We start from the raw sequence: 70433 nt of genomic DNA, 5'->3' as shown, positions 1-70433 counted from the left end.
CCTGGTCCGGGAACTAAGATCCCACAAGCCACATGGCCCCGAAAAAAAAAAAAATGAAAAATGTTTGCTGAGCCCTGCTCCACACCCTCACCTTGGACCTTCTTTTTATCATCCATGTAACAGATAAGGAAGATGAGATCCAGAGAGGTTAAGAAACCTGCTGGGGGCTCAGCTGGGAGTGGGAGGTCTGGGCTAAGTGCAGATGGGCTGGCCCCAGTCAACCCACCCCAGGGATCTGCCCACCATATGAGGTCCTCTCAGGCAGTGGGCATGATGGTGTCACTTGGCAAACAGCAGAGACGGATAGAAACATGAGACAGGTGCCTCCCTGAGCCCCTGGCAGGCGTCGGTGACTGATTCTACACTCACCCCTCAGATCAAAATGCCCCGACACCCCACACATCCCACATCCAGCCCAAAGACCTCCTGATTAATTAACTAGTGATTTTCTACAAACTTCTACCTCAGAGGCAGAGGGTTAAGTTAACCATACTCTCCATTCATGACCTATTTTCGTAATTGGTCTTTTCAGGACCCTATTCTTGGTTTCATTCATTCATTCATTCATTCTCTTTTATCCCCATTGCCTATGTCCAAATGATAGTGGCTATCTTTCTGTTTGCTGAGTTCTTGCAGGATGGGCAGTGTTGTTTCACGTGCATGCAGGGTTTTATTTACATAAATGGTATTGTGTCCTATCTCCATGTTTCCTACTTTTTTCCCTGGGCAACATTTTTTGCTCTGTACTCCCTGTTGAGGGATAACATGTATACAGCAAAGCATGTGTGCTTAAGTCTAAAACTCAGTTTTTTATCTATGAATACAACCTGTGTAATCACCACCTAGATCAAAAGATAACACATTTCCAGTACCCTAGAAAGCTTCCCCTGTGCCTCTTCCCCGTTAATAAACTCTTCCCTTCCCCCTTCTGCTGCCAGGGGTAACCACTACTCCAGCTTCTGTCACCACCCAGTTAGTTAGCTTGTTAGTTAGTTCTTTTTTTTTTTTTGCAGTACGCGGGCCTCTCACTGTTGTGGCCTCTCCCGTTGCGGAGCACAGGCTCCGGACGCGCAGGCTCAGCGGCCATGGCTCACGGGCCCAGCCGCTCCGCGGCATGTGGGATCTTCCCGGACCGGAGCACGAACCCGTGTCCCCTGCATCGGCAGGCGGACTCTCAACCACTGCGCCACCAGGGAAGCCCCATAGTTAGCTTGTTCTTGAACTTCATCTAAATTGAATCATACAGCGGGGCCTCTTTCACGTCTTTCATGTCTTGCTTCTTTTGTTCAACTTGTCTGGGAGCTCCCTCCACGTGATGCGGGTAGCAGTCATGTGTTCTTTTTTACTCCTAAGTTTTCAAGATCTAGCCACGTGGTTCTGGGTGCATGCGGTCTGTTACTTGCTGCTGCTCCGTGGCACATCCAGCCCTTTTTACCTTTCCACTGTTCCAACAAAGGGCACACAGGGTGCCTCAGGGATCATCCTCACGGATGTCCCCTTATGGAGCTGTGTGAACATTTCGCTGGGATGAATACCTAGGAGCAAAATTGCTGGCACAGGGTCTGGGCAGGCTGAATGTGGCAAGTTCTACCAAAGCAGAAGGAGCCGGGAGAAGCAAGAGCTGCTCTGGTGATCCTCCCCTGACCCCATTCTCCCCTCCCCCATTCCTCTCCAGGAAAAGCTTTCAGCCCCTCCTCTGTGTCTTCTTGCAGGACCCAGCTAAGCATCTCGCTTCCTGAGTATTGCTGCCTCCGTAGCAGCCTGCACCATCCTGCTACATTATAACAAGACGCTAATCAATGAACTGCTAACTCTATTGCAATAAAGGAGGGAGCCTAACCTTATATAATTCTTTTTAATTGTTTTCTCACATTACAAGGGTTTTTTTTTTTTTTTTTTTTGCTAAACTTATTCTGCCATAAGTTATGTCGTTTAATTTCTCAAAGTGCTAATAATTTAATTGCTTCCTTCCTGCACACAAAGTGCCTATACTGTTCTCCCTCCCCGGCACGGAGATTATAAAACGGAGTTAGTTGGCAAGAATACCTAAGAGGGGAGTCTTTTTGGTGGTAGGATTTGATGAGAAGCAGCTTTCTCAGAAGTTAGTGTGTGGGGCTGGGAACCTGGCTGGAGACGGGGCCCAGCCAAGCCTGCTGGCTAGCTAGCTCTGGGGAGTTTATGATAATCCTAAGGGAGGGGAGAAAGGGAAGGAGCTGAGATTAGAGGGGCAGCGTGAGGTGAGGGAGCACTGAGCACAGAGTGCGTCCCTGTCCCGGAAGGCTGTCAAGGAAGCTGTCCATCTACAGCAGGAGGGATTTAGATCAGACTCAGGGACAGTCCTGACAATCAGGACCCTTGAGATACTGGCTGGACCAGGGCAGGGTGCCGAGGTGACATCTGGTAGCAAGAACGAGCATTTATTGAATCCTTAAGGACAGTTTGACACTGTGCTCCCCTATATTGACGCATTCTATCATCACACCAGCTCCCTGGAGTAGGTACTCTTATTGCCTCTGATTTACTGATGAGGAAACCAAGGGAAAGAGAGATTCACTTGCTCAAGTCCTATAACTTATTGGTAGCAGAGAAAATGAGTAAGGCTCCCTGGCCTGTGCTTTCATCTGCCCTGCAGTAATGCCTCTGCCATCTGTCTGGGTTGGATGGCATTGCATCTTATGTGGCAAGAAGTGGGGGGTATAGGCCTTGGGACAGGATCACAGATGAGCTACTCCTGAGGGTGCCTCCCTCCTTCTGTCCAAGGTCTGATCGGTCAGAACTGCTTTAACGCCCCTCCCCCTCCACAAGCCCCTTCTAAGAAACTCTAAGGTTGTGCCCAAGTCAGCTGGCACATTCCTTGGGAAATGTCTTTCTGGGGTCTGGGGAGCTGGATAAAATAGAGAAAACAATCCAATTTATTGGGTCCAATTTCCATCAGAAATCTTTTTCATCCTCTCCCCTAACCCCAACTTCAGTTCAATCTTAGCAAGCATTTACCAAAATAAACTTTGTGCCAAAAAAAAAACATGTTCTTGGGGTTCCAGAGGCTCAGAAATGAGTCAGGCCCCTGCCCCTGCCCTGAGGAGCCCACCGTCTAGTAATGGCATTACGGGGCGGGGCATGGAGAGCACCTATGTGTCCTCAGTGTTTTCATGCAGAAGTCAGAAGGCTCCCTTTCACCAGAGGGAGCCTAGGGGTGAAGGTCAGTCCTGGAGTTCTGATTTCTTCAAGTCTGTCCCTAATGCCATTTCCTCCATGAAATCTTTCCTGCCACATTTGTTCTCCCAGGGAGCCCATTACTCTCCTTCAACTTTCTCAACTCAAGTTGCAGAGAACTCTTTTTTTTATTACTGGAGTAGAGTTGACTTACAATGTTGTGTTAGTTTCAGGTGTACAGCAAAGTGATTCAGTTATACATATACGTATATCTGTTCTTTTTCAGATTCTTTTCACATATACAGACTATTGAGTAGAGTTCCCTGTGCTATACAATAGGTCCTTATTGATCATTTTATATAAAATAGTGTGTACAATGTTCATTGCAGCACTATTTACAATAGCCAGGACATGGAAGCAACCTAAATGTCCATCAACAGATGAATGGATAAAGAAGATGTGGCACATATACACAATGGAATATTACTCAGCCATAAAAAGGAACGAAATTGAGTTATTTGTACTAAGGTGGATGGACCTAGAGTCTGTCATGCAGAGTGAAGTAAGTCAAAAAAAGAAAAACAAATACCATATGCTAACGCATATATATGGAATCTAAAAAAAATGGTACTGATGAACCTAGTGACAGGGCAGGGATAAAGACTCAGACGTAGAGAACAGACTTGAGGACCCGGTGGGGAAGGGGAAGCTGGGACGAAGTGAAAGAGTAGTATTGACATATATACACTACCAAATGTAAAATAGATAGCTAGTGGGAAGCAGCTTCATAGCACAGGGAGATCAGCTCGGTGCTTTGTGACCCCCTAGAAGAGTGGGATAGGGAGGGTGGGAGGGAGATGCAAGAGGGAGGGGATTTGGGGATATATGCATATGTATAGCAGATTCACTTTGTTATAAAGCAGAAACTAACACAACATTGTAAAGCAATTATACTCCAATAAAGATGTAAAAAAAATTTTAAATAAAATAAAACTGTGTATATGTTAATCCCAACCTCCCAATTTATCCCTCCCCCCCACCTTTCCCCTTTGGTAATCATAAATTTGTTTTCTAAGTCTGTGAGCCTGTTTCTGTTTTGTAAATAAGTTCATTTGTATAATTTTTTTAGATTCCACATATAAATGATATATAATATGTCTTTGTCTGACTTACTTCACTTAGTATGATAATCTCTAGGTCCATCCATGTTGCTGCAAATGGCATTATTTCATTCTTTTTTATGGCTGAGTAATATTCCTCCTCAGTGAGGAGGGGGAACTTGCCTGAGGTCACCCAGCTGGGAAGGGGCAGAGCCAGCAGCCTATGGATCCAGTCTTGTCTGATTTCAGAAGCCAAAGTCCTAACCACAGCTTGAACTTGGGTGTTCCAAGGACAGAGAGACACATGCTCACTGGGAGGATCAGGAGAGACTTCTCGGAGGAGGTGGCATTGGAGCCGGCATTGAAGGGGGTAGGATTCAGGCATGGGGCCGGGGAGAGGGTATTCCAGGCTTCGGGGATATCAGGACCAGCAGCAGGAGGCTGGTAAGCATGAGGCTAAATTAGAAGATTCTAGGGGTGGTGGTGAAAGGGATTGTGGAAAGTGGGAAAACTAAAAACTCCTGAGATATTTGCCTTGGAATTTTCTCTTTGGAATCTTGGCTCTGCGGTCCCAGGCCTGATGTCCACAGCCGGCCCTCCACAGAGCTGAGTGAGAAATTCTAAGCCAGTGTGAGAGAAAGAGAGGCTCCACTTGGCCCTGACCTTGCCCAGGCCTGCACACACCAGTGGCCTTGAACTTGTTTCCCAGGGCTCAGGCTTGGTCTGGCCAGCAGGGATTCCCCTGAAGGGAGCCTGGGCTTGCTCCCCCGCTGAGATTCCAGATCCTGCCTGTGAATTTTCCGTGGGACCATCACCCCGGTACTGTGGGGAGGAAGAAAGAGGGAATTGGCTTCCTGTGCAAGCATGCAGTTTCTGGCTTCTCCTTACCAGGCTGGACCCACTGTCCCCTTCTGGGATAGAGGAGGGGAAATTTTACCTTGGAGAGCCTGGGAGACCCAACTGGGAGATTTAGTGGCTGACATCCCAAAAGAATGAGCCTCAGGCATCCAGGCTGTGTCCCTGGCACCTACATCAGTGCTCAATAAATATCTGTGAAGGAAGGAAGAAGGTAAGTGGGTAATGATGGAAGGGGTTTGTCCAGGGAGGTGTAGAACAGGCCTCCACCTTCCAGAAGCTTCCCATCTAGTCAGGGAGGTGGGTGGGAGCGGCAGTGAAATGTTATACATGTTTCATAACTCAAGTTTGAGGCACCAAAGGCAATATGGGGGAGGTATATGTCAACACGAGGGTGGGGAAGCCTTTCCCAGAGGGGTGCTTCCCCAACCCCAGTTATAGTCTGAAGAGGCTCTGAGCTCCCGCTCAGCTCAGCAGTGGTTTTTCCTTGAGGTCCTTCTGAGCCGGACCCCTCTCACCCAGTTTGGCATGTCAGGCCCTCATGTGGTCTCTGCTGCTCTCTGCTGAGGATGGAGATTCCAGAACCACACTGATATGAGTGTGTCTTCCCTGGGGCAGAAGGAGGGGGCCTGGGTGACTTGGCACCCCGCCCCCCAGGAGCTGTGAAGCTTACTTTCTCTGCTCAAACAGTGGGGGAGGCGGTGTGCTTTTTGCCCAAACCCAACTGCAGCAACTGCATGTGAAGGGAGAAACATGGCAGTCCCAAGCCACAGTCGTGGTGCCTTGTCCCATGGGGCCCCCTGGTAGGAGGGTATCTGCCCATGCCCTCCAAGTCACCCACTTTTCCGTGGCAAGGGTAATGGTGGTGGCTCTGGTCCACCCCTCTTCCCTGGTCCCCTCAGGGTCTCAAACTCTAGAGACCCTAGGCTCTGACCCTGCCTTGTCAGTCTCCGAGGGCAGGCAGCCGTGGCAGGGAAGGGGAACCACCAGAATAATCTCCGTGCAGCTTTACATGACTGAGTCTCACCCATCTCTACATTTTCATACCACAACCCGGGGATTCAGAGAGGTTAAGTGACTTGCCCAAGGTCACACAGCCAGGAATGGCAGTTGAAACCCTCTGATTCTCTGTCTAGTGCTACTTCATTGTGTCAGTGACTTCAAGAGACTGAGGAAAGGAGATACGAGGCTTAGTCCAGACACCCCCATTCTGAGGAGCAGGGCAAGGAGGCAGAGAGTCCCAATTGAGGATTCCTGGTTCCAGAGAGATTGTAGCTAGAGCCAAAGAAGGGAAAGTGAAAAGGTGAGGAATGCTGGTGGCGAAGCTCCGATTTCTCCACATCTGGAGGCAGGACATCCTGGACAAGTGTTCACACTTTCGTTTGGTGACTGCTGCTTCAGGATGCCTCTGCTGCCCGCTCTCTGGGGTGGAGTGGGGGTGGGGACAGGTGTCAGTTTATGTGGAATGCTGGGAGCCCTGCCTTCCAGAGGAAGCACCAGACTAATGCTACATCTGGGGTCCCAAACTTGGAGAAACAGCAGCATCTCTGGAGCTGAGGTGGGGGGAGGTAGGAGAACGTAACTGATTAATTAACGAATCCATTTTATTCATTTATTGAGCAACTGCTACATGCCAGGCACTGTGCTGGGAGATGGGAATACATAGTAAGTGACAGCCAAAAAACAACAGCAAATCTTTCTTTTAGCCCTCACCATGTGCCAAGCCAACAGTTTTACATGTGTTACTCACTTATTCCGTATCACACACATGTGGGGCTCAGAGAAGCTAAGTAACTTTTCCAAAGTCACAGAGCTAGAAAGTAGCAAGGGCGGGGGGAGCGGGCGCGTGGGGGCAGAATTCCCTGGTGGTCCAGTGGTTAGGACTCCACGCTTCTACCACAAGGGGAGAGAGCTGAGTATGCTCATGCCAACAACGCAGGAGACCAGGTCTCCCTCCAAGAGAGGTGTGCTCTGAGTGTCCTGCAGGATTTGACGGAGGGCCCTCTGCCTAGGAAAGTGCAGAGGAAGCATTTCATCTGGGCCTTGTGAGGTTTCATCCGTAGGGGAGGAAAAAAAGGGTTTCAGGTTGAAGAAGTAGCATTTGCAAAGGCACAGAAGCCCAAAAGAAAATATGTGTCGCAATTCGCAGAGACGAGGATGGATCTAGAGACTGTCATACAGAGTGAAGTAAGTCAGAAAGGGAAAAACAAATATCCTATGTTAACGCATATATGTGGAACCTAGAAAATGGTACAGATGAACCGGTTTGCAGGGCAGAAATAGAGACACAGATGTAGAGCACAAAGGTATGGACACCAAGGGGGGAAAGCGGGGGTGGTGGTGGGATGAACTGGGAGATTGGGATTGACATATATATACTAATATGTATAAAATGGATAACTAATAAGAACCTGCTGTGTACAAAAATAAATAAAATAAAATTCCAGAAAAAAAAAGAGGGGCTTCCCTGGTGGCGCAGTGGTTGAGAGTCCGCCTGCCGATGCAGGGGACGCGGGTTCGTGCCCCGGTCCGGGAAGATCCCACATGCCGCGGAGTGGCTGGGCCCGTGAGCCATGGCCGCTGAGCCTGCGCGTCCGGAGCCTGTGCTCCGCAACGGGAGAGGCCACGACAGTGAGAGGCCCGCGTACCACAAAAAAAAAAAAGACAATATGTGTCCCCGGGTTGATGAACTTGGGTATTAAGCGTGGGACTGGGGAGTGTGAACATTGTGGAGACCAGGTTTAGGAGCTGGGATTGCATCCTACAGACAATTGGGAGTCACAGGGCGGGGTGGAGTTGGGAGGACTCATTCTGGAGAAATTACTGCAGCCTTCTGACTTCTTGGAAATAAGAAGTGAAGCAGTGACTATTATAACTTGTGTATGTACACACACACACACACACAAACACCCACAATCCCCCTTCCTCTGATCTCCTGCCTCTTAACTGGATCCCCATTTCTCTGCCAAAGGAGGCGGAACCCCCTGTCCCTGGAAGCATAGCATCCCAACAGCCACTGCAGACTAGACCCTGGGGACCTCAAAGCCTCTTCCCCTAGAATCCAAATGAAACTGGTCACCAATAACCAGTAGATGAGAAAGGTCACTGCCTGTAAACTGGCACACCCAGATCCCGGCCAAGCAGCTGTGGAGGCTTCCCAGGACAGCAGCATGGAGGAGATGGAGGGGAAATAGGGGAACATCAGCCCATGCACTGGGAGCTAGAGAGGCCTAAATGGAGCAGGCCATGAAGTGAGGGTGCACCTGGGGAAGGGGGCAGCCAGAGAGACCTTGCACAAACATTTACAGAGAGAGATTGAAAAGGGGCTTGTTCTTGTTAACTCGGCATTTTCTACCCATTATCCCTAGACCTGAGCCAAGGTAGATCTTATTGTCCCCATTGTACATATAAGGAAACTGAGGCTCCGAGAGATTAATTGACTCACCCAGATCACAGAGCCAGTCAGAGGCACAACCAGGATATTTGTCTCAAAACCCTTGCCAAGTAATCAGACACAGATTGTGCTTAGGGCAAAACAGAGGCACCGATTTTTTCTTTTTTCCTTTGCAGTACTTTGGTATTGGTAATCATGATGAAAATCCAATCTTGTCTGGATTTCCTCTAATTTATTCTATGGTTTATGTTGTTTTTAATTGTATGGGAGGTGGCGGAGATGGGCAAAACCATCTTAACAGTACATATAACAACCTCTAGAAGTTCTAGTTCAGTTTATTGAACTCTTTGTTCTCTGGTGGGGCCAGGCTGTATCAGGATGAAGTTTCTTTGACTCTTGGTACTTTCATGCCCCCATGTTCACAAGTCTACGCCATTTGTATAAACAAAGGAGAGGAGATTCAGGTATGTGTGTGAGGTCTGCCATTGTTGTGTATATGTGTATTGTTTGTCTCACCAAGAAGGCACAAGAAATTGAACATGTCATCTCGGCTGCCTCTAGTAAGGTAAAATGGGTTGCCAGGGGAAAGGCTGTAAAATTTCACCAGAGAGCATTATACGACTTTTGAATTTTGTACCAAATGCATGTCTTACCTATTCAAATAAATGATGGTCTGCAACATTTACAACCTTGTTTTAAACAAAAACAACAGAAAATGTGAATTCAACAGCTTCTGTTTTCAGCTCTGCAGACACAACCCTGGGGGTTGTGACACAACCGGGACAAGAAAAACAAAGGTCTGGTTACTACCTTGAGGAGGCAGAGAGAATATTACAGAGAACCAAACACAATTTAAAATCACACCAAACGATCCTGAGAATAAGAATCCAGCCTGGGAAGCCAGGAAAGCCAGAGGGACAGAACTGGGTAGAGAAGTGGTCGGTACCAACTGGCGAGGTGGGGGCAGGGGCTCCAGAGGCCAAGCCCCTCCCAGCAGGAGTTTGCACAGTGGATGCGGGGAGACATTTAAAGAGAGAGGAGCACAGCCAGAAGATTCCTGCCCTTGAGAAACACCAGTAGATTAAGAAAGAAGGTGGGGCCATGAAGAACCAACCCCTCACACATCACTGGAACTTCAGGGATCCCTTCCCCAATCAAGATTCAGTCTCTTTGTCTATAAAATGAAAGGTTTGGCCCAGAAAGATCTCCAGGTGCCTCGCAGCTCTAATATTCTCTGATTTGATGGCCTGCAGCCTCCTGCAAACATTCATAAAGTAGATTAGTTTTAGCGGTAGTAAAAACAAAACTGAAAATCAGATTTATCATTTTAATTAAATATACTTTACATTCTCAATTTCTAGGGAGCAAAATGCTTCCCCCTGCATTAGTTTTCCCTTTGTGGGAGACTTTCGTGTCTGATATGCAATTTAAGAAAATGCCGAACTACCCGCTAAGAAGATACACAATTAACAAGACCCTAACAGGTATTAACAGGAAAGTGGGTCTTGTAGGGGGAAAAAAAGAGCATGAAAAGGAAATGTCAGGGAGGGAAGGGTCAGGTGGGTCAGGATATCAGAGGACTGGGGATCAGGCTGGTAAGAACAATATGTTTTTGTCTCTACGGGTCTCTCAGAAGCGGCTGCCCCTGGAGCTGGGTGGAGCTTGAAGAGGGCATCAGGAGGTGGGAGTTTGGTCCACTCTCCCATCCCCCCCCACTCCCCACCCTTCGGTGACAGAAGGCCAGTTGCTCTCTGAACTTTAGAGTACTCAACTACAAAATGGAGCTAAAAATACCTGCTTTGAAGAATGCTGGGAAAAGGTAATTAGATAACATATCTGAAAAGGCTTAGGAATACAATAAAATGTAAAGCACGTAAGCACACGTGAAAATACCATATTTTGGAAACTCAGATTGGGATCCAGAGTGCCTGGGCCCCATCTGGTGAGGTTCTGTGTCCTCTCCACATGCCTCCCCCTAACATCCTTCCTTTCTGCCATTCTCTCTCCACCCAGGTGCTTGGTCCCCACGGAGCGAAAAGAAAGCAACGCCTTCACCCAGGGCGAGCATCGTTTCCTGGGCTCTGGGTTCCATGGCCCCAGATCGTAAATTAACAACTGTGGCTGTAAATTACCAGATAAATCTGGACTGGGGTCGCCAGCAGGAATAGCTGAGAATCAACAGGAGAAGGAAATCTACAACAGCGCTTCCCCAGTTGCAGGGAAGCCCTTAAGATGCCTCAGGGGGAGTCAGAAGAGTTTCTGATTTGAAAAAAAAACCACTCAGAAATAAAACCAGGAATCCCCACCACCACCACTATTTCCTCCAAAAAGAGTCCAGGAGAAGTCAAGCTCCCGGGCTTCTGCCAGCTCTGGGTTCCCTGCCTCTGCCTTAGCCAGCTGGGGCGTTCCTCGTGATGACAAGAGCAAATATAGACGCTCTCAGAGAACTGGGGAGAGACTAAGTGGAATGAACGGCATTTAATCTTTAAGGAGAGAAATTGCCTCCCCTTGGCAGTGCCCTGCCCATCAGGAGCTACGGCCCCTCATAATTCAAATCCGCACTTAATTAAAAAGGGGATCATCCTGGATTCTGCCCAACTGGCACCGATTCCACTCTCGTCCTTCAGGCTGCTGACGTTTGTCCATTTGTCTCTCTTTGACAGAAAGGGAAAAAATTCGAAAGGGAAAAAAAGGTCCTGTTCCATCCTACAGCTTTCAGGGAGGGCCTGTTCTTGAGCTGGGCTGCTTCGTCTAAAGGCCGAGGGTTGAAATCTAAACTAATAGGGGAAGAGACAGAGCAAGACAAGGAAGACTTGGCATTTGGGAGAGTCCTGAGCGGCTGCCAGCAGCAAAGAGGAAAAGCTGAAGTCACCAGCACCTTCTAAAAATAAAAGTGACTTTCCTCAGGGGCACGCTTTGACCTCCCAGACTCTTCCCAGCGTTAGGCGCAAACTTTCCTCCCATGACAATATCCCAGATGAAAGGAAGAAACATTTATTTAGCCCGTTTAAAAATATTGAAATGTTCCTCAGTGGGTGTCTGACCAGTTCTTATACGGTTCCCCAAAAGGTGATTCCCAAAGGAGGAGTCCTAAAATCAGCCCCTCCCAGGGATTGGCCTGGCCCAAGGAGGTCACTGTGTCTGTCCCTCTACTCCTGAGAATCTCACACCCAGATGAGGGTCTCTCGGGGAAAGCAGAACCTCCCGTCTCAGATGCCTGACTGTGGCCTCTCTCTGCTGTACGAGATCCCACAAGAGTCAGGCTGTGGTGATCACCTCCTCTTGTTTCTCCCAGGTTTCCTGAGTACATCCCACCCCTACAACACCCAAGGGAAAGAGAGGCCCGGTTTCCACCCATGGCCTCATTTTTAGGCCTTTTCTCCTGAGACAGCTCTCCTCTACCAGGGTGCCCTCCGGAGCTGCGCAAGACATCTGCTTTACCCCTACATTTCCTCCAGCCAGACGACGCGCTCCCAGCCAAATGGCTGGAGGGAGGGGAGGGCCCGCCCCCTTTTCTGTGGGGCTCTCGAGAGGTCTCCCACTAAGTAGAAGGTGGAGAGAACAAGGGGAGCAATTACTCCACCCCCTCCCAAGCAGAGTCTCCAAAAGTGCTCTTTCCAACCACTTTTAAGATCATATATATTGACAAGATGTTTGTAAAGACATCTAGGATAAAAGACATTAGGGTGGTGGTTCTTAACCTGGGGAGATGGGGGATCATAGACCCATCTGTGATGGTTCCGATAAAAGCTCTGGACTCAGCTAAATGCATACACGTCTGCACACACCGACGCAGACAGTTGGTTTCAAGATATAGCCTTATCTGGGCTTCCCTGGTGGCGCAGTGGTTGAGAGTCCGCCTGCCGATGCAGGGGACATGGGTTCGTGCCCCAGTCCGGGAAGATCCCACATGCCGTGGAGCGGCTGGGCCCGTGAGCCATGGCTGCTGAGCCTGCGCGTCCGGAGCCTGTGCTCCGCAACGGGAGAGGCCACAGCAGTGAGAGGCAGCGTTACCCATGGACCCTGGGCTGAGAAGCCCTGCCGTTTAGAGGAAGCAGTGTGAAAGAGTGGGACTGTGAGACAAGGACAAAACGCAATCCAAGAGTGGCACTCTTTTCTTGGTGACCCACCGGCCCATGGCGAAGACCCCATGTTCTCCCACCCCCACCAGAAAATAGGCCCTGACCCTATATTCTCTGGTTCATTCCCCCCTGGTGACAGCTCCAGTTTGGGAGACACTAAAGCGTCACAGGTTACCTCCTGACCCTGTTTATCCATCCATCTGGCCTTACTATTAAGCTGGGTTACCTTCTAAATACTGCCCTTTAAGCCTGTGAGACTCAGCTCTTCCAGACACTGAGGAAGCCAAGCGTCTGAAGGCATTTCTGTCTTCCCCGCATAGTCGCGCTGGGCAGGTCACCCAGCATCCACCACTACATTCTGAAAGGCCGCCTAGGAGAGCCTGCTTCTCTGATGGCTCCTGGGCCCTTCAGGTCTAATCCAGGCATCTCCCTCCTCATCCCAGTGCTTGGAACTTCCAGCTCTCAGACAAGTCCCAAGCTGCCTTTGTTGGACATTTGCATATCTAAAATCCACATTTTCATTTTATAACTTAGACTCCTAGGAAACAAAGTCAGAGTCCAGCCCCAATATTCCAGAGAGAAGGAAGCATTAACCTGCACAGCCCCCAACCAGAGGTGTGTTGGAGGGTGTCAGGGAGTATGTTGTATGTGTCCTCCGTGAAGCTGTGTGTCCAGGAGGGGACTGTGAGCTTCCTTAATCTGGATGTGTCCATGTATACTCTCTGACTCAAGCGTGTTCTCCATCCCTCCTGCTGTGTATTCACTCAAATGTAGTCTTTGGGCCCATGAGTAGGTCTGGGGAGTCCTCAGTCTGTGGAGCAGATCCTTGGGGTAGATGTGTGTTTCCAAGGCCTCAGTTTCCTCGTCTGTAAAATGAAGATGACTCCCCACAGGACTGCTGTGAAGGCTGCGTGAGTAAATACAGGCCAAGTCTTTGCAGCAGGGCATGTCACATGGAAGTTCTCAGTAAATATTGGTTATTGTGATGTGATTGCCAACAGAAAAAAGCTCTGGACCCTCTCCTCAGTAAAACATGATTTCCAGCCCCTCTATTCCTTCCTCTCCCCAACTACCTCAAGACCTCGAAGAAGCTCAAATGTTCCCCCTGGAGATGTCACTGCTCTTAAAACCGTGAAACCCAGATTGGGACTTGAACCCATGATCTTTTTTTTTTCTTTTAATAAATTTATTTCTTCATTCATTCTTTCATTCATTCATTTATTTATGGCTGCATTGGGTCTTCACTGCTGCACTGGCTTTCTCTAGTTGCGGCGAGCGGGGGCTTCTCTTGTTGCAGGAGGCTCTAGGCGCGCGGGCTTCAGTAGTTGTGGCACACAGGCTCAGTATTTGTGGCTCATGGGCTCTAGAGCGCAGGCTCAGTAGTTGTGGCGCATGGGTTTCATTGCTCCACGGCATGTGGGATCTTCCCGGACCAGGGCTCGAACCCGTGTCCCCTATATTAGCAGGCGGATTCTTAACCACTGCGCCACCAGCGAAGTCCCGAACCCACGGTCTTTTTTTTTTTTTTTAACATCTTTATTGGTGTCTAATTGCTTTACAATGGTGTGTTAGTTTCTGCTGTATAACCAAGTGAATCAACTATATGTATACCTATATCCCCATATCCCCTCCCTCTCACATCTCCCTCCCACCCTCCCTGTCCCACCCCTCTAGGTGGTCACAAAGCACCCAGCTGATTTCCCTGTGTGATGCAGCTGCTTCCCACTAGCTATGTATTTTATATCTGGTAGTGTATATATGTCAGTGCTACTCTCTCACTTCGCCCCAGCTTACCCTTACCCCCTCTGTGTCCTCAAGTCTATTCTCTGCCTCTGCGTCCCTGCCCCTAGGTTCATCAGAACCTTTTTTTTTTTTTTTAGATTCCATATATATGTGTTAGCATATGGTATTTGTTTTTCTCTTTCTGACTTACTTCACTCTGTATGACAGACTCTAGGTCCATCCACCTCACTACAAATAACTCAATTTTGTTTCTTTTTATGGCTGAGTAATATTCCATTGTATATATGTGCCACATCTTCTTTATCCATTCATCTGTCGATGGACACTTAGGTTGCTTCCATGTCCTGGCTATTGTAAGTAGTGCTGCAATGAACATTGTGGTACATGACTCTTTTTGAATTATGAACCCACAGTATTTTCACTGAGATCACACACCTGGTCTCAGGACTTAATGAAGCTCACGTTCTTGATGTCTCATCACAGAAAGAATTCAGTGAGAGACAAAGTGATAGGTAAGAAGTGGATTTATTTAGAGAGAAATGCACTCCACAGACAGAAGGCGAGAGCGGCCTTGGGAGAAACACACTCCACAGACAGAGTTGTGGGCCATCTCAGAAGGCAAGAGTGGCCTCAAAATATGGCGTGGTTAGTTTTCATGGGCTGAGTAATTTCATAGGCTAATGAGTGGGAGGATTATTCCAACTATTTTGGGGAAGGGGTGGAGATTTCCAGGAATTGGGCCACCACCCACTTTTTGGTCTTTATGGTCAGCCTTGGAACTGTCATGGCGCCTGTGGGTGTGTCATTTAGCTCGCTGATGTGTTACAATGAGCGTATACTGAGGTTCAAGGTCCACTGGAAGTCAAATATTCTGCCATCTTGGACCTAGTTGGTTCTAACCAGCTTTCATCATAGCCTATGGCTATGTTGTTTTTTTAAAGGCTGTGCCCTGCCCCCTCCCCTCCTGTTTCACTCTGAGCCTGGATGTTGAATCAGAGGCCAGGTGACAGCAGTGGCGACTCAGCCAGCCTGCTGAGCCACAGCCGGAGGAGGAGGGCCCCTCAGCCACGACCCTGGATGAGGAATGAAAAGGAAGCACTTACTCTCCGGGGAGCCAGGGGGCCTCCAGAAAAATGGAAGAACTCAGAACCAGAGGGGCACCCCAAAGAGAGCCCCAGACTGGAGTGCCCTCTCCAGGACCCACCAGAATCTTCTTCATTGTCATGGAAACTACATCAGAGCTGCCTTCCTGGAATCTGCCTTTCCTCCTCCCCCACTTCTCTTGGCTCAGAGACACAAGCTCCTCCCTAAACTGGTCCCATCCAGCTTAAAGCTGAGATTTGCTTGGGCTTGTCTCTCCTTGCTTGGGGAGGGTTCCTCGCTAAGCTCGATTAGTTTGGTCTTTATTGTACCTACTCACTAAACAACTATTTCCTGGGACCCTCATAAGCTTGAAGTAAGCTGGGGAAGACTTAAAGAGGCAAATGAGATCTTTTCCAGGCCCTGGAAAGCTCTCCATACAATCGGATGACCACGAGGCAGAAAAAGACTTGACAACAGAGATATAGGCAAGAATGTTGTAGGGTCTTTATGGAACTGATTCAGGATCTCTGGAAGGCTTCCTGGAGAAGAGAGGCAATAAGCATGAGTCTTAAATATTTCGGCAGAGAAGAGAGGGAAGTTTATTTTCATTGGCCCAGGATGATCTCCTGAAAGGAGCCCTAAACAGGTGCTAGAGGTTTGGTGTTCTAGCTCTGATCGTGACAACTGAAAGAGCTTGCATGTATCATTTCCTTCTCTGAAGCTCGACAGCCTCATCTGTAAAGTGGGGGTGTTAGATTAGATGAATTTTGAAAACAGGCCTGAGGTTTGGTCACTCTCTTGTGTTTATCACAAACAGGCAGGAAACAAAATCAGGCTCTCCTCAAAGGAGGGCATAGACTGTAGACCCAGATTATCTCAGGAAAAAAAAAAAACAAAGACCTGGGGGATGTCATGTCCCGTGCGCCTCCATGGCTGCAGCCTAAGCAGCACAGCACACCAAGTGTCTGTCTTGGTCACAGCTGCCTACCTGGCACCCAGCACTGTGTCTGGCACAATAAATATTTATTGAATGAATTGGTAAATGAATGAGGTGACAGACTATGAGTAGCTTTTGGCTAGAACTGACAGCAGTCCTGCCCCCAGATCATCAGATCCCTTGGGGCTTTTGCTCCCTCACACCTTGTGTTTGCTCTCAGGATAAGAAGAAAGATGGCGGAGAGAGAACTGCATTTTCAGAGGTCCATGCCGGGCCTCTAGTTTCTGCTGCAATCAATAGAAAGTGGGTCACAGAACAGCTCTGTAGAGAACAGACTCTTGAGAAAAAGTCTGGATTCCGTGCCAGCTTACATTTATTGAGGGCCTACTGTGTATCAGTTGTTGTCACATAACTTTAATTCATTTAATTGTGGCCTCAAAGGGCTGTACAGGAGAACATAGGGGATTGCGGGCTGCAAACCCCAGCGGCGCTGACGGAGTGACCTCCGCAAAGCCACTGCCCCTCTCTGAGTTTTCATTTTCAGTCTCTGTAAAATGGAAAAAATAGAACCCCTTCGCCAGCTTATGGGAGTGAAATGAGCACGTGGAAGCAGAGCGCTTCATAAATGCTCTTTATTATTGTTCCTCTGGGCATGGAAGTCCGCTCGCGTCCCCCCAGGGCGCACACATAGATATATTCACACTCCCACGTACACGCAGATGCACAGAGATGTGTGCAGACGCCAGCCGTAGGTGCTAGCCGAGCCTCAGGGCCACAGACGAGTCCCGCAGAGGAGACGTAGGGCCCTCGACTGCCCCCGTTTTCTCTCAGCTATTTATGAATGAACTCCGGCCGCGAGGAGTTTATTTTTTTATGAATGAGAGCCCAAGCGGTGAATGAAGCCGGGAGCCAGCCCCTGCGTTCTGATTGGCCCCCGCGGCTGGGAAACTCCGCCCCTCCGGCTCGGCCGGGCGAGTCTCGGGATTGGCGGGCGAGCCGGGCCCTGGGGTTTCATTCACAAAAGTCAATGAAACAAAGGGAACGGGGTGGGGGGAGAGAGAGCCGAGGCCGAGGCGAAGGAAATGCACCAATCAGCGGCTCCCCCGGGCTCACAACTGTCGGCGGCGCCCGGAAAACAAGCCGGTGCGCGGGGGACCCGGGGCCGGGGCCGCCTCGCTCCGGCCTAGCCCCACGGCCCTCAGTGGGGTCCCGGGGTATGCTCGGGACCCCCCGCTGCTCCAGCACAGACGCCCGGGCCTCAGGTGAGGCTGCGGGAGGGAGAGGGAGGGAGAATGTCTGCGATTCCCAGCCTCGCCTCCAACACGCACCACACTCTCACAGCCGCCTCCGCAGATTCCAGGGCAAGGGGTGGGAGACGCTGGGATTCAGGGTTGGAGGGGGCGCCAGAGTTGTGGGTGTGCGAATGGTGCGCTCCTCGCCCGCTCCTCCGCGCGCCAGCGCACACGCGCGAGAGAGCGAACACACACACACACACACACACACACACACACAGACACACACACACACACACACACACACACACACACACACGTCTTATGTAACTGAGCCTGGGCAAAGCAGGGCTGCAGAAAGCAGCCGAAACGGCGAGCCCGGCTCCCAGGAGCAGGTGGGACCTCCTTTGGCGGGAGGGGAGTGGTGGCGACGCTAGGCTCGGCAGGCGGAAACCTCCCCATCGCCTAAGTGAGTCGGAGAAGTTTTGCCGTCGGACCCAGAGCCTCGCGACTGCCCCTCCCGGGCGCCCTTCCCCACCCCCACCTCGCTGCCTTCCCCCAGACGGTGTGCAAACGCAGCTCCCCCGCCCCCAGGTCTCTGCCCCCGCGCGGGGCCCGGGCCGTGTGGCCGGAGGGAGCGGCCGGATGGAGCGGAGGATGAAAGGCGAATACTTGGACCAGCAAGTGCCCTACACCTTCTGCAGCGTGAGCGCCGCGCCGGCCTCCACGCCCGCCCCCTCCCTGCACCCCGCCCCTACCCACCCAGCGGCCCCAACGGGGTCCAGGGCTGCCCGCCCCGGAGTCACCCCGGGACCCCAGCCCCGCCCCCCAGACCAGGCGGCCTCAGGATGACTCGGGGGCATTCTTCCCCTTCTCCGCAGAAATCTCCCGGAAATGGGAGCTTGCGCGAAGCGCTGATGGTCCCGCAGGGGAAGCTCATGGACCCGGGCTCCCTGCCGCCCCCCGACTCCGAAGGTAAAGAGACAGAGCGACAAACCGCTACCCTCCCCACCTCACACACCCCGAGGGCTGACCCTGGAGCCCCCGCCCTTTTCCCAAAAGGACTCGCCCTCCAAGGGACTCTGGTCATTATCCGCCAGTACCCCCAAGGGGGAGGTCATCCGGCTCGCTAGGGCTCCCGCTCTCTCACGAGCACCTCCAGCTCACCTTCTCCAATTCCATTATTCACCCCTCAGATCTATTCCAGGATCTAAGTCACTTCCAGGAGACGTGGCTTGCTGAAGGTGAGTGGTTTTGTGACCTTTACTATTATTGGGGTGGGGGATGCTCTCTACCCCTACTATTCCAGCCTAGCCCGCTTCCTCTCTCCTCACCCTCAAGGGCCTCTGCAAGGCCCCTTCCCCACGTCCCCTGCCTCTCCACTCTTTCCAGCTCCCAGCGTGGTTACTTATATTGATATTTATTTTCTCTGCCCTGAGCCAGGCTTGTGTAACTAGGCCTGCGGATGAATCAGACCATTGTGTGGGGTATTTGCCTATTTGAATGGAACTTGGCCCCAGGCCCGTTTTCCTGGTTGAAATTTTCATTTGCAAAGTTTGTTTGGCACCAGCCGCCAGGCCGAGGTGTAGGTTGGGGTGTTGCGGGAGTCGGGAGTTTAAGAAACTGGAGGAGGAGAAGTAGAGATTCATTTGTTACTTCCTTTCTGGAATTGCCAAAACATTCATTGTTACACCCTTGGTTTCTCTTCTTCCCAGCCCGCAGCGCCAAACAATTTACTGTTTGAGCCAAAAGAACTGCAAAAGTTTAAATAATTCTTTTTTGCCTCACTTTGGCAAAGCAGCCCAGGGCTTCTTCCTCAAACAGCCTTGATTGTAATTCTAATGGCAACTGATCCTCCCGCCTCCTTCCCTCTTGACTACCTCCCTCCCCAGGCAAATTGCCCCTCCAGTTTGCTGGGGGCGGGGGTGGGGTGCGCTCTGAGCTGGAGGGGTGGGGTCAATAGCGAGGCCTCCTCTGGGTAGCGAGGTGTGTTGTGGGGGGGGGTCTCCTGGTTGGATTCCTTGGTGTGTTTGGGTGGGGCCTGAGGGTGTCGCCGGTGGGGCTGCAGGTAGGAGGCTTATGGTGTTTAGACAGTCTCTGAGAGGGAAGGGTTAACACCCCCATCTGAGGGTCCCTTCAGTGTAACACTGAAAACCAAGAAACTACAGCACTAGGAACCCCTTCTTGAGGGCTTTTCTCTTCTTTGGGATCTCGCCTTCCCTCCACCTGGGTATCTTTGACGATTTTTTTAAACTCAAACCCAGCTCCTCTAGAGCCATCTTTAAAACCTTGGGGTAGAAGAGAAAGACCCCTGACTAGGTGAGACTAGATCTGTCTTGACGACTGTGGTGTCCCCAAAATATGTACGCTAACAGACTGACTGTTTAGCATAGAGCAAGCGCTCAAGACATTTTGTGGAATTCGAGGCTGAATGGCCTCGTGGGTGCTGGAGGGATCTGGGGGTTCTGGGGGAGATTGTGCACGTCTTGTCTTCCCCGATTCTGCAAGCCCTGTGTGCCCAGCTGTGAGTTACATGCAGAGCTATGCCCAGTCCTCCCATCTTCCGCTCGAGGTTTCGGAGCTGGGCTGGAGCTGAAGGACACAGAGGTGTCGGTTTCCACCGTCTCTCAAAGACTTCCTTTCCCAAAGCCTGATTTCTATCTGGCTTGCCAGGCTCCTCGTCTGTCAGCTGAGGGTCCCCAGGCTCCCCAGGTGGGCAGCTCCCGGGGCTGTGATCTAGGGGTAGGCTCAGAGGGTGGCATTTTGGAAGCAGCTGGGTTTGGAATGGGAAGGGGAGGAAAACGTTCTCATCTGCTATCAACCTTGGAAGCCCCACCCCTTGGCGGTGGGGGTCTAGAAATTGTACTTGTGTCTATCTGCATGTGTCAGTGTGACAGCCAGTGTGTGTGCTTCCTGCTGCTGCCCTGGAAGTCCCTGTACATTTAAATCCAGTGGGTGGGGAGGTGGGGGTGGGGATCGCAAGACGGAGGTGGGGGGGGGGCCGCTGGGGTCTCCTTGGTTCCCTGTCCTTCCTTCTGAGGGAGCAGCTCAGGTTCCCAGCTGGCGATGGATGGCCAGGCGTGAGGGGGGGATGCTGAGGCCGATCGCTCCTTCTTGCTCTCTCTGCGGAGACAGATGCAGCTGCCGGGGCCCTGTCCCCCTGCACCATCCCAGCAGCGCCCCAGCCTCCTCTCCTGCCTCTTCCCACCAGGTCAGTGACCCCTGCAGCCCAGAGGGAGTTTTGGGGTGGCAGGGAGGGACTAGCTCCTTTGGAAACTTGCCAGTGGTGGGGCGCGTGGGACTGGAGGCCAGAGCCCATCCTCCCTCAGCTTGATTTCCCCCTAAAGCCCCAGTGTGGAGAGACGCAGTGGGTCCTTGAAGTGTGGGTGAGGCTGTGAAGATTTCGGGGGACACCAGGCTGGATTCTGGCAGAGGCGTTCTGGGTGCGGCGTCTGGTGTCCGTGCAACATTGAGGGGGAGGGGGAGGGGGGCTCTGTCGAGGCAGCTCAGACATCTTTGGGTTGGAGGTTTTCTAGATGGAGAGGGTGGGGGTGAAGTGAGACTAAGAAGGTGTGTCTGTTTTCGGGGTGCCTGGGATCTGCTCAGTTGCTGGAGAAATAATCGGGCTACTGCAGGGAAACCCAGGCTCAGACAGGCTGAGCCCAAGCTGTGTCTGGCTGTGGTTAAAGATGTGCCGCTTCTGGACGAGGGTTCCTTTCCGGGCTTGTCGGGAGCCCACAGGAACCCTCAGAGACAATGACGTTGGTAAGGAACATTGACTCTGGGTCATGTAGGTCCTTTGTATGAGGCGGGGGTCCATAACAGGGTCGGTGGATTCCCAAAAGCTCTGTGGATAGGTGGCAGGGGTCCTTGCGCCCTCTGATATGTGTATAAAATTGTTGGGGGTACACCCTACACAAAGGAATGTGAATTTTTCTAGGAAGAGAATGATCTATAGCTTTTATGAGATTCTCAGAGGGGTGGGTCTGTGCTCCCCTTGCCATAAGAATCATTGCTCCCAAATCTTCCTCCAAGGTCTTCAGCTCCCTTGCCCCTTGGTTTTCCCTCATCGTATTTTTAAGTCCAAAAAGAGAACCTGTGTGGGAAGGGTATGCAGAGAGGATGTGTTTCATCCGTGTGCTGGCGTGAAGTAAGAGGCATCAGGGTGTGTGAACCTGTGTGTGTGCACACTGGTGCTGCAGTCTCTCTGTGGGCCGATATGGGGTTAATCCCCTCTCCCAGTCTTTCCTAGCTACAATGCCTCCTTCTACATCTTTCTGTCTCCTCCCCTTCCAGAAGGCTCTTGGGGACAAATGTCCCCTCCATAGATAGAGAACTGGTTCCTTCCAGCACACTGCCAGGGTGGGGGTGGGGTAAGGGTGAGAGATGAGGCCAGTGGTGACACAATGGAGCAGAAGCTCCGGGGAATGGCCCCCCCTTCCCCCTGGGGCTCCTTAAGAGACCCCTTCACCCTGTAATTGTACCCTAGGAGGGGGAGAAGGTGATGGGGCATGTATCATATAGGTGGGTGGTTTGCCTGGGGTGGGCTTAGCTACTTGGTGGTTTTCACCTCCCAGCTCTCCTGGAGCCCAGCTTGGGAGGCCCCTAAGCCCCTTCTCTTCTACTGACCCCCGCCCCCCATTGGAGGGATGTTCCCTAAAATTCTCTCTTTCTGGGTATCGTGCTGGCTTGGCACATTTCCCGTGCCCTCCTTAATCATCTGCCATGTCCCCAGGCAGGTGAACTCCACCTTAGTGCCAGGAGGGAGTTGGGGGCAGACCCTGGCACACTGGCTTGGCAGCCAGAGCTCAGCCAGCTCAACAAATACAGAGCGGCTGACACTCAAGACCAAACACGGTATTAGAAATTCTCCTGCTGTCCAGGAATGAGAGGCTCCACGTTACTGTTCCTATTCCCATCCTTGACAGTCTCTGTGTGACTGAAGCCCTGTCCTGCCCCTTTGGGAGAAGCCGGTGTTCCGGAGAGGGGCCGGGCAGGGACTGGGGTTCCCACCACAGCCCCTTCTTGCCTGGGCTGACTTCTCATGGCCCTGGGATGAAGATAGTGCCACCTCTTTTGAAGTGTGGTCAGTGTGCTGGGGCGGGGGGGCTCCTCTGGGACTGCTGGGGGGACTGGGGGTTCTGGTCAAACCTTCAGGCCTGAGGCAAGAGGAAAGACAAGATGACCCCAGGGCTCTCTAGCGTCACGTGACCTGGTCTGTGACGCCAGCAGGAGATGCCCCCAGCCCGTTACCTCCGTGGAAACCGGCAGTTAACGTAGCCCCAGAAGCAGACCTATGTGCATCAGCCTCCCCCGTGTTCTGCACCTCCTCCACCCTTGGAACCCTCCTTGCCCAGGTGGCAGGGAGGGAAATATTGTCCATCTTGCTCTTATCACCCCCCTCCTGCCACTCTGGGGGTCTTGCCTGTGGGTGGGCCAGAGGGCACAGCAGGGATGGGCAGGGAGGGAAATATTGTCCATCTTGCTCTTATCACCCCCCTCCTGCCACTCTGGGGGTCTTGCCTGTGGGCGGGCCAGAGGGCACAGCAGGGATGGGCTTGGGCCTTGCACCCCTGGGCAGCTGAGCAGGTTTTGCACCCTTCCCTTTATCCAGTTTTCCAAACCTGCCTATTCTTAAGAGCTACCGGGGCATGCGTTAAAATACAGATGCCTGGCCCCCACCCCGGGCCTGTGGAATGTGACTGTCCAGAGGAGGGGACTGGGAATCCGTTGTTAACAATGCCCCGGGATTCTTGACTGGGCCCAGTTTGGGAATGGTTGCCTTTGTGCCCTAGTCGCGCTCCTGAAAAGATGTGCTGTGTGGTTTTTTGGTTGCTTTGTTTTTGCCGCGGGATTCCATGCCCTGGTGATCTATTGGATCACTTTAGGATGGTTCTATGCTTACTTTTCTTTCATAAGTTCTTTAGCTGCTAGTGGTTCCTGATTCTTAAACCCCTCAGCCATTGGGTTCCCTCTGTCAGGAAGTCACCTACCTACAAACGTATATTTTATTTTATTTTATTTTATTTTTTATTGAAGTATAGTTGATTTACAATATTGTGTTAGTTTCAGGTGTGCAGCAAAGTGATTTGGTTATACATGTATATATGTGTATACCTATATTCTTTTTTTATTCCTTTCCATTATAGTTTATTACAAGATATTGAATATAGTTCCCTGTGCTATACCGTACATCCTTGTTTATTTTATATATGGTAGTGTACATCTGTTAATCCCATGCTCTCAATTTATCCCTCCCCCCCACCCCGCATAAATGTGTATTTTAAAGCATTTGACACCTCTGATATTTAAAGTAAGTTGGTGAAGAATCCACTTGCCAAGCAATTGATCACAGCCTAAAGCATCCCTTGTGAGATGTGCTTTTCAGGGGACCTGCCTCTAATGTTACCTGGTGGTGGAGAGGGGGAGCCCTAAAGGGGAGGGAAGGGCTGATTGGTTAGGATCTCTTCAGTTCTTGCTCCCAGGCCCATGTTGCTGGCTCTCACCGGCCTGAGGACAACGCGTCATTGTAGTTTATTCATATAGTTGACAAATAATGCATTGAGTGTCTCTTCTGAACGAGACCTTGTTTGAGGGGTGCTGGGGAGTCAGACAAATAAGACAGACAAAGCCCCTGCCCTCAGCAAGGTTAACTTTCTGGTAGAGGAGATGGACCATAAATTACACATAAGTTACATGTGCGTAAATTAATAAGTTCAGGTAGTCATATGTGCTAGGGAAAAAATAAAACAGGGATGCGATCGAGAGCCAGGAGGGACCACTTTGGTTTGGGTGGTCAGAGAAAGCCTCTGAGATAGCAAAGTGAGCTAAGACTTCAAAGGCCAGAAAAAAACAGGCAAAGATGTGGGGAAGAGGGTTCAAGCTGGTCAAGTTTGAGGACCCAAAAGGAGACCAGAGCTCTGGAGAGTAACAGGCAAGGAGGGGCAGGTGAGAGAGGTAAGCAAGAGCCAGAAACTTGGGCGCCACAGAGGCCAAGGGCAAGAGCTTGGGGTTCATGCTTTAAGCAAGGGAGAGAAGTGATCGGATTTCTGTTGTAAAAAGATCCCTCTGACAGTTTTGGGGAGAGTAGATGTTGGGAGTTCTGATAACATGGCGTGGCTGAAATCCAAGGAAGAAATGATGGAGCCTTGGCCCAGGAGGGAAGCCATAGAGACTGGGGTGTGTCCTGTATAGACTAGGACGAGTGGCCGTGATCTCCAGCCATCTCCTCGTATCCCACACCCTTACCAGCCATTCTCCACTCTCCGGTCATTTTATCCATGAGTTTTCCTATTGTCCAATCTGAGAGCAGTCTCCAGGGAACAAAAGACCCCTCTCCATGGGTTCCATTGCTTCATCTTCAAGCCAGTCTCTTCCCAGATTGATAGGAAGTCCCTCTCGGTGTCTACCCTTCCCCTTCCTGCTGTGATCTATTTATTCCTGAGAAAGGGGCAAAAAGTGGGCAAAGACTCTGGGGTCAGGAGAGGTGCTGAGCTGTAACCCACCTGAAGGAGTTAGTGAGCCCAGGATAAGAACTAGAAATCAAAGCCCGGATATCCAGTCTGGAGGCCATGGATGAGCTGTTGTTCTATTTTAGTTTTCCTGCCTAATCCCCAAACTCAACTCTACCCACGCCGGCACCCTGGGAGTGCTCCTCAGAGCTCCAAGCTTGGGAACCCTTCTCTCTCTCCTAGTTGCCCATCAGAGCGATCAGGCACCTGACCTGCCAGTGTCCCCAGCCTCCTCTCCCATTGTCATCCTCTTACCATCTCTCCTGAACCATTCTCTTTCTTCCATTCCATCTCCTTTACCAGGCTCTAGATTTCTACCTTTCACCCGGGAGGTTCTATAAAAGGCAGATTCCTGGGTCCAGCCCAGATTCAGAATCTTCCCATGTGATTCGAAGTCCACAGAATCTCACTCCTTACAGTACCTGCCCACCCCAGATGTGGCTCTGCTGGGAGCTTTGAGGGAGCTTTGTAAACTTGGAGGCGCAGGGCTGTCTTCACTCATAAAAGTGGAGGGAAAAAAAACACAAAGCACCTAGGACAAAACTCTGGAATCTGCTCAGACGGGTTCTGAGAACTTGCAGCCTTCCCTCCAGGGTGTTGATGGAACCCAGAGATGGAGGTCGCTAGGACCTGGGGTGGAGTTGCCTTCAGTCCTAGGAAAGCTGTTTCCCTGCTTCGGGCTGGTGCTAATCTGCAGGGCTGCAATAATGGTGTCTGCCAGGGGCTGCCATCCGGGGCCCCCACCCCAGACTCACCTCTGGCCTCTCTCTGCAGCTCAGGTACCGGACAGTGATGAGCAGTTTGTTCCTGATTTCCATTCAGAGAACTGTGAGTAGAGGGCCCTGGGTAGAGGGAATGGGGAGTAGGGGAGGGCAGGAAATGAGTCATAGGGATAGAGAATCCCAAAAGATCAACTTGTTCTGTCCTCTAGAAGAGGGTGAAGGGCAGGGCTCCCCATTCTTGGGTTTGGACTCAAAGACCAAGCAATAACTGGGAGATGAAGACCTTGCTTCAAATCGGGGCTTGCCCATCCTAGCTGTGTGACCTTGGAGCAGACATTTCATCTCTGTGATCCTCCATTTCCTTATTTCTGAAACGAGGGGCTTGGACCTGTGCAGCAGGGTCCAGTTCTACCATTCTAAGTTACTTTCATGCAACTGGGGGCGATTTTGCCCCCCAGGAGACATGTGGCAATGTTAGTTGACATTTGGGGTTGTCACAACTGAGGGTGGGGTGCTATTGGCATCTAGTGGGTAGAGGCCAGGGATGCCGCTAACATCCTACAATGCTCAGGATAGCCCCCATGACAAGGAATTATCTGGCCCAAATGTCACTAGTGCTACTGTTGAGAAACCCTGCTTTAATGTCAGATACTTTGCTCTCAACTATCTTCAATGAGATGAAAACAGGGCACAAATGATCGACAACAGAACCGTCGATTGCAGGTTTTGACTCTCTCACATTCACTGCCTCGGAACCAACTCTGCTGCTCAGCCTGGTGGCTGGAGTTGGCGAACCCAGCAGGGGCCACAGGAAAGGCCAATGTTCTTCCCAGATAATTAGGAGCATGTGTATGATGCTAGTCAGCTGACAGGCAAGTGGGCTAATATCCAACCTTAACCAGAAAAAGAAAGATTCTTCATAGCCCCAAAGAAGAAAACATTTTTCTCCCTTGGAATTTTACAGGGCAGTCAGGAAAACCAGAGCCTTTCGTTGGAGGTGCTCACCCCTAGAAAGGTGTTTGGGGGGTGGGGGGATTGCGTTAAATGTTGAACTTCAGACAGCTTCTTTGGTTCCTATTGGACATTAGCCTGAGGTATAAAGCTACACATAATGTAAATAGCCAACTGTTCTTAGAAGTGTCTGACAACGGAGATCCAGAGAAGGGGGATGAGGCTGTACTGGCACCCAGCTGGTCCTTAAAGAGCAGAAGGTGTCCGAAGCTCTTCCTGCCTCTCCTGTGACACTCTCTGACCTTGCTCTGCCTCTCCCGACCCCCACAGTAGCTTTCCACAGCCCCACGACCAGGATCAAGAAGGAACCCCAGAGTCCCCGCACAGAGCGGGCCCTGCCCTGCAGCAGGAAGCCGTCCCTCTCCTACCATCATGGCGAGCAGTGCCTTTATTCCAGGTGAGCCCCAGCCCCGCCCTGGGGAAGGGTTGGGTGGAGGGTGGGGGTGGGCACCTGTGAGCAATGGCAGCAGTTGAGATGCAGGTTAGACACAGAAAGGATTTCCGAGCTCCTGTAATGCAGTAATGTAGCTCAGGATTTCCTGAGTAGTTAGGATGAAAAATGCAGCAGCAGGTTCAAGGGATGTGTGTTAAGACCCAGGCAGGGTGTTTCCACTGGAGAAGCTGCTGTCTGACCCAGCCCAGCTGCTCTGGGCTGGGGAGAGGTGTTCTAAAGATTACACCCAGCTTCAGGATTAAGAAAGGAGAAGAAAAAGTTCATTTGGGGCTGAGTCTGGCTCATGCTGTTCCTTTCCCGGCACCCTCTACTCTTCTCCCATAATCCCTGTGACCTGACTTCCCAGGGAGTGAAGCGTTCAGAGATGCTCGCCCAGCTTCTCTGCCCCCTCACCCCTGTCTCCCCCTCACCTCCAGTGCCTATGACCCCCCTAGACAAATCGTCATCAAGTCCCCCGCCCCTGGTGCCCCCGGACAGTCGCCCCTGCAATCCTTTCCCCGGGCAGAACAACGGAGTTTCCTGAGATCTTCTGGGACCTCCCAGCCCCACCCTGGCCATGGGTACCTCGGGGAGCATAGGTAAGATGACAAGGAGAACCAGGTCTCACCAGTTTTTTCTCAATCCCTGAGTGTTCTTCGCTGCCCTTAAGAAACCTGGCATGGGGGGAGGTAGGGAGGAAGGGATATTGACATCCCCCCCGTCCCCCCCACCCGGAGCCCACTCTGTGAGCTCTGGGAGCAGCAGGCACAAGGAGGGCTTCGTTTAATATTCTCTTTTCTTCCTTCTCCATCCAACCACATCCAGCTCTGTCTTCCAGCAGCCCCTGGATATCTGCCACTCCTTCACACCCTCTCAGGGAGGGGGCCGGGAACCTCTCCCAGCCCCCTACCAACACCAGCTGTCGGAGCCCTGCCCACCCTACCCCCAGCAGAGCTTCAAGCGGGAATACCTTGACCCCCTGTATGAACAGGCCGGCCAGCCCGGCCAGCCGGCAGTGGGCCAGGGTGGAATCAATGGGCACAGGTACCCAGGGGCGGGGGTAGTGATCAAACAGGAGCAGATGGACTTCTCCTACGACTCAGGTAAGAGATGCTCCCGGGAAGGAGATGGAGGGGTTTTGGTGGGATTGCTGGGTGGGGTGGCATGTGATCAGTTCCATTAAACCTAGAATGTCTCCCCACAAGTTTTTTTTACCTTCCCATCCATTTACCAGTTCATACATTCAACCCACCCACCTACCACTTCTTTTCATAGATTCAAAAGAACTGTCACTTTTCAATCAGCAAACTTATATTCAGATAAGAGATAAGTGACATGTGCAGGCCCTTGCCCTCAGGTAGCTTGTGACTTGATAGGGAGGTTAAGGCATTTCTTCCTATTTCTATGTAGCAGGTGCTTGGGGGTTTAATTACCTACTGAGATTTAAGTACTGTGCCAGGAGCATGAGTGTGTGCAGTTGGAGGACACAAAGATGAATAGGACGTGTCATTGGTCCCTGTCCCCACAGAAGCATAAAAATACAAAGGGATTTTAATGAGGAGAAACATGAACTTGAAACTAGCCAGGTTCACAGTTCCCAGTTGGAAGGTGGGGTTCACATGTGGTTTTCACATCCTGTTCCGAGCCTCCAGGTTGGAAGGACCCGCCATCCTGGCCAGACCGGAAGTAGGGACTGCTTTAAATTCTAGTTCCACCTGGCTGTTGACAGGAGTGAGATGCACTCAGCTGCTGTGTTCAAAAACAGCTACAGCTCAAAACCCCATGCGCCCAGGAAAGGCCCAGAAAACCTTGTCTCCTGTTAACATTGCTACCAGCTCCAAATTTGAGTTTATCTACAAACTTGCATTAGAAAAAATAAATTCAGAGATTAGGGTAGGCTCAGAGCTGGCCAGAGCTTTTGAATTTCTCTTTTCCTGGTGCCCAGTCTTTTCGGGGCAGGGGGGTGAGCCCCAAATCCTCCAGGCTGCCCCAGCAAGAACCAGAAGGGTGCACCCACCTCTCCTCAAGGCCGGGCCCTAAGCCTGAGCCGTGCCCGGCAGTGAGATGGAGGAAGGAGGAGGGAGACGCTCTTGCCGCCGACCTTCAAAGGATGTAGACCGGAGGAGCTCGTGTTACATGCCCTTGAACTCCTGCCCCTCCCCCTTCAGCTTTCTCTGAATGGAGTCAGGAATTCCATTCACAAAATGGAGGCATGAATGAGCCCACCCTCCCGCCTCCTCCCGGAGGTGTCGGGTTTCACCATCTCATTCATAGGTGGGAGTGGTGGGGGTAGGGCGGGAAGGGGCTGGCACTTGAAGGGCTGGCTTTGCACCGGGGCCGCCTCCAGGTGGGGTGGGGAGGTGTCAATTCCGTGGAATGGAATGAAATAGAGTGGACTGTCTGCTGTCAGACCTGAAAACACACAGCCCCGTGTGCCCACTGCCTCTTCCACAAATAGATGCATGCTTGTTCTCTCTCTCTCCCCCCCGCCCCAACCCCACTCCTTTCCTCCCTCTCTCCCTCCCTCCCTCACACCCGCACTGGGCTGGAACCTGCCCTGCTGACCGGACGTCAGCCCATTCCAAGGGAATCTTAGGCTGGGACACTGAACCCTTTCCCCGGAGGTTCATCTCTACCCTCCTCCTCCCCATAAACTCACAGGAAACAGCTGCTCCCTGGAATCCTGGGCCTTGTGGAGCAGCTTTGCCCAGCCCCAGCTGCTGCCATCCAGGCCCTCTGGCCCCGCCCTCAAGTTGAGGGCTTCCGGCTTCTCACTCCCTCTGGGGGGAACTTCCCCTAGGATTTGGTGGTAGGCAGGCCTCTTGGAAAAGAACCGGAAGGCAGGCTGGCAGAAGAAGTTCTTGAATGTGTGCAGGGCTGCCGCCCCTACCCCAGCTACCTATAACATCGCCCTTTTTTCTTTCTTCCCCCCACAGACGTCCCTGGGTATGCTTCAATGTACCTTCACGCAGAGGGTTTCTCCGGGCCCTCTCCAGGTGACGGGACCATGGGTAAGGCAGCCTCCTACCTCCCCTGCCAAGCCCTCCAAGTTTGGAGGAGGGAGTCGTGCCTTGGGGGAGGGGCTCCTGGCCAGGAGTCCCTCTGGACTCTCTGGGGTCTTGTATCAGTGAACCCCCAGATCTGAGTGATCCCTGCAACTTCCTCCTCAAGGCTATGGCTATGAGAAACCTCTGCGACCATTCCCAGATGATGTCTGCGTCGTCCCTGAGAAATTTGAAGGTCAGAGAAGTGACCTTTCATGCCCTCTGTGTCCCCCAGGAATCACATCACATTTCATGAGAAAGGGCCTGGAGAGACCCCTGGGGAGAGGGGACTGGGTTGTTTGGGGGACCAGAGGGCACAAGCCCTCCACCGCCTGTTTCCTGTGTTCCCCAGGAGACATCAAGCAGGAAGGGGTGGGAGCCTTCAGAGAGGGGCCGCCCTACCAGCGCCGGGGTGCCTTGCAGCTGTGGCAGTTTCTGGTGGCCCTGCTGGATGACCCGACAAATGCCCACTTCATTGCCTGGACCGGCCGGGGGATGGAGTTCAAACTAATTGAGCCTGAGGAGGTGGGCCTCTCAGATGTCCCCACCCCTCCTCCCATCGACTTTGGGGCCTGGAGATGAGAGGACCTGGGAACTGGTGGCGTGTGCCTTCACCAGCACCGTTGCTTTATTTAACCTGAATTCCTGCCAAACCAGGGTCTGTGGGCTGGGGCTTAGCTGCAGGGCCAGCTGAGCATTTGCACCAAGAATCTCAAGTACTCTTTCTGACCTGCGCCCCATTATTTCCTCCGCTGAGCTGCCATCGCCATCCCCAAACTCTGTCTCCTGTCCCCAGGTCGCCAGGCTCTGGGGCATCCAGAAGAACCGGCCAGCCATGAATTATGACAAACTGAGCCGCTCACTCCGATACTACTACGAGAAAGGCATCATGCAGAAGGTCGGGCTTAGGGGTCCAAGGACAAGGGGGCGGGGGGCAGTGGATGTGGGAAGGTGATGGGGGCAGGAGAGCATTCTCGCAAGTTTGAAGGAGCAGACAGTGAACCAGTCAGAGAAGTCAAACTGTGGACAATCCCAAGACTTCCCTCTCCCAAAACAGTGATACATATAAAAAGTAATGGAAAAGCCTAAAGCATGGAGAGGTTGAGATTAGAGAACAGGAGCTTCTTAGAAGAACCAGCTGGAGGAGAAATGTGCCCCGGGCATCTGTAGGAGGGCTGCTCTCCCCACCCCAACACTGACCCAGCCCTCTCTTCCCACAGGTGGCTGGCGAGCGTTACGTGTATAAGTTTGTGTGCGAGCCCGAGGCCCTCTTCTCTCTAGCCTTCCCGGACAATCAGCGTCCAACTCTCAAGGCTGAGTTTGACCGGCCCGTCAGTGAGGAGGACACAGTCCCTTTGTCCCACTTGGACGAGAGCCCCGCCTACCTCCCAGAGCTGGCTGGCCCCGCCCAGCCCTTTGGCCCCAAGGGTGGCTACTCTTACTAGCCCCTAGCAGCTGCTCCCCTGCTGCTGGGGGTGCTGCCCTGTGTACATAGAGTTGAATTTGGTGTCAGGGAAACTCCCACTCTGAAACCCACAGATGTCTTTGGAGCAGATCCCCTCTGCCCATCAGTCACTCCAGCCCAGACTCTGAGCTGCTCCCCAGAGTTGATGGGAAGGGAAAGTGGAGACACTGCGAGTGTGAAGGTGGTGTCTAGGAAACTCCTCCGGGGACTCCACCTCTGGCCTCTTCCTAGGTCCTGCTTAGAGGCCAAGCCCCACTCCCTCTCCCCCATCACAGAGAACAAGAGTTTGTTCTGTTCTGGGGGAAACAGAAGGAGCTTCCCCACTTCATCCTGGCGGAGAGGGAGACATTGAGCTCCCCTGATCTCCCATGCTGGGGAGACAGCAGGCTGCATCCCGCACTCTGCTCCAAGCTGTGGCCCTGGAGGGTCCTACGTGGCAGTTCTTGGTGCTCTTTGTTCCTAGAGTCGGGGAAGCTGGAGTGAGGAACCTGGGATGGGGGAGGGCTTGCCAGGTGGAGGAGGGATGGCTGGGCTCTGCTCCCAGGGCCCTCTGCCTCTCCTCTGCCTTTTCCTAGGCCCAGGCCTGGGATTTCACCTCCATCTCCACTACATCTGCCAGACCCTAATAAAGGCCCCTGCGTCTCCTGTGAGTTCTCCTTTGTCCTCTTTGCTGCCATGGGAGAAGGACCTGGGGCTGGAAAGAGCTCTGGCCTTAGGGGCACGTGACCTGAGTTTGGGGCCTGGCCCTGACACTTAACTTCCCTTATGGGTTTAGGAAAAAACAATTGACCTCTGACTTTTTCCTCTGGAAAATGGGCTCAGTGATACCTGCTCTTTCCCCCTCCTAGGATTATCGTGTGAGGACTGTCTGAAATAATGGACAAAGGGTACTTTGTAATCTGGCCTAGTGCCCGCTGGCCGCCTGCAGCCATCTCCCTGTCCAGGATGAGGGAAGTGGGAGCCTAGTAGAGCTTTGAGGGCCTCCTGGGGCTTCTTCAGGCAGAGTTTGGCCTGTGGTTTCTGTGATCACAGTTGCTCCCATGACCATGCTACCCATGTGTACCCCAACTGTGTGTCCCCTCCCGCCGTGGCTCCAGGTTGCTGTTTTTGCTGAAGGTGAGGACAGAGTTTGTGTGGAGAGGATCTGGAGAGCAGGGAGAGAAGCAAGGCACCCAGGCAGGAGGGTGCAGGGAGGCCGGAGCAGCCCCGAGCCCTGGGTCCTGGCTAGTGGAGGAAGAACAGGCCAGACCTTCGCAGGAAAAGGGAAGGAGAAACAGCATGGATTCTCCGTGCCCAAATTTGGGGGAAACCAGAACCCTGGGCCGAGTTTTTGGGGTTCGGGGAAAGGCCAGGCTGCAAAAGTGACACCTAGAGAGGCAGTGTAACAGTAGATATGACAACGGGGTGGCTGTGCGTAAGGGAAGGGCAGGATGGGCAGTTCTAGACCCAGCCCCTGTGTAAGCAGCTTCCTAGGAGCCAGGCTCAGGTGAAAACGGGTGCTCTCCATCCAGGTACATCAGAACTGCAGGGAACCACAGCTGCGCTGAGGCAGGGCCGGCCCAACCCCGTTAATGCTTCACCCTCAGCCCCTGCCCAGTGCTTACGCCAAGATGGCAGAAAGGGATGCCACTCGAACCCTACCCACAAATAAAAAACAATGTTATTTTTTTCCCCAGAACAGAAAACAATGCTGATTTTCATAATTTAGAGCAAGAGACAGAAAATTTTAAGAAACAAGTTTTTAAAAATATATGATTTAATTGTACATGAAAGCCAGGGTATCATGGTGGGAAGAGGTGTAAAGTCAAGTGGAAACCCTGAGGTCCCCAGTAGGCACACATGAGGAGAGACAGGAATTTAGGTGAGAAGCAGTGTCCTGGAAAGGTCTCCACAGGCTGAGACACGTGACCTCTGCCCTCTGAAATGCGCGTTAACGAGACACTCCTCACAACTCTTGTTCAAATCCTTACACTTGGAGGGCACTGCTCCGAGTGGAGACAGCTACCAGATCACAACCACGACCACTGGAGAGAATTCTCTGTCTGAAGGAGAGACAGCCAAAACCAAATCGTGCTCCAGAATGGATGAAGGTGAACCCTGGACCAAGGCACGTGACCCAGCAGGAGAGCTGACATGTGGCCCGTGGGGATGGTCCCCCGACACACAGACAAGTACAAGACTCGGCACATGTGCAGGGGCAGGAAACTCCTGAGCTAGGCTCCCACAGGGGTGGGGTAAACAGCATACTCTTAACAACCGAGAAGACTCCAGCTCCCTGCGTGAGACCCACATCCTCTCCTGGGCTGTCACTCAATCTCGGGAAATACTGGTTCAAGGAAGAGAAACAGGGGCCCCACTGTGTAGGAGCAGCAGGCGAGTCCTTCCCAATCTGGCTGGGAGCCCCCTTCTCCCTCTGGGCAGGCTCAGCAATACTGCCTACATGCTGTTTCCTGGTGGACAGTCAGAAGGTCAGACCCCAGCCATGTTGTCACAGCAGAGACATGACCCCAGCTCTTCGGGGAGATGTTCAAGGAACACCCACAGAGCTGGGGTCCTTCTTTTTGCTCACCTAACCCAGAAAGATGACCAGCCTGCTGTCTCTCACCCTTGGCCCGTTAAACATCCCCTTTTCAACTTCAGCTTAAAACCCAAACCTCCTTCCTTGGGGGCGATGACTTCAGAGGTGCGAATGCCGTCAGTGCTGGTCACCCAGCTGGGACAGGTGGGCTGCCAAGCCCAGAGTTTGTTCCTAAACTGGAGAGACCTGGGCTGGAATTAAGACTGGCGAGCTGGGTACTCGGCCCCTGCTTCCACTTCACTTTCCTCGGTCCGTCCCTGCACTACCTCTCCCTATAATACCTTGAAGGTTAGCACGTAAAGATCCCCTGCCCTTAACTGCTGGCCTGGGCTTCCTGAGAGGCACACTCAGAATCGTAGGAGCTCACTCAGCTCAGTAAAGGGGTGGGGACCTACAGTCAGCAGATTCTGCTGGGTTGTTTCTGAATTGTGTCTTCAGGGTGGCTGGTTTGCTGCTCAATGACAGCCCACAGTCCTTTATATCCTGATATGTCATATGGTCTCTTTTAGTGTCCAGCGTACCACTGTATAGTAGTTCTAGTATTTACATCATTACTTACTGGTGTGAGGAGGTAGGAAGCAGTGCGGACCATAACACAGGATGTCCCCAATCCCCCGGGGGCTTCTCTACAAGACCAACTTCCCAGAAGTTCCACAGCCTGGCCCAGCAGCATCTGCCTGATGTTCTCCCAAGTCCAAGCCCAGAGGCTTCTCAGGAAATGTGAGGAGGGCACTTGGAGGTGGCCATTCCCCAGCAAATGCTAGGAGAAAACCACCAAGCACGAGGCCAGGAGCACAGATCCTAGACAGCACAAATCAGGCTCTGAGAGGTGCTCTGCTGATTTTCAGTTTGCGGGGGAGGAAGGGAGGCTTTGACCAAAAAACCCTTTGTCAGACCTCAGGAGGATAAAAATAAAACCAAAATAAACTGAAGGTTGTGTCACTACTTACATGTTTCAAAAGGAAATAGGACACACTGCATGTTGTGAGCATGGCAGGCGGGAAAGGGAGCCAGGGAGAGCCTTCTGTGTTCAATATGTGGCATCTGCAACCACTCAGGCGCCCAAAGTGGAGCGCTGTGCAGTGGATGTGGTTAATCACGGGGCGGTCCACGCAGAGCCGGACCAGCGCCGGTGCTGAGAGATAAGACTAGAGGTCTGGCTGTGCGTCACCTCCCAGCCCAAAGAGGCCCCAGGCTCTGGTTTCAGGGTACTCTCCACTGAAGCCACAGGTACTAACCCTCCCCACCCTCAGCCCAGGCCAACACTAACCTTTCAGCTAGAAGAAACAGCCACAGAAAACCAATTTTGTTTCCTTAAGAAAATAAATATTTGCAGGAGGTTAAGCAAAAGTACAGGGGCTGGACAGGGGCAGGAAGCAGGGCCAACACTTTCAGCGAGCTCTGTGGCTCCCTCCTCCAGAGTACCAGCTAGGGCATCAGGGCCCTCACTGAGTCCAGGTACCAGATGCTCATGACTCCCCTTTCCCATCCGAGGGCTGCGGAAGTTTCCCCTGTCTTGGAGATGACGCACTGTGCTCCCATGTTGGCTGTGAGCCCTGGCTGAGTGCCTTGGGGTGGTGGGGCTTGGAGGCTCTGATCAAACCAGGCGTAAATCCCTGTTTCTATTTTACCACCAGGGAAGAAATGAGAGACAAGTTTAGGAAATGCCCAGTTAAGATAGTCAGTCACTGGACAGCTGTATCCTCAGGATCAGCTTTTCATCAATAAGAGCGAGGCCAAGCCCTGGCCCACTGCTGCAGAAGAGACAAATAGACTCTTGCCTCTCAGCGCCGCCGGAAGGCTCGGGATATTCTCCAGGCGTTGGGTTCCTCATAGCGGTTGTACAAGGGTTCAAGTCGTTGCTGCTTCTTCTGCTTGCTTAGCTTGGTCGGGTCAGAGACCTTGAAGAAGGCTGGAGCAAACTCCACGAGCCACCGGGGGTCAATGGTGGTGACCTCACGCATGTACTCCTTCGTGGTCAGCACCAGCTCGTGGTACACCACCCTGAGCGGGGTACAGAGAGAGGGCTCAAGCCTCCGATACAGGCCTGGCTCCACGGCACCCTGGTCCCTGGTGGGCCCCAGCTGAGCTTGCATTTGACCCTCCTACCTCTCCTGCCTGGCCCCTGAGGAGACTGCAGTCTCTGTTTATGATAGCCACACCCCAATACTGAGGAGCCTGCACACCTCTAACCACAGAGAACTGCCAGTTCCAACGATTTAAATGACACGGAGCCAATCACATCCCTTCTCTGGACCTCGGATTCCTGCTCTGTGAAATGGGTGGTTTTCTGGGCTGTATCCATAGAACTCTAGGGCCCTGAAGAGGACCTCAGAGGCTGCCACAAGGGGATGGGGAAAGCCAAGCAGGCAAGGCTCTACATCTCCAGCCCTCTTCTACCACGATGGTGGCACTGTGGTTTTTAATTGGTTTTATGTTAGGGTGGGTAAGATTCCAATTTTTTTTTAAATACTACTTGAAAAAAAAAATTTTTTTTAACCACCTCACTAGATAATCTCTAAGATCCTTCCTAGCTCTTACCCCCATGATTTTCTCTAAAAAGGGCCTCGGGACTTCCCTGGTGGTCCAACGGTTAAGACTCTGCGCTTCCACTGCAGGGGGTGCGGGTTCAATCCCTGGTCAGGGAACTAAGATCCCACGTGCCGCACAGTGCGGCCAAAAAAATAAAACTAAAAATAAATAAATAAATAAAAAGGGCCTGATGTTGTGTCTAATTCAGGCTCCTGCTTCTCTAGAAATATGAGCAATATTAGAATAGGAAGTGCTGGGGGTGGGTGAGGATACAAACACAAAAGGCCAGCAGATCCACAAGCTCTCTCTGCCCACCTACCATTCGGGCTGCCTGTTGAAGAGAGCACTGGAAGGATGGATGTAGACCACCTGCTGGTCGATCAGTGTCCGGTAACCCTCCTGTGGGTCTTTCTTGGCAGCGTTCCGGAAGAATCCACTGCAGATGGCCTTCTGCACTCGGACTGTGGACTTACCACAGGAGACCACATCCAGCTTGTGTCTAGCAGGAGGATGAATCAAGAGAGGGCAAAGGTGAGACTATTCTGCTTTCAGAGGTTCTATCTTCTGGAATGATGGTACCCAACACATCCTTCTTGGGGTCCTCAGAGCTGGCACCAGGACCCTGCTTCCAGCCCTTCCAGGGGCAGCTCTACACAGCGGGCAAGATGGATGCCATAAGAGCCAGACACTTTGCTTAGGTTGTAATTCAACCCAACTAATAATGTTGCAGACGCTTGTAAACAAAGAGCATTGTCAACAACTAATATATCATCTCCCTCTTAGGAACTTTCTGAAGTGATTCTCAGCCACATCCTTACCTGGGGAGGAGTACAACAAAGACGGAAAAGCTGGAGGAAAAGAGTTATGTGAGGAGCAAGAGGACAGGTGCCTACAGCTTCACAGGTTCATACAGAGACAAACAGACACGGCATTCAAGGAGGTTCAACTTGAACATGAGAAGTCACCAGGTGTTACCTGTCCATTATGCCCAACATCTGCTTGCGAATGTCCTGGGCCCGGCGCAGAGAACGAGCCTGGATAAAGTTCTCATAGCACCATGGGTTGGAAAACTTATTGTTCTTCCAGGAGTTGTACACGGCCAGCAGGGTGAGGTGGTCCCCTTCGGTCTGGTGGAATTTGGCCTTCTTCTGATCTGCAAGGGCTTGTTTATCCTGCAAGCAGTGAGGAGAGGATCATTTTCCACCCCACAGCTACTAACTGAACATCCAGCAGTGCTGGGGAGCCCTCTGCAGCCCCATCAATTGTCCACATTAAGCACTGTGGTGGCAACAGGCTAATTTCACCCAACTTCACCTGACCCCTATCTGAATGTGGGCCTGAACTCCCTACCTTGGGCCTGTAGAAGACGTTCTGCACAGACAGCATGGACACAATGGTCAGCATTTCCTCACTGCAGCCTAGATGCACAGACATGATCAGCATTTTGCACAGCATTGGCTCCAGGGGGAACTCTGCCATCTAGAGGGAGAAGAAGAAACTACAATTGCATCCCTGGGGAAGACCCATCTGGGGTTGCTAGTGTAAAAACACTGGTCAGAGTGGGTAACAGACCACAGGAGGTTTACCTAAGCACTATGGTGCGGGATGCCTGGCTCTATCAGAAGACTTTTTTATTTTTAATTTCCCAAATAAACCCAACAAAATGTATGTGACCAAGAATATAACTACCATTGGGATAGGTGGGAATTTTGCAGACATCTTTTCAAATTAAGGCTAGACTCAATAATATATCATGAGGTAAGATTAACTGAATAGAATTTCTTTTTCTGTAAAGAAGAAAGAGTTTTAAGTGACAGCGGAAAATCCAGGTTAAAAACAGGCATGTAGAATTCTACTCAAAGCTTATCCAGGGCCTCAGAGTTTAATCTTTTAAACAGAACAGAGTATGGAAGGTTAGCCAGGGAACCTTCCCCAAAGCACCAGAAGTTAGGTTCTGTCCCCTACCCTGCGGCCCAGGCGAGTAAGTAGGCCCTCGTCGTCCAGGGCCCCCAATGTGTATAGCTGCTCCATGGCTGTGATCAAGGTTTCCATTGGCGGGGCATCCATAAAGTCAAAGGACAGCAGGTCATTGATGCCCATGGCCTAGAACAGAAGAGAAGAATGTGTGTGATGGGAAGGTCAGCCTCACCAGTGTTAACATGGAGGGAGACTACTTGTCACCTTCTCTCTTACATCTTCGACTGCAATTAGGAAGCCACTAGCAGGATCAGCAGGAATCTCCAGGAATGCGCCACACAAAACTCAAGACTGATAGAAAGCATATACTTTCTCGGGAAACTTTAAAAAACACTCTCTCAGAATGACAGTATGTACAGCTTAACGACAAAAAGATAAAAATTTAAAAACGGGCAAAGGTAGACATTTCTCCAGAGAAGATATAAAAATGGCCAACAAGCACATGAAAAGATGCTCAGTATAACTAGTAATTAGGGAAATGCAAATCAAAACCACAATGAGACACCACTTCATACCCACTAGGATGGCTATAGCTATAATTTAAGAAAGAAAAAAAAAGAAAGAAAATAACACGTGTTGGCAAGATATGGAGAAATAGGAATCCTCATATGTTGCTGGCGGGAATGTAAAATGGTGCAGCTGCTGAGGAAAACAATTTGGTGATTCACCAATAACTTAAACAGAGAATTACGAAATGATCCAGGAACTCCACTTCTAGATATATACCCAAAAGAACTGAAAGCAGGGACTCAGACAAATACTTGTACGTTAAGTTCACAGCAGCATTATTCACAATAGCTAAAAGGTAGAAACCAGCCAAATGTCCATCAATAGATGAATGGATAAACAAAACACCGTATATACATACAATGGAATATTATTCACCTTTAAAAATGAAATTTTAACACATGCTACAACATGATGAACCTTGAAAACAACATACTAAGTAAAATAAGCCAGATCAAAAGGACAAATATTTTATGATTCCATTTATCTGAGGTACCTAGAATAGGCAGATTCATGGACACAGACAGTAGAATAATGGTTACCAGGGGCAGAAGGGAGGGGAAAAGGGATAGTTTAGTTAAATGGGTACAGAGTTTCGATGTGGGATGATCAAAAAGTTCTGGAAATGGACAGTGGTGCTGGCTGTGTGGCTGCACAACACTGTGAATGCACTCAATGCCACTGAACTGGACATTTTAAAAAGATTACAGTGATAACGTATTGTGTATTTTATCATAATTTAAAAAAAAAAGACAACCAGCTTGCCCTGTCTCTTGCATACATAATTTCTCCTGTGCACCTAGGAACTGCCTTGTACCATGTTAGGTGGCAGGGATATAAAGGTGACTAAGACATGGTCCCTGCTCTCAGAGTTCACAGTGGTGAGACACGTGGTCACAAAACCACCGGCAATCTGCCTGGCACAGAGGGCGTATTCGATACATTTGTTACCAAATTTGATGACTAAGAGAAACAAGTGAATGATGCCCTATCCAAGTGTGTATGAAGGGAGATGTGGCAGGACCTAAGCTTTCTGCTTCTTTCCCATAAAGTGATGGTGACCATAAACACAGCGGGTGTTCAATAAATTCTTACTGTATAAGAACTACAAGGAATTATGTTAGCAATCAGTAAGCACTGTGCCCAGTGCCCTTACCTGCATTATCTCCTTTATGTTCGCAGGAGAGACTATTAACAGCCCCCGCTTTTGAGAGAATAGAGGGCAGAAGGCCGAGCAGATAAATTTGCCAAGGACACACAGCTCGGAGCAGAAGTTTGAGCCACAGATGCCTCTCTGTTCTCACTCCAGAGACTGGAGCAGGTTTTTTTTTCTGAAGCTCTGTTTTAGCCTCTCTTACAGGGAATGAATAATAAATGACAACAGAGCACTCTGCATCAGCGAAGTGCTAGGGCTCCAGCGCAGCATCAGTGTCGGGGGGTGGGGGGCGGGGGTCCCATCATCTAGGAAATTACTCATGCAGCTCCCCCTGCCAAAAGACAAGGAAGGTCCTCACAGGGGACTGAGAGAGGAAGAGCAATGATTCAGAATGAAAACCGAGTCCCCAGGGGGCCAGACTGAAATCTGTACTAACAGTTCCCCTTTTTGGATTGGGGGTTTTGCTTCTGTTCTAAAAGAACAGAATTGGATCTGAAAGTTAAAGGGTTGAGGGAAGTGAGTTTGTCCACAGTTTGGCACTGATTCGATTTTTCCTAATATCCTGTTTGAAAATGCTCCCAGCTAAAACCTTTTATAACCAAATACCCTGCTGGTTACGATGGCAAGAAAAAATGTCACAGCACACATGCCAATTTAGCCCCAGCCCCGCAGCAGAGAGGCTGTTATCACAGCCGTTTGCATTCCACTCAAAGGGACTGGTTCCATGAGGTTACTGAAGTATTTAACAAGGTTCATAAAACTGAGATTCATTTACTAAGGCCATAGGATTGGACTGTTCTACCAAAGCATTCTAACAAGACAGTGATTTCTACCTTGAGTGAGAGCACTGTGCTTGCTAAGTTGGTTCTCTGGATTTCCGGCACGTTGGTGGTCAGCATTTCATCTCGGTAGGCACGTTCTGTGTACAGCCTGTAACACTTTCCTGGGCCTGTTCTCCCAGCTCTGCCAGCGCGTTGCTTTGCCTGAGCCTACAGGAGTGGGCATATAAAAGTAACATATCTGTTAAACATTGCTTAACAGCTTTACCCAGGAAATCTGTTAAAAGAGGGGCACTCAGCAACAGGCAAAACCTAAAATGGGGTTTATTTCACTTCCTTTAGGGTCATTTCCAAGACTACCTACCAACGCTCTTATCATCCCCTCTCCAACACTCAGCATTTCAGGAAACTTTGTTCAAGTGAGGCCAAATACAAGCAAGTGAATAGAAGAAATATGGTAAAGATCACAGAAATATACCTTCAAAATAGTGTGGCAGGGGCTTCCTTGGTGGCGCAGTGGTTAAGAATCCACCTGCCAATGCAGGGGACACGGGTTCGATTCCTGGTCTGGGAAGATCCCACATGCCGCGGAGCAACTAAGCCCGAGCGCCACAACTACTGAGCCCATGCGCCTAGAGCCTGTGCTCTGCAACAAGAGAAGCCACCGCAATGAGAAGCACACGCACCACAACGAAGAGTAGCCCCCGCTCGCTGCAACTAGAGAAAGCCCTCGCGCAGCAATGAAGACCCAACACAGGCAAAAAATAAAATAAAATAAAAAATATTAAAAAAAACACAAAATAGTGTGGCACATCATAAATGAGAAAGCATAAAACAAAATGACAAAACCCACCCTCCACAGTGATGACCAAATGTAAGTGAACTGAATAAATATAATGTTAATCATACCAGTGAATGAGTCTGCAGCTGTTTTAAAAATTCGGTTTGAGATGCTCAGTGACAGGAGGAAATGTTCACTCACAGAGGTGAAAAAGCAAGTTGCCAAACAATGTAATACTAATTTTATTTATTTTTTAATCTTAATGCAAATACACAAACTACCAGAAGTAAAAAACTAGGGAAAAAATACCTTAAAATGTTAACTGTGGCTAATTCTAATGGTAGGCTTGTTGATGAGTTCTATTTTCTTTATCAAATATCCAACAATGAACATATATCACCTTAATATTCAGGAAAATTAAATACTTAATTAAAAACCGCACACTTACTACACTACTAGAATTGCAACCTGAAACAAACATGAAAAAAGATGGGCAAGAAAAACATCAAAATGATGACAGTGATTGGTGGTAGTAGGACTATGGGTAACTTCCAAAATAATGTAATGTAATCTCGCCCTGGGAGAAGGGCGCTAATTTTTGAAATTAAAAAAAAAAATGTAGGTTAGCCCTAGGTTGCTAGGAAACAGTGAATAGCAATCTGAAGAGGGCTGTTTTCTGACAAAACCATCTGTCTTATAAATAGTATCAGGATTTAGAAATTCCTATGCCAGCTCCAAACCAAAGGATGGAATATGCAAGGTCACTACCCACTCAAAGGCAGGCAGCAATCACACACCGTGGCAGACTCCACAGCATTCTACAGGTGTCTCTCCAAATCAGGGAAAGCAGATAATAATAAATAATTTCTCCATCACTGCGAGTTGCACGTATCACCCCCAGGAGAACTGTACAGAGTACACATGCTGGGGCCAGACTGCCCTGGTTTAAATCCTGGCTCCACCAGCTGTGTAACAGGCAAGTCACATAACCCCTCTGGTTGTGAAATGAGGATAATAATAACATCTACAACAAAGGATCAACTGAGAATACAATGAGTTCATGTATGTGAAAGTAGCTGGGACAGTGCCTGGCACTTAGGAAGTACCCTGCAAGTCTTAGCTATTATTACTAAAGTTTCAAAATGAAAACAGCCTTATGGTATTATAAATTATGAAAGTAATACATACCTCTTACAGAATATTAAGATAATATATATAAAATAGATAACTAATAAGAACCTGCTGTATAGCACAGGGAACTCTTCTTCACTTTGCTGTACAGTAGAAACTAACACAACATTGTAAAACAACTATACCCCTATAAAAAAATTTTTTTTTAAAAAGGACAATATATAAGAGTACAGGGAAGAAAATGTGCTTTACCCATCAGCACAGTAACCAGCAGCACCACCAAGAAATAACCCTGGCTAACATTTCGCCAACATGCTTTCGGTCGCAGGCACGTTTACATACACTGTGCACAAGCACACACATTTTTAAACAAAAATTGGATTATACTACTCATGTTATTTTGTAGCTCACTTTTTTCAAACGCTATATCAGAGTTATGCTTATGCCATTAAATACAGATACACACCACCTTGTTAATGTCACATAACATTCTATGGAATGAATTTACCACATTTTATTAAACTACTTCCCTTTTGGAGCTCATTTAGAATTTTTCCAGGTTCCCTCCAATATAAACAATGCTCCAGTGAACATCCTTTTCCATTACCTTTGGATATGTGTTCAATCATTTCTAACTTTCAGATATACTTCTAGAAGCGGAACTGTTAGGTTAAAGAAATGAACTTTTACATTTCGGATACATTGTGGCCAAACTGCCTTCAAAAGGGATGATCAGGCTATTCGTTTTTAAATATAATTTAGGTAGGAGATTATTCCATAATTACCAAAGAAACATATTATCATCTCATGAATTATTACTATCTCAGATATCTGTGGCTAAGTGCAATACTTTAAAATATATGTTCTTACCACTTATATTAGATCATCTAGGGTGCTAGGATTCAATTTCTTTTTTTTTTTTTAAGTTCCAGTTTTATGGGGCTTTTTAATGTTGACACACAATTCTGGAGATTAAAAACAAACAACACAAAATCTCCCTTATCTCAAGAAAGCAGCCAGCATCTTAAAACCATAAAATTCAAAATACAAAACCATAAAAAATTTCAGAAAAGCCCTAACCAGGATTTTCAGAAAAGCTGCCATACCTGAGAAATAGGAGTTACCACGAGCTGGTCGATCCCAGTCTTAGAATTGTAAACTTTCTGCTTCACGAATCCAGGGTCCACCACATAGTAAATGCCGTCAATAGTCAGTGATGTCTCCGCAATGTTGGTGGCAATCACGACCTGCAGGCAAGAAGGACACAGCTGGATTGAGCCGCCCAGGCTCAGCCCAGAGGTGTGAGAGGAGACTTCTGAACTCAGACACCTTCCCAAAGGGATTGTGTGGCTCTCCCTCTCTCTAGATGATTAGAGAGCACTTAACTTCAGTTTGGCCTCAAATGGGCAGAAGGGGAGGTGCCTTCCTCTTAAGGGTTAGGTTGGGGAGGGAGCGGCACCTGAGAGAAGTGGAGTAGGAAAAAGCAGTGGCCAATCAAAGCCAATTTCATTTGGTGCAAATGGTTACATATCTCATTTTCTAGATCCAATGTTGATTACTACAATTTTAATTTTCTAGCACGCTGGGAAGGCAGAGATTTCCTGGCATCACATGTGCCAGTGCAAAATGAGATTTTTCTTCCCCCACGGGGACATCTGGACTACAAAATGGGCTGTTTGTGTATGTGGAACAAGAGGGAGATTTTTTTTCTGATCATGAAATGAACTATAAGGCGGCAGAGGAATTTCACAGTTTGTGTGTATGCAGCAGTATATGTGATCTAGAAGATTATTGGTCTCAGCTTGGCACTGCCACTGTTCTTCCACCCAGAGGTTCAGATAATAAAACACAAATGCTCAGAAAAATCATTGTTAGGAGGCACCGAAACATCTCACCCCATGCCAGCATCTTACCGGCCCTGAAACGCTTCTACCTGCCAGAGAGCTGCAGAAGCCCTCCCGGAGAGAAGTGTCATCACCAGGAACAGAACAGAGGAGGAATCACTGTCTTCCCACCAAACCTGCTCCTCCTCGTTTCCCTCCTCAGGACCATCTTCCATCCAGCTGCCCAAGCCAGAAACTGGTAGTCATTCCTGACTTCTCCCCTCTGCCCTTCCCTAAACCTCCAGGCATCCACTATGTCTTGACCATTCTAACTCTTTAATGTTATTCAAATCCTTCTATCTTCCAGATGGTTACTAGATTCATTGTGGTGGTCATTTCATAATATATGCAAATGTCAAATCACTTTGTAGTGCCCCTGAAACTAACATAATGTTGTACATGAACTACATTTCAATTAAAAAAGAAAATCCATCTGTCTTCCATTCCTAAGTATATACTCAAGAGAAATGAAAACACATGTCCACACTAAAACTTGTAAACAAATGTTCATACCAGCATTATTCATAATAGCTAAAATGTGGAAACAATCCAAATGTCCATCAACTGATGAATGAATAAACAAAATGTGGTACACTCTGTTCTACAACAGAATATTATTCAGCAATAAAAAGAAATGAAGTGTTTATACATGCTACAAGTAAAAGAAGCTAGTCCGCAAGGACCACACATTATGTCATTCCATTTATATGAAATGATGAAATGTCCAGAATAGGAGAATCCAGAGACAGAAAGTGGATGAGTGGTTCCCAGGGGCTGAGCAGAGGGTGGATGGGGGATGATTGCTAAAGCGTGCAGGGTTTCTTTGAGGGGTGATGAAATTGTTCTAAAAATTAACAGTAGTGATAAATGGTGATTGATTAATGATTAACAATGGTAATTAATGGCTGCACAATCCTGTGAATATACTAAAAAAATTCTGTGACCATACTAAAGTGTACTGAATTGTATGCTTTAAAGGGACAATTGTATGGTATGTAAATTATATCTCAGTAAAACTATTACTTTAAAATCCATCTGTCCCCTTTCCCACTGCCTCAATACACACACTCACAGTCAATTCCAGCTGCTGGAACTACACAGCTCCCTGAAATGGCCACACTCTCTCACCCCTCGGCTATCACAGCCTGTTCTGTCTACTCAGAATGCATGTTCTCCTGCCCTTCTCGTCTAGATGAACATCCACGTGTTCTTCAGGACTAGCTTAGATCCTCACTTCCTGTAAAAACACTGGGTTGGGTGCTACCCGCAGCACGTTCACACTATATGTTAAAGGCCTGTCTACCGGTGGATGTCCCACAGCAGATAGAAGCCTGTCCTCAGACTGCAGCCCTGGTGTCTACCCCAAAGCCTGGTAGGTGCTCAAAAAAATATCTGTCGAATGAAGGAAAAGAGAGGAAGAAGAGCAGGATCACATACAAGACCCTCATTCCTTAACAAACCGGTTGGACCACTTTCTAAAACATAATAAACAAGACTCACATACACCTTAAGCAATGCCCGTTAGGGCCAGCTGCATACAGCACATGGTTTCAGAGCACAAGAGCCTGTGTTACCTTTCTGCTGCCAGGTGGAGCTGGGTCGAAGATTCGGGTCTGCATCTCACTGGGAAGAGCAGAGTACACTGGAAGGATAATCAACTCTGGAACATCGGGTCCCAGGGATTTCATTCTTTCATACAGGATCTCACAAGCAGTATCGATCTCTTCCTGACCAGTCAGGAAGACCAGGATATCACCTAAGAGGAGAACAGAAGCATTGACTTTCTGTGTGTGTGCCCTATACAAAGGCCACAGTGACATTCACCAAACTCCAAACGATGGAAAACACACTCATATTCTGACCTCTAACAAATCGAGAGGTTTTCATCTATCCATGTTTATTCATTTGTTTGTTTTTGGTTTTTTTAATTTTTTAAAATTTGTGTCTGTATTTAAATAGATGCATTTAAACCCTACATGCCATTATTTATATTTTCATCACCACCATTTCAAACATGTAAGCCTGAGACTTACAGACAGACCAATACTTAAAAGGCATTTTTTTAAACGTCTAAACTACAGGATGGTTTTTTTGGTTTTTTTTGTTTGTTTTGGCCGTATCACGAGGCTTCCAGGATCTGAGTTCCCCGACTAAGGATTGAACCCGGGCCCCCGGCAGTGGAAGCGTGGAGTCCTAACCACTGGACTGCCAGGGAAGTCCCTAAAAGGCATTTTTTAAAAGATGAGCAAAAATACCTACATTAGGACTTGGTCTAAGAGGAAAAAATGCTCTTTCCCCCTACCTGGTGGCTCTGTTAAGTGGATCTGCATGACAGTGATCAAGCTGGCATCCAGATAATCGGTTTCAGGTTCCTTTGTATACAATATTTCTACTGGGTATGTTCGACCTGGGATGGTGAAGATGGGAGCCTCATAGAAGTACTGAGAAAACTTCACCGCATCCAAGGTGGCTGAGGTGACAATCAGCTTCATGTCCTGCCGTTTCTGAACCGTCTAAAGGGAAATGCAATGTAGCTGACGAAAAAGGATTGCCCAAAGAGGCACAGGTACTCAAATCCAATTCCCAGAATTCAGTTCCCAACAGGTAGAATAAAGGTTACCAAAGAGCACCTAGTTACCTTTTTCAACAATCCAAAGAGCACATCAGTGTGAATTGTTCTCTCATGCGCCTCGTCCAACATGATGATTGCATACTGAGTGAGGTCGGGGTCAATCAGGCACTCTCGGAGCAACATCCCGTCCGTCATGTACTTGATAACTGTTTCGGGGCTGGTGCAGTCCTCAAATCGAATGGTGTAGCCCACCTAAAGCAGAACAGAAGCTGAAAACCTTAAGACACAAACCTCTCCTTTTTGCAATCTCCAGGCAAGATTTTAGCCCAGGCTATTACCCATAATCTTAACAGACAGAATTTGACCAAGATGTACAATGATTCCCTCAAAGTAAAATCTGCCTTGGACTTGATCCTGAACAGATCAGTGATGACCATGAGAACCCTCTCTCTCAGGAGAAACCTGAAAAAGGTAGAATTGCTCCCATCTTAGAGACAGAGATCTGGGCCTTTACACTTTCTTCAGGCATTTTCAGCATAGCTTCGCCAACCACTTACCTCTTGGCCTAAGCAACAACCAAACTCCTCTGACACTCTTTTGGCCACTGACATGGCCGCAACTCTTCTGGGCTGCGTACACCCAATCTTGCCCCTGGAAGTGTAGCCCGCCTCTGCCAGGTACTGGGTGATCTGCGTTGTCTTCCCAGACCCTGTCTCTCCGATAACAATCAGAATCTGATTGTCATGGACAGCCTGAAGACAGCCAAACATAAACACAGTCATTAAAATCTGCCGCACATTTTGGAGTAAAGCAACTGATTATGCTCTAACACTAAAGGAGAAGAAGGGGAAACAGTAGTATACACACGGAAGATGACAATCGGAGCTTAAATTATTTTTAATGACGCATAGAAACAAATGCTAACAGTGATTTTCTATGAGCAATGCTCTTTCTTATTTTAATCGCATGTATGACAAATTAAAAACTTTAAACTTTATGAGAATTCTCTTTTTAACTGACTCAAATTTTTTTAAATTTATTGGTTTCCTTAAGTTCATAAAAACACAAAGATGATGCTAAAAGCATAACTATCCAGATAGACCTAATATTTTATATACGTACATGTATTTTTTAAGTGTTACACAAACATGGTTAAAGAATTCAGTAGTAAATAAAAAAGTTAAATACAATGTTCCTTTCTACTGCCATTCCCAAATCTATAAAGTCACTTTACCCCCTAAAGTCACCTGATTTTCTACACTGTTTATAACAGCAAAGGACATCCATCAACCTATACATGTCTATTAACACAGGACTAGTTAAATAAGTCAGAGCACATCCACATAACAAAGCACCTTAAAAAAAAAGGGAACAATGCTGAGGTATATCACTAAGGAGAAAAAGCTAAACACAGAGCAGTACATATAATACGCTGTCATTTAGAAACACATACAGCTCATATAAAACATATAATATCTGTGTTTTCGTATATATTTGTACTTCATTGTATATGTATAATATGTCATTGAAAGGATTCCCTGGAAACTAGTGAACTCAGTTGCCTCAGGAAGGTTTAGTGGTCTTAAATCAGATCTCCAGAAAATGGAAATAAGTATCTGAAGCAAAGATTTGCCTCAATGTCAAGTCAAGCATCCCGATTATGCTTATTGTCCAGAGCTATTTGTCTGTGCAACACAATACTCTGTCCACTTGCTCTAGGGATCCCTAGTTCAAACAGATTTATTTCCTCATAGGAAAAAAAAAAATGTGTAGACTAACATATACATATTTTTTAAGTACTTGGAAATGCTTTTTTCCTATCACCTTCGGAAAAGCCACTTCAAATGTGCTAATTTCAATTAAAACATGTCATCCTCTTTTTAGAAAACACCCTGACTTCCCCACCAACACATCATAAAGGGCTTCTCACCTGGACCAGCTGCTCCTTCAGTTTGTAGATGGGCAGGCTCTCTCTCTGTTCAATGATTGACATCTGGGTCTTTTTTCCATAAGAAGCTTTGTTGCCCCCAAAGGCATGCTTCTTCCACTCGGGAATGTCATTGGGCATCATCCCAATACCCCTCATGTTGGCAGCAATCTGCCTGCCTTCCGCTGCAAAGGAAAACAGGCGACTTAGTATCATCCTCATGCTACCTCGCTGCCCTCTCCCCCCACACTCAACAAATCACATTTCTCCAGTACATCCCTCCTCTCTGCTATCTCTGTCTTGAAGCCACCATCTCTCTCCTCTGAACTATTATAAAAGCCTCCTAATTCACCACATGTGTCTACTCTTGCCCCATCCAATCCATTTTGTAGGGCACCCTCAATAATCCTTTGGAAATGCAACTCTGATCTTGCCACTTCCCTGCGTAGAACTTTGCACCATTTCCCCGTGAACTTTAGGATTGAGCCCTAATTCCTAATGCCATCTCCAAATTCCTGGCAGCCACAACTCACCCCCCACCTCTCTGCCCATCATTCTCTCTATTCCAGCTACACAGTTCTTTCCCACATCACAGCCTCAGCACAGGCTATTCCTCAGCCTGGAACATATTCCCCAATCCCCACGCCAGCCCCTTTGACAGACTAAGTCCTATTTATCCTTCGGGTCTCCACCTTCCCAGGGAAATGACCCACCACAGCCAACTATACTACCTGTACTTCTTATCTATGTAGCACTCATCGTGATTTGGTCAGTAATTTGGTAGTATTTGGTTAATATCCATTTTCCCCACTAAAATGTGAGCCTCAGAGAGCAGGGATCCTGTCTGCTTCCTTCACAGTTGTATACCCAGGTACCTAACACAAACAGTAAGTATTTGTTATGACTGTATCCAGCAGTCAGTTAATATTTACTACACAAAGATTTATATGAAAAGAGAAGTTTCAAAGCTGTATTATCTTTGGAATAAAAGTTTTTAAGTTACTCAGAAGAAAACAGCCAGTCTAATGATTTGACCACGGTTACGAAAACATTTAAAAAACAAACCAAAAACGTGCTCTAACTGAAGGGAAAAACTAAATCACCAAAGCCAGGGCTAAACCTTTAGTTATGGACTGGCAGTGCCTTCTCCCTGTGTACGTGAAAGTTCAGATTTTTTTTTTTTTGAAAAGTCCATAGTCCCCTCCCAGAGTCCTACCATCAGGCAGAGGATCAACCCAATGTTTGTTGAGTCCCATGGGAATAGAATCCATCTCCGCTTCCCGCTGGGCCTGCTTGAGTTCCCGCCTTTCTTTGGCGAGGGCACTCTGCATCATTGCTGCTTGGGAGAGGGAACCATCCGGGTTCTAGTGCAACAGAGGACAAAGCAACATCAGAATGGGATCTCAGCATGCATTAAATATCCAGGAAATAAAATTCAGATGTTAAGCCACTCAAATCTAAAAAGAGGCCCACCCAGAAGAAAGTTCATATTAACACACCAGATTGCATGAAAGAAATGGATAAACTGTACTATATTCAGAGAAAATGAACAAGGACAATGATAAATCACTGAAGAAATTAGGGATTTGGGGCTTGAAGATGGGAACCCCAAGAGAATGGACATGTAAGAAATGGATAAGAATTCTTCTGTATGGTCCTGAGAACTAAAATTGAGACCAGTGAGATGCCTCAATAAAACATATTCAGGTCTACCTAAAGAAGAACTATTGATCAGATCCATCTGGGGATGGAATGGGTCTCCTCAAGGGCTGGTGAATTCACCAACATTTTCAAGCAGACATGAGAAGACCACGTGGGAGGAACACTGAAGAAGGATACATGGGCGGATTACAAGCATCAGCTGGGCTGGGAGATCTTTAAGATACCCTTTTCCAAACCTAAAATTTTATCATAATTATTCAGTGAATTCTTCTCCTCACACTGCACGTCACAAGCTTTCTACTGGGGGGCCCAATTGCTCAAGTGAACCCTTCAAAATTGCCCTTGAATCTGCAAGGTAATGACTCAAGCCCTAAAGCCTGGGCAAAGGCAGTGATGGTAGATCCAGCACTCATATTTACCTCTGCTTCCTCCCAAAACACACTAAAATGAGAGTATAAGAATTTAAAAGGCAAAAACAACAAAGCCAAGTCAATCTTCCTCTAAAACAAAAATATTCTGGACCCCGACCAACAGTCACTACTACCTCCCGAGGCCTGAATTCTGCTTACTCAGATCTAGTAACCTGCTCTGAAAAACTGAATTGCCACTTTAGGAAAAGAAGTTCACTTGACACGTCCAGGTTAGAGTCTCAGTGTTTCTCACCTTGACAATTTTGATGGGGCTCATGTCCATGCTTTGCTTGGTGTGCCCTCTCAGGAATGGAGGCTCTTCCTCAACCAGTTCAATCTCAAGGTCCTCATCTAAAAGTCCCCCAAAAGAAGAATCAGCCAAAAAAAAAAGAGAGAAATGACTGATCGTTTTCACCAAAACAATACATTTCCACAAGCATCAGCAATCTTTATCAAAGATATCTCCCAAGGTCAAAACTGTAATGCAGGTGTCTGTTTCCCCCTCCACCAGCCATTTCTAGGGCATCTGTGCCCCAGCCCAAGAACTGATCAGAGCTTTCTTCAAAAGAAGTTAAGCCTGTGGAAAAACGCTGTCTGACACTCTCAATGGCACTAAGGCATTTGCCATCCAACTTCATATGGAATAACTCCTAACCCACAATAGATTAGGGAAAAAAATTTTAGTTGGACAAATGGACAATACCAAATGCTGACAAGGATGTGGAGAAACTCACTTACACTTATGGTAGAAGTGTAAATTGGTACAAAAACTTTAGAAAACAATGTGGACTCCCTGGTAAAGTTGAATACACACATTTCCTACCACCCAGAAATTCTCCTCCTACATGTTCAGGAAAAATAGACGGTCTTGCATATGTGAATTAAGAGACAAACACAGGAACTTCATAACAGAACTATTCATAAAGGTAAACAAAAAAACTGAGAAGACAGCCTATATGCCCATCAAAAATGAGTAAATAATGGTAAATTTATATACAGAAAAACTCTACAGCAATGAAAATGAGTGAAAAATAACTATAAAAATCAACACAGAGGGACTTCCCTGGTGGCACAGTGGTTAAGAATCCGCCAGCCAATGCAGGGGACACAGGTTCAAGCCCTGGTCCAGGAAGATCCCACATGCCACGGAGCAACTAAGCCTGTGTGCCACAACTACTGAGCCTATGCTCTAGAACCCGTGAGTCACAACTACTGAGCCCGCATGCCACAACTACTGAAGCCCATGCACCTAGAGCCCATGCTCCACAACAAGAGAAGCCACCGCAATGAGAAGCCTGCGCACTGCAACGAAGAGTAGCCCCCACTTGCCACAACTAGAGAAAGCCCGTGCGCAGCAACAAAGACCCAACACAGCCAAAAATAAATAAATAAATTTTAAAAAAATCAACATAGATAAATATGGAAAGAATGATGGTGACTCAAAAAAAAAAAAAAGAAGTTCAAAAACAGACAAACTGAACAATACAATGTTTAGGGATAGATATATAGTAGATAGTAAAACGCTAAAGGAAAATAGGAAATAATTAACACAAAATTTAGAATGGTGGTTGCCCAAAGGAGGAAGGAGGAAGATCTAATCAGAGAGTGGCATGTATGGGTTTCAAAGGTATTGGTAGGTAAAGTTCTACTTAACTGGGTGGTAGGTACACAGATGATCATTTGTTATTGTTATATAAACTACATAACTATATACGCAGATGTTCATTTGTTATTGTTATATAAACTATATACACTTTATTAAGGAATTTAGTTCACCATTTTAAAAAACTGCCTATGGGCTAAGTCAAAAATTATTCCAGGGCAACTCAGAGGTAATCTAGGCAGATCCAGGGTTTACAGAACAATTACTAAAAATGTGAGATCAAATTCACTCCGCAAAATACAATTATGACTTTTTATATCCTAAAAACTGATTATAAGCAACAAGTGTAACAATATATACCCATTTATCAGAAAAATGAAGTTTTTTGCTTCCATCATAAGGAGACCCTTTTCCTTTGAGAGATGAGTGGTGAGACCCAAGGAACAAATGAGTTTAAGCACTGGGTTAAACTACAAATAAACCCTATCCACGGCTCAACTTGCCAACTGTCCTCCCAACCCATCATCCTGCTCCATCTAAGTGGTTGGTTACCTTCTTCATCATCCACTTTAGGGAGAATGCCAGTCTCTTCATCAAAGTCTGGAAACTCTTCTTTGGAAAGGACATTGGCAGCAATCATCTAGCCAAAGGATAAAAGGAAGCATTTGTCACCTGCTAGATCAAAACTCTTCTTTGGTAGGAGAGTTAATACAGAGATTTCATGTAGGAAACCAAGGTTTTTTCCTCTGCTGATCCAGGACTGCAGGGCCTTGAACACCATATATCCCATCCCTAGGGGGGGCACAACAACATGCCCCCAAAAGCACAGCTCAACGGTCTCATCCCCAGGGTGTTATCTGCTCCCTCCCTTGACTCCACAGCATTCTGCACACCCCTTATTATGTAATATGTAAGCCTTCCCAGTTATTTGTTTCAATCTATCTCCTCCCCTGGAGGAGAGATCCTCAAGGGTAGGAACCATGATAGGTCCTCATAGCCCTAGCATCTGCACAGTGGCCTGGCCAACAGCGTTTTTATGTTTACTGACTAATGATGAAAACAAGAATGAACATTTATATAACACATAACACAGGAAGGCACTAACCTAAGAGCTTCACTTCTACTAACTCGTTTAATCCCCACAATGTCACCACTGGCCCTGTTTTACAGATGGGGGCGTGGAGGCACAAAAAGGTAGTGTAACCTGGCTCAGGATCACAAGCTAGCAAGTGGCCTAAAGTCACCCAAGCCATCATGCTCCAGGGTCCGCACTCCTAAACACCGTGCTACCTGCTGAATGACTACGTGGCCGTAAGAGCAAATGGCCCCAACCTGCTTGATCTCCCACTTCTCCGGGTCAGAAATGCGGGTAAGGCGCTTGCGCTCCAGCGAGTCGTCCTCTACTTCAGGGGCACTGACGAGGGAGAGGTGGGTGGGTCTATCCGGATTCCTCATAGAGGTCTCTTCGTTGGTCTCCCCAACAAGATTCCGTCGTCGATTTGGGTTTAGATCTTCTCCAGTCTCTTGATCCACATCCTAAGGCACAAAAACAAGGGACATAGCCTACCTGCCGTCCTCTTATGTTTCCCTGGCCATCAGTGGTGGAAACCGGCTGGATATCTCACCTACCTTCATGCTCAAGCTGGTCTTGGTCCCAGTGAAGGACAGCACTTTGACCTTGACCCTCTGGCCTTTGCTCACCACATCAGCCACATTGGCCACACGGCCTTCCCGGCGGAGCTCAGAGATGTGCACCAGGCCTTCCCACCGCTTCCTGAGGGAGAGTCACACACGTCTGGAACATGCTAAAATACTTTTTCCCCAACCGATTTCCACGCTTGTTGGAAATGAACAAAGGGAAGTGGTCTTAAACTCAAGAGGAAAGTTCCAAGAAGGTGGCCAAACAATAAAATAGGATTATCACCCTCCCAGAGAAAAAGTTGGGGGCCAGGGGGCAACAAATTCTCATCTGTCTCAACCAGCAAAAGGGCAGATCTCCCGAAGGCAGAGGAAGGAATAAATGGCTCTATGACATTTCAAATAAAAAGTCAACTTCTAACAATCTGATACAGTAATTTTTTAGAATGTGAAAATCCCGTGATAAAAGAAATTCTGTCCTTCAGTGGTGTGAAAGCAGAGTACCAGCCATTACCTTAGTCCCTCCAGCTGCACAAAGCATCCAAACTGCATGATGCTGGTAACTTTGCCGTTGTAAACGTCCCCGATGGCGGGCTCTTCTGGGGGAGGGCGGTCCACGTGCTTATCCCGCCATCTGTCCAGATTCCTCTCCCCATACTTGTCTCGGTCTTTCCGGTCTCTGGGGGGACTCTGACTTCTGCTCCTGGACCGATATCTAGACTTCCCCTTATTCCTCTCCCGGGTCCGGGAACGTGATCGAGAGCGGGACCGGTGTCTCCGCTTATGGTCTCTATTGCGGTCTCGGTCTCGCTCGCGGTCTCGCTCTCGGCTCCGCTTCTTCTTCTTTGTCTTGTCCCTAACAAATCAACAAATACCTGTCTGAAAAAGAAACCAGCCCAATTCCATCTTTGCCTTCCCAAGCACCCAGCACAGTGCCATGTACATGGCAGGTACCCACTAAATGCTGAACTGAACCAGAGTTTCAATAACTATGACATCCCTGCAGGCCAATAAAGGAGGCCACAAACATATTCATCCTCTTTCAACCTGGATTTCTATCTTCTGAACACCTCAGCATTTGCTGCATAAACATTCTCGACAGGGAGCAATGAAAATAGATGCAACAGTATGGTACGTGGCCAGTCTAGATTCTGTAAACTTGCCCAAAATTTTGCTTGGCTGGTCCAGAATTCAACTATCACCATATCCTAAACTTCCAAAGGACAGGACGCTAGGGACAAACCGGTGCTCAGCATCTCTGTGCTTCTCCTGGCCTGCTGCGCTGGGCATCAAGGCCTCCAGTTCTTTCAGGACATCCACAGCGACTTTCACATCATCCTCATCCAGCATGGTCTACAAGGGCAGAGGCAGCCAAGTTAGGAGAAGAGGGACAGAAAAGTCACTCAAGAATCTGTACTTCAGGTACATCTACAAATCTAACACCCCCTACATTTCTGACCACTTATGTAAAGAAGCAGAGAGGACAGAGATTTCCAACACAATTTGAGAGAGAGGAAGAAGGTATGAGCAAAGGTTCCTGGAAATCATTTCTACACTTGGCAAATCCCCCTTGTCCTTAATACAAGCCTATGGAAGGCAATTAGATATCACCCCTCCTGTGAAAGCATGAAAATGATGATTATAAACAGAAAAGAGATGTCAAATTTTTTTCTAAAATTAGAAAAATTAAATGTCAGAAAAATTAAATGACATCTAAAATTAGATGTCAAAATCTAATTTCGCACATCAGGCATCTGTTCCAGAACCTTAAGTTGTTTCATACTTGTTCCAGATCCCCAATCACTGCTTTCCATAATTCCCAATCTCATTTCCCTAAAATATGGTTCTCTGAACCCTTTAACACTATTCTATACAACAGTATGTGCTCAGGGAGTGACCACTTTCACTTTGAAAAATATGTTACAGTGTAGACAAACTTAAAATTAATAACTAATGAGACAAAGAAAAGGGGTGAGGAGGGGGGAAAATGCAGTTACAGCAGACACCCTCATCCTCATGCTCTCATGATAACAGTACCCGAACTGAAGGGTTGTCTGGTTGGCAAAGGACTGGAAAGAGTTCCTTCAGCTTTTCTTTTTCAGTTTTGGGTTTAACAACTGGATCTTGTTTCATTAAAGCGCATGAAGGGGTTAAAAAAAAAAAAGATATATTTAATACTCTTAGTGGTTAACAAAAGAACTTCAACATTAGATTTGCATCAAACTAAAAACAGAACATTTTTCTACATATTACTCACATACATTACTATAAACGTAATTCAATTTTCAAAAAAAAAAAAAAAAACACCGATTACAAAACCCTTAACAAACTATCCTGGCGTGGCAGTGGGGAGTATGATTCAGCATTCATTTGATTGGTTATGTCTTATCATTTTAATTTTGTCTTAAGTCACTTGAAAATTTTACTAGAACATTTACTTGCTCAGCAGCTTCTGCAAGGGAAATAAATGCAATTTACAGGACGCTTACAATCTAAACTATTCTGGAGATGAAGCTTGGCTAGGAGCTCTACTCACCTTTGCTTGTGGAAGGCTTCGCTGGAGGCCGCATGGTTTGTATGAGACGCAGCAAGTTACTAATAAGAGAATCCTTTGAAAAGAAACAAGAAAAATTGTCAGCTCCTGGATCAGTGCTTAAAAACACTAAGAAAAGGGGTGTCCTTTAGAAAAGGATGGTTATGCACCTGAATTTAGCTAACTGGGACAAATGAAGCATACAGTGTCAACCTAACATGGCACGAACCTAGTAACATAGCCTCAGAGAAAGCTAATATTTAGGACTCTCTGGGGGTAAGTAATTTAGTTCCCATCAACCACTTTATTTCCCATGGTTTAGAACTACCTCTCAAACCTAGACTCTTGCTTTTCACTTCCTGATTCACAGAACAAGAATGTAAACACCCATAAGGACTTAATAATGGAAATCCTGCCCCATTTTCCTAGAAAGGTGTCACAGGTAATTCGGTTACATTACCACTGCTTAGTGGCATGAAAACATCACACTTAATGGCTTACTTGATTGGCATGTACTATCAAAATTTAAATCCAACAGTGACATTGAAACAAAAGAGGGTTCTCTGCATACACATACCGTGAATTCTGCACCATTTTTGACCAGTGAAGCCTTAAAAGTATCAAAGGTGGTATTTTTCTCAGCAAGACTGATCACAAATTCAGCTGCAAATGAGAAAAGGGATTACAACAAGAAGAATGGAGACTTGAGCAAGAAATCAGTTTCAAGTATGTTAAAAATAAAACCAGGGCTTCCCTGGTGGCGCCGTGGTTGGGGGTCCGCCTGCTGATGCAGGGGACGCGGGTTCGAGCCCCGGTCCGGGAGGATCCCGCGTGCCGCGGAGCGGCTGGGCCTGTGGGCCACAGCCACTGGGCCTGCGTGTTCGGAGCCTGTGCTCCGTTGCGGGAGAGGCCACAGTGGTGGGAGGCCCGCGTACGGCAAAAAATAAATAAATAAACAAATAAATAAAACCAGTTGGGTTATCCAACAGTCATAAAAACCGACGACCACCATTCAGTAAGGGTAAAGAAAGAATTTAGACTACCAAGATTAGCCATGTATAGTCTAGTTAATTTTCATAAGTAAAAACAAGAAATGGCTCATCAGGCCCTTGAGTGTATTTAAGGGAGGAAGACCTCCTTGTCCCAGATCACTGTACTCTCTTCATGAAACTGCTAGATATGTACTCCACCATATAGATTCTAGAGGCAACCACGTCCAAGAGCATGAGCCCATGTGCATGTGTACATGCACGCACACATGGACACATGCACAAATAGGATGCTTTCTACAGTTTCTGAAAGGACACACCTGATCTATATATGAGGGCCAGGCAGCTGCTGGATGGTACAACATCAGAGTCGGTGAAAGACTCACTTGCCCCTCTCCCACAGATTTTGGTCTACAAACCGGCTTCGTTTTGAAATTTCTAATATTAGAACTATTTATTTATTTATTTTATTTGCGGTACGCAGGCCTCTCGCTGTTGTGGCCTCTCCCGTTGCGAAGCACAGGCTCCGGACGCGCAGGCTCAGCAGCCATGGCTCACGAGCCCAGCCACTCCGCGGCATGTGGGATCTTCCCGGACCGGGGCACGAACCCGTGTCCCCTGCATCCGGGACTGCACCACCAGGAAAGCCCTAGAACTATTTATTAATTACAAGACTTTCAGGAGAAAAGTGCATTATGATAGGCTGAGATAATAAGCCTCACACTGTAAGTTCCACATGAAAATTTTAATGATTTCATTTGGATTTCTTTTTTTTTGCCGCACCACTCCGCTTACGGGATCTTAGTTCCCCGACCAGGGATTGAACCCGTATCCTCTGCAGTGAAAGCATGGAGTCCTAACCACTGGACCGCCAGCAAATTCCCTTCATTTGGATGTTAATCCTTAAAAAATAATAATAACATGGAATATCTGGATAGCTAACTTATAAACTAGTAACACCATACCATTTCCATGCTGAAATTTGCCTTTACCTTTTTTATGACATTAAGTGAAAGCCAGATGCCATCAGCTTTTTTTAAGTAACAAGTTAATAACAACATCAGTGGTTAAGACTTTTCAAACATCTACTACATGCCAGGCACTACGCTAAGTGTTTCACATGGGTTATCCCCATGGTTCTCACAACGACCCTCATAGGTAGGTACCATTATTGTTCCTGTTTTACAGATGAGGAGGCTGAGGGTTCGAGACAGTGAATTACCCAATAATTGGTGGAGCCAGGACTGGAATCCAGAAATCTGATTTCAGAGCACAAATTCTTTAGAGAAATGTGGAGGGAGAACTAAGTCACATGGTGCTAGTCATACAATGCTCAAAAGAGCCAAGCCTAAAGCAGCCAGCAGCATATTCATACTGCAGCCGTCATTAATGAGGATTTTGTTTTTTAATTTTCAGAATTATATGAGGACATCATTAAATTAACTGAAGTACCAAAAACTGGATCAGTAATTAAAAACAAGCTCATTGTTGAAAACAGGAAAAACAATGAGACTGATTTAAATGATAATACATCAAGGTCAAAATCAAAAGAATCAAGTCAACAAATAAAACACAAAAGAAGTAAATATATACCTTTTTGTTATTAAAACCAACTCTGGCAATTTAGTTTCATCAAAACAATATTGTTTATCACACTTTTCCAATATTAGTATTTTTAATGTTACTGTTTTTGTAATTCTGTGTTTAACAGTGTGATACTGTGATTTATAAGAAGAAATACATATTTGGTCTCCATTCCTGGCACGGAGCTCCTAAAACCCTTGGAATTTCCTAAGTGCAGAGAGTAAGTTATCTTTTTTTTATGTTCCTGAGATAACCTTAGGAAAGCCCCTAGGTAACTAGGATGAGGGCTAGTTGCCAGGGAAACCAATCAGGAGATTAGAGGGCTGGAACTTTCAGCCCCAACCTGATCTCTGGGGAGGGGAGAGGGGCTGGAGATTGAGTTCAGTCATCAATGGCCAATGATTTAATCAACTGTGCCTATACAGTGAGGCCTCTATAAACACCCAAAAGGACAGGGTTTGGACAGCTTCCAGGATGGTGAACAACATGGAGATTCGGGGAGTGTGGGGCACTCAGAGAGCATGGAAGCTCCTCTCTCCTTGCCACAGACCTTCTATTTAGCTGTTCCTGAGTTATATCTTTTTATAACAAACCAGTTAGGGACTTCCCTGGTGGTACAGTGGATAAGAATCTGCCTGCCAATGCAGGGGACACAGCTTCGATCCCTGGCCTGGGAAGATCCCACATATTGTGGAACAACTAAACCCGTGCGCCACAACTACTGAGCCTGCACTCTGAAGCCTGCGAGCCACAACTACTGAGCCCTTGTGCCACAACTACTGAAGCCCGCACGCCTAGAGCCCATGCTCTACAACAAGAGAAGCCACCGCAGTGAGAAGCCCGCGCACCACAACCAAGAGCAGCCCCCACTCGCCACAACTAGAGAAAGCCCAGGAGCAGCAACAAAAGACCCAACGCAGCCATAAATGAATAAATAAATATAACAAACCAGTTAGTAAAACGTTTCTCTGAGTTCTGTGAGCCACTCCAGTAAATTAATCAAACCTAAGGAGGGGGTTGGTGGAACCTCAGATCTATTGCACCTGACAACTTGGACTTGCAAGTGGCCCTCGAAGGTGGGGGCGAGGCAGTTTTGGTCTCAATAACTTTTTGTTTCCTCTAAAAGAGGCTAAGGCATTAGTACACTGTAGTTCAAAAGAGAGAGAAAGAGAAACAATGTAAGTGCACTGACCGAGGGAATCTACCTTGTTCTCTACTGTATTCCTAAGCCCCTAGCTCAACAAAGGTTTGCTGAATGAAGGAACATATTACCCAGAGAGATAGCAAACTGACGAGAATATCACCTCATTATTATCTAAAAGAGAAGACTGAGGAAAAATGACACAGGATAGGTACATCTTGATAGAAGGCAAGAGAAAAGTGAACTAAAATATACAGGTGTTATATACTAACCCTGTGAAGAACACAGTATCATACCTATTTCACAGATGAGAAACACAGCTTCACAGAAATTACATCTTACCCAAGATCACATATCTAACTTCCCTGACGCCTCTTTGTCATGCATGTGTCCCTTCCCTTCCATCCCTCCAACTGATGACTTCATCTTCATTTAGAAAACAGAACAGTCACATTGGAACTCTCTCCCTCATCGCCCTACCACCAGTCCCTAAATCCATCTGCATCTACAACCATATTCTGTCCTCCTTCCTTTTAAAATGGATGAAGCATCCCTGTACCTGTCAAAAAATCCCTCCACTCATGCTCTCGACCCCATCCATCCCTCTGCTTTCATAAGGACTCCAACTGCCTGTGGCCTTAAGCTGTAGGACCCCAGTCTTTTCCATTTTCTCAGTTTGGGTTCTCCCTGTATACAGTTTGTCCCAAGACGTCTAATGTTTGACAGACACTAGACATTGGTGCTTGAGAGATAGTATAAGCATGAATGGTTAAGAGCACAGTTAAAGCCACAGACTACAAAAGACCTGGATTCAGACCAGGCTCGCTCACATTTGATATGTGATCTTGAGGGGTGTTACTTAATTACTTGGAGCCTTGTTTTCTTAAACTATAAACAGATACTATCTCACAGAGTGGTATGAAAACCAAATAAGATAATGTAAGTAAAACACTGAGCATAATATCTGGCATGTAATGAGAACCCAATAAGTGTCTGCCATGAACATCTTCATCATCATCATTATGTGGCTCTACGCTGTTGTTGTTAACGCTGTTTAATTGTCTGTGGCTGAAAAAAAAAAACCAAAGCGATGGCCGCTCCAGGTTTCACCGACAGCTCTGGGAAATGGTTTCTAACAGCTCGGCCCGGAGGGCTCTCAAGAGGAGGCCACTGCCGCAGGTTGCCTGGGCCAAGTCTCTGACAAAGAGATAGACTCACACGGACCCACACACTCGGTCCATCAATCCCCTTTCTCCTTCCCCTTCCCTCAAGCCCAAACCCAGATGGCGCAGAGACCTCCGCGGACTCACCCAGATCCTTGTCGTTGATCCCCAAGTGATTGTCCAGCTCAGTGCAAACCTTCGACACTAAAGACAGATACTCGAGTTTGGCTAGTTCTTCCGCGGGGCCCAGCTCTGTTCCGGGTACGGCTGCCGCCGTAGCCACGGCCACCGCCATGGCTACGATTTGCCCCGCGCCCCTCACTGCCAGCCTTCGGAGCTACTGTACCCGCCGGGCCCCCTCACTGCCGGCCTTCCGGGTTACTCCCGCCCCGCTCCAGCTTCCTCTTCCGGGTCAGCGCACTTCGATTTTTGTTTACGGTAAATTGGTATCTCCAGGAGCTTCTCTTGGCGTTATCGGATGGACCATAGAGATCACACAGGAAGTGCTTAAGGAAGGGACGGCTGAGTGGATTACTCTGCACACAGGGAGGCGCCCTCTACAGGCCAACGAGGTTCTTGGCCCGCTCTCAGGCTCGGAAACGTTCATTCTCCACGCGCTTCCGCCCTACGTCGGCAGAGGGCGACCGGGGCCTGCGCAAGGGGATCTGGGGAAAGGCGGTCGCGACCTCCCCCCCCATCGAACTCCCCTCCACCCCAACGAACCGCGCTTTAGAAGCCTTGAAAAAGGTACCCGAATTCAAATATGGAAAAGGCAAGATTCGCTTTACAGCCGATCCCTATATTCCTGGGGCTTTGCTTCCGCTTGGGTCATGACTATCTCAAGCGATTCTGTAACAAACCAGCAGGCGATGGAGTCTAGTTCTGTCATTAACTCATTTTACAGACGAAGAAACTGATACTTCCACTATCTAGGTGAGTGACCTTGGGCCAATTAATCTCTTGGGGCTTAGTTTTCTCATCTGTAAACTGGGATGATGTTGCTCTAACTAGGTTTAGGTGATGATCAAATGAGATAACTGTACAAGGAGCCTGACTCGTAGTAAACACACTACAAATGGCAGTTGCTATAATCCCAAAGCTGAGACAATGGTCACCGTAAAGTCTGTCAAGCGTAGATCTCCTCAGTCTGAGACCCCAGAGAGCCACCTGGCTCAGCTCTTGTGAAAACCACTTCTCAACCCCCGATTTTCCGGATGCTCATACCCTCAGTCCTCTCAGAACTTGTTCCCCCAAATATCAGCTGTGCTGTGAACCCAAAGTCGATAAGCTCAGGTCTCCCAGCTTCTGCTTCAGGCCCCCTTTTCCTATGTGACAGACGTGAGGATTTTCCCACACTACACTGCTCTGCGTGATGAATGAGGAAACAGAGGCACCCCCAAGTGAGTGTCTGTCTGATCAAAAGGGATGAAATCAGACCCTTTTGCTTCTGGCTTCAGGCTACATTACACTGCTGCACCTTTGAACTCTGTTCCTCCAACATCTCACCGTGGACTAAAGAATAGCAGAGGGAGAAAACCCCAGAGCAGTAGCTCTCACTGCTTCCAAGAGCTCCATGTTTCCACGTTCCTAAGGAATTAGTACTGTACCCTCTGCATTCCTCCCACTCCCCCTTTCTCTTCCTCCTTTCCCCCATGAATGGGATGGAAAATCCTGCCCTTGATTCAGTGAGCTCAACTTGCCAGCCTGGAGTTACGATACCTGGGGCTTATTCCATTGAATTCTTTTCTTTGTGCTTCTTTGCCTTTCAAAATATATATAAATTAATGCTCTGCTTTCTTCCAATATTTAACTGGATGGGGAAAAAAACGTGGAGTTTGTTTTGTTTTAAAAGCTCTGTGGGAAAAAGCACTATAGAACTATAACATGTAGTATTGGTAGCAGTACCATAAGAACTCTTTGAATTATTTGGGAATTATTGAACACACATCTCAATAGTAAATATTAACAGCAAAACTGACTACATTTTATTTGCATATGCCATTAAGTACACGTTTTCAGAAGTCAAAGTTTTTTTATTCAATACACATATATTCTGTAATACCAAGGGATTTTTTTTTTTTGAAGCCAGAGGAAAACAACAAATGCATAGATACTGATAAATTGACAGCCCAAACACAGATGCATGTGGAATGCTCCTCTCTCTCCCCATGAAAGACATTGGACCAAATGCAGTTCAAAAGTGAGTTCATGGCGGGGAGGGATAAATTGGGAGATTGGGATTGACATATACACACTACTATAAAATTGATAACTAATAAGGACCCAGTGTATAGCACAGGGAACTCTACTCAATACTTTTTAATGGCCTATATGGGAAAAGAATCTAAAAAAGAGCAGATATATGTATATGTATAATTGAATCACTTTGCTGTACACCTGAAACTAACACAACATTGTAAATCAACTATACTCCAATAAAAAATTTTTTTAAAAAGTGAGTTCATTCTTACAAGGATATATTTAGAGCACAGGAAATATAGCCAATATTTTATTATAACTATAAATGGAGTATAACCACTAAAAATTGTGAATCACTATGTTGTACACCTGAAACATATTATAATGTACATCAACTATACCTCAATAAAAAATAAAATTAAAATAAGTTTTTAAAGTGAATTCATTCTGGGAATTCCCTGGTGGTCCAGTGGTTAGGACTCAGCACTTTCACTGCCGAGAGCCTGGGTTCAATCCCTGGTCGGAGAACAAGGATCCCACAAGTGGAGCGGCACAGCCAAAAAAAAAAAAGTGAATTCATTCTCATTGTCCTTTGGATATGTTTTTAAATATTAAACCAGATGTAATAAATTGCCTGTTATTATTATATTGCTTTCCTTGGACAGCCTCCATGTGGCCCCTTTAATACAGCTGTTGATAGTTCCCATTAAATAATCTACCTTCACAAAACAATATTTAAAATATTGAGGGACTTCCCTGGTGGTCCAGTGGTTAAGACTCCAAGCTTCCACTGCAGTGGGTACAGGTTCCATCCCTGGTCGGGGAACTAAGATCCCACATGCCATGTGGTGTGGCCAAAATAAATAAATAAATAAATAAAATAAAAGACTGAAACAAATAGCTTATGCTTAATCACTACCACCACCCATGATGGATAAGAAATAATTTCCCACTGCCCTCCTGTAATAACAAGGGCTTTGCTTTTATGCCTGTTCCTAGATTGATGTATGTGTTCAACCCTACCCACAATTCCCACATTATTTCTGTTTTGTCCCAGAGACTGGTCCCAGCTTCTGGCATTGGGGTAAGAACTTGGGGCTTGGGGGAAAGTAAGAAGCAGAGAAGAAAGTCTTGAACCTCTTGGCAGCCCTAGATTGGATGGATGGAAAGCAGAAATAATCTACGTGTGTGTAGCTGAAAGATGGCATCCTCAGGGAAGTTGGTGAGAAAAACCACAGGACTTCCTGTCACCAAAACAAAATGGTAGGCCTTCCCTGGTGGCACAGTGGTTAAGAATCTGCCTGCCAATGCAGGGGACACGGGTTTGATACCTGGTCCAGGAAGATCCCACATGCCTCAGAGCAGCTAAGCCTGTGCGTCGCAATGGCTGAGCCTGCGCTCTAGAGCCTGCGAGCCACAACTACTGAGCCCACGTGCCACAACTGCTGAAGCCCATGTGCCTAGAGCCTGTGCTCTGCAACAAGAGAAGCCACCGCGATGAGAAGCCCGCGCACCGCAATGAAAAGTAGCTCCCACTCGCCCCAACTAGAGAAAGCCCACACGCAGCAACGAAGACCCAAAACAGCCAAAAATTGAAAAATTAATAAATAAATTTGTTTAAAAAAAAGAGAGAGAGAAGCCACTGCAATGAGAAGCCCGCGCACCACAACGAAGAGTAGCCCCCACTCGCCACAACTAGAGAAAGCCTGCGCGCAGCAACGAAGACCCAATACAGCCAAAAATTAATTACTAATTAATTTAATTTAATTAATTTTTAAAAATGGTGTTGCTGCAACCAAGAGAGCCCTGACTTTTTCTGCTGGGACCTCAGGGGAAACAGCTCTGCTCTGGAAGGCAAAGTCAGAATGATTTGCTTCTAAGCCTGTGACTGCCACTCAACTGTTATTGTTATTAGTGCAGGGAGAGTTCAGAAAGAAATGGCACCGACTTCACTGCTCCACTGGGGCCCTGACCCAACCGGAGACTCTGGGAACCAACCGAAAGTCATTGGTAGGAAGGGCCTGAGCCCTTTCATCCGAGGCTCTCGCTGAGAGGGACAGGACCCCAGAGAGAGTGAAGTAGTGAAACACCCCTCATTTTTTACTCTTTTCCCCCAAATTCTTCTCCAAATTTGAATCAATTCATCAAACATGTATTGAACATCTACTTCGTGCACAGGCACTGTGGTAGGTTCTAGAAAGGATCATTAGGGGGCAGAAAGGCAGTAGAAAGCCATCAAGGAAGAACTAGAATATTCTTAATACCATATGCGTGACTGGGGGCAGAGCTGTGTTTATTAGTCTGGTCTGTCTGCTGCCTAAACATAAGGGCAGGTGATTGGAAGACAAAAAACAAAGCACGCTTGCTTCTGGTCCTCTGAGGTCAGCTCAGGGGAGGGAAGGGGGCAGATGGGGCCAGGGCCATCTCAGAGGGCCGTTCCTCCTGTTGCAATCCTTTATTTGTCTGCCTTATCTTACGATGCTCAAGCACAGCCTCAGTTTCACCCCAAATGTCCCTGACCTAAAATTTCCCCTCCTCTTAGGCCGTCAACCTGCCATCATTAACAAAGGATGCTTTGAGCTCTAAATTCTCCAAAGTTTTATATTATTAGGCAAAAAAAATTCCTTCTTAACAGACTTTTCCTTTTTTGTCACAGTTAAGTTTCCTCTTTTCTCTCTCACTTTCAGGGCTGTCTTTAAAATGTCAGGGGAAGAAAAAAAAGTCAGACACCCAGACACCCTTAGGATGTGAACTTGTTAAGAGAATTTATTCCCCCATCTCTACCTCCTCATCGTCTGTGGAAAAGGTAAGAAATTTTCACATATTTATTTATTAGTTAATCGTCTTTAAGTGACCCTGCTTCGGGATGTAGTGGATATTTCGTAGACTTCATTTAGGTTGGTTTTCTTTAAAAAGAAATTTTGGGGGGATTTCCCTGGTGGCACAGTGGCTAAGACTCCACGCTACCAATTCAGGGGGCCTGGGTTCGGTCCCTGGTCAGGGAACTAGATCCCACATGCATGCCACAACTAAGGAACCTGCCTGCTACAACTAAGACCTGGCACAACCAAATAAAGAAATAAATATTTTTTAAAAAAAAAGAGAAGAGAGGGAAAAAAAAAAAGGCAAGGAAGCCAATTAGGAGATCAGCATATGGCAGGATTTAAAACTTTAAAAAAAAGACAGGGAAAGAAAAAATTTAAGTCAATATTACAAGTCTAGGTGACAACGTGACAAGTTACACTGAGCTTTTTTTTTCTCTAGTGATACTTAGCCCCGACCTCTGGGAGCAGGGTATTTTTGTAGCCTCTGGTTTCTGCTTGAGGTCGTTCTTTAGTAACTTGAGGCTTTCCTCAGGAAAGATGCAAAAAACAAGGCAAACCAAGAAGTATGTTGATAGGAAAAGAGCAGAGAAAAGAGGAGCTGGTGTTCTGTTTGCAGGTCAGGCATGTAAACAGCTGCCCAGTTAGCTCCGGACCAAAGGTCTGTGTTAATCTGCACACTTGCCACTAACTCCAAAGACACTGCTCCTTTGGAAACTCCATTTCTTCCCCCAAGAAAAGAAGGATGACTTCCCAGCATGCCCTCCATCCCAAATCTGAGAGTGCCCGGCAGAGCAAGCCATGAGGGACTTCTCCCTGGGCTCTCCAGGCCCTGAGCCTCAAAGGAGCTTTGGTGGTAGCAATAGCTGCTGCCCTGGTGCCGAAATAGCTGCCTCTCTGTCCTGGGATTATAGTCATTATGGTGATTGATGCCTCCAGAGTGAAAATTAGCAATCTGGTGAGGTAACTAAAAATGAATGCATCTCTTCCTAGGGTTCACTACACCCAGCTGAGCCACCAAATAAAACCAGCATATGGGGCAATTAGGAAGCCGGCTCCTGCTTTCAAGGCCAAGAAGAAAGAGACAGAGTTCAGGGCCCCAGCTTCCCTGCCTGCTTCAGTAATGATCAGAAATCCTAATAAGCATCCGCTTTGCCTCTCAGTAGCGCCCCTGGTCTGTCCTCCATAAACACCAACCTGTGGTTTCACCTTTCAAAAGAATCATTTGTTCCACACAACAACATCTTACCCTCTTTTGCTGCAAATTGGCTGAGGGAGAGGAAGAAGGGAAGTGCGGATAAACCTTTATCACAAAGGTTTGTGTGGGGCAAAGATATTCTTTCTTCTTAGTCATATATTTGCTTTTTTTTGGCCGCGCTGCTCAGGTTGCGGGATCTTGTTTCCCAGACCAAGGATCGAACCCGTTCCCCCTGCATTGGTAGCGTGGAGTCTTAGCCACTGTGCCACCAGGGAAGTCCCCCCATTGGAAGCGCAGAGTCCTAACCACTGGACAGCCAGGGAATCCCTGCATGTATTTGTTTTTACATGACCCAGAAAGACTCTGATCTTCCCTAATTCTCAAATAGTGGTGTGAGTAGAACTTACCTGAAAAATTTTGCAAGACATGGAGATCCCATAATGATTGATCAACCTCCCTACTGATCACATGCTGAAATCCCCATCCTGTTTTATCCCCATGGACTTGGACCTGATGGGACTTCACGTTTCACAAGGATTGATTGGGGTCACGCTGTCAGCTACTTGCATATTTGGATTTAAATGCAGTTTCAATCACTTGTACTTCTCATGAAGTTTTTTTTTTTTTTTTTTGTGGTACGTGCGCCTCTCACTGTTGTGGCCTCTCCCGTTGCGGAGCACAGGCTCCGGATGCGCAGGCTCAGCGGCCATGGCTCACGGGCCCAACCGCTCTGCGGCATGTGGGATCTTCCCGGACCGGGGCACGAACCCGTGTCCCCTGCATCGGCAGGCAGACTCTCAACCACTGCGCCACCAGGGAAGCCCTTCATGAAGTTTTAGAGTTAGAAGGGATTTAAGAGATAATGTAATCAAATCAATTCATTAGATGCCATCTTTATTTGAAATGGTTCTACTCCCCTGACCTCAATATCTGAAATTCCTCTCTCTAACCCAATGTACGACTACTGAGCCCTCATGCCACAACTACTGAAACCTGCACGCCTAGAGCCCGTGCTCCACAAGAGAAGCTGCCGCAATGAGAAGCCCGCGCACAGCAATGAAGAGTAGCCCCCGCTCACCGCAACTAGAGAAAGCCCACACACAGCAATGAAGACACAACACAGCCAAAAATTTTTTTAAAAATTAATTTTTTTTTAAAAAGGAAATCTTTTCTCTATCTGCTTTCACTCAACCTACTCTCCTTATCTGTTTCCTGATACAACCAGAGCTCTGCGAAAAGTAAACTGTACTCAAATCTCTCTGTTCCCCCTCCTCCCACCTGCCCCCTTGTCCAACTTATCCCCTCAACCCCTGACCATTTGCTTCCACCCTCATGATGTTATTCATTTATGTATTCATTCATTCAACAGACATGTACTGAGAGCCCACTCTGTGCCAGTCGTTGTTGAAACTCCCCTCTCAGAGAGGTTACCAGTTACCTCCTAATCCAGTGATTCTCAAATTTTGCTGCACGTTGGAATCATCTGGGATCTTTTTAAAATACTGATGTCTGGGTTTCACTCCACGATATTCTGAGTTCACTGGTCTGGGTGTGACCTGGGCATCAGGATTTTTTAATGCTTCCGGGTGATTCTAATGTGTAGCAAAGTTTGGGAACCGCTTCCCTAATCCCCTAATGCAAGTTTTCTCAACCTCAGCACTACTGACCTTTTGGGCAGAGATCATTCGTTGCCGGTGGTGGGGTTTTCCTATGCACTATAGGTGATTTAGCAGCATTCCTGGCCTCTACGTACTAGATGCCAATTGTATCCTCTGCCCCCCGTCGTGACAACCAAAAATGTCTCCAGAGATTGCCAAATGTCCCCTGAGGGGCAAAACCAACCCTGGTTGAAGGGCCACTGCCCTAAAGTCTTCAATTCTCATACTCCTTGACACGTGGATAG

At 47.9% G+C, this 70433-nt stretch overlaps 2 protein-coding genes and 1 long non-coding RNA gene across 12 annotated transcripts; 2 read left to right on the top strand and 1 right to left on the bottom strand.

The window, feature by feature from the left end:
• Positions 1-17389: 17389 nt before the first annotated feature.
• On the top strand, positions 17390-32415 carry ETV4 (ETS variant transcription factor 4). 10 transcript variants are annotated; one of them, XM_027098992.1, is made up of 13 exons: positions 17390-17609; positions 18174-18284; positions 18461-18554; positions 18776-18823; positions 25865-25918; positions 27094-27220; positions 27694-27855; positions 28082-28359; positions 30193-30267; positions 30428-30496; positions 30653-30825; positions 31097-31198; positions 31521-32415. In XM_027098992.1, exons 2-13 carry the CDS (start codon positions 18225-18227, stop codon positions 31743-31745), a joined length of 1467 nt encoding a protein of 488 aa, XP_026954793.1. In that variant the 5' UTR covers positions 17390-17609; positions 18174-18224; the 3' UTR covers positions 31746-32415. The 10 variants fall into 10 exon arrangements, with proteins under 10 accessions (XP_026954793.1, XP_026954797.1, XP_026954800.1 ...); XM_027098999.1 differs by having other exon boundaries at positions 17451-17609; positions 31097-31167; positions 31521-31664; XM_027098997.1 differs by having other exon boundaries at positions 17452-17609; positions 27107-27220; positions 27783-27855.
• Positions 32416-33499: 1084 nt separating this feature from the next.
• Positions 33500-62687, bottom strand: DHX8 (DEAH-box helicase 8). The gene is made up of 23 exons (XM_027098991.1): positions 62459-62687; positions 58012-58097; positions 57438-57510; positions 56939-57024; positions 56145-56254; positions 55416-55757; positions 54893-55037; positions 54596-54799; positions 53816-53903; positions 51914-52011; positions 50805-50952; positions 49592-49773; positions 48219-48413; positions 47728-47913; positions 47392-47602; positions 46664-46845; positions 44313-44453; positions 41349-41504; positions 38841-38978; positions 38226-38354; positions 37851-38047; positions 37195-37374; positions 33500-36347 (listed from the first exon to the last, which is right to left on the bottom strand). Exons 1-23 carry the CDS (start codon positions 62604-62606, stop codon positions 36128-36130), a joined length of 3645 nt encoding a protein of 1214 aa, XP_026954792.1. The 5' UTR covers positions 62607-62687; the 3' UTR covers positions 33500-36127.
• A 284-nt stretch (positions 62688-62971) lies between these two features.
• Positions 62972-69237, top strand: LOC113615917 (uncharacterized). Its single transcript, XR_003431158.1, has 3 exons — positions 62972-63244; positions 67198-67316; positions 68326-69237. It is a non-coding gene; the product is annotated as an uncharacterized LOC113615917 (long non-coding RNA).
• Positions 69238-70433: the final 1196 nt, after the last annotated feature.

The sequence above is a fragment of the Aethalodelphis obliquidens genome, unplaced genomic scaffold (assembly GCF_003676395.1).
Source record: "Aethalodelphis obliquidens isolate GAN/ISIS:26980383/991018 unplaced genomic scaffold, ASM367639v1 scaffold126, whole genome shotgun sequence".
In the NCBI taxonomy this organism is placed as follows: domain Eukaryota; kingdom Metazoa; phylum Chordata; class Mammalia; order Artiodactyla; family Delphinidae; genus Aethalodelphis; species Aethalodelphis obliquidens.
Note: the sequence above shows the minus strand (reverse complement) of the source record. Positions and strands in the feature narration are given on the sequence as shown.

Excerpts from the sequence above, each read along its gene's own strand:
- DHX8 (XM_027098991.1), bottom strand. The coding sequence starts at position 62,606 with ATGGCGGTGGCCGTGGCTACGGCGGCAGCCGTACCCGGAACAGAGCTG. Across the intron at positions 57,511-58,011 it reads AAAATGGTGCAGAATTCACG|GATTCTCTTATTAGTAACTT; the intron begins GTATGTGTATGC and ends TTCTTTTCAAAG. Across the intron at positions 53,904-54,595 it reads AGAAGTGGGAGATCAAGCAG|ATGATTGCTGCCAATGTCCT; the intron begins GTTGGGGCCATT and ends TCCTTTGGCTAG.
- ETV4 (XM_027098992.1), top strand. The coding sequence starts at position 18,225 with ATGGAGCGGAGGATGAAAGGCGAATACTTGGACCAGCAAGTGCCCTAC. Across the intron at positions 27,221-27,693 it reads GAGCAGTGCCTTTATTCCAG|TGCCTATGACCCCCCTAGAC; the intron begins GTGAGCCCCAGC and ends CCTCACCTCCAG. Across the intron at positions 31,199-31,520 it reads AGAAAGGCATCATGCAGAAG|GTGGCTGGCGAGCGTTACGT; the intron begins GTCGGGCTTAGG and ends CTCTTCCCACAG.